We start from the raw sequence: 71,623 nt of genomic DNA, 5'->3' as shown, positions 1-71,623 counted from the left end.
TTTGGAGCACGTGATTCTATCTACGGGCAACCGATAGATTGAGGTAAACGTCGAAGATAGACTTTTCTTAACTTAAGTTATGAATCTTAGGAAATCCTCTTCATCCCTGTGATCCTACATGTGTGTGTGTCCTTGGAGCTCAACTCGCAGATAGTGTACTCACATTCCTCTTTGGATACGATACCCTGGAATACTTTTAGGTGAAAGCTACAGCGGTATCCGTGCGTTTGTGGATTTTATTAGTGATATTACAAAGTACCTATAAGCTTTCTGGCGCTGTTGCCGAGGAACGACAACTACATTATCTACAGACTTAGTTCGTCCTCGTATCTTTTTTCATTTTCTTTTATTCTACCTCAACTCCAGCTACCCATGGAGCAGCTATCCCTTCATCAGCTCTCTACACCCAAGCGTGAGTTATGGGTACCAACAGGGCCCTCAAGTCGGTTATTGATGGCTTGACCTGTCTTAAGATGGTTTACTCTCTCTGTTGGGCCCATGGATCCTTGTACTTGCGCCTGATTCGCTGAGAGGGTGTTCACTTGGATTGATGGTGTGTCTCCTTCACTCATTAAACTTACGCAACCTGCATGCAAATATTCACCAACACTTTATGGAATTTGTTAGTAATAACTTATACCACTAAATGTTGACGCTTGTCTTTTATGCTCTCGTGCAGGAGTTGATGGCCAGTTCTGATCCATGGGAGGCTAACCTGTGTGCTCTGATGGTTGCGTTTTGTAACTCGGAGCTTGAAGCGTGTGTTACCTGCATTTCAGCCCAAATTCCGATATGGCAATATTTCAAAGGAGAAACACGGAATTGGCCCTTTTTGAATTAATTGTGCAGGCAAGAGATTTAAATTCTCATAATTTTTAGCTCAAAATTACACTGAAAGTGGGTCGTTATCGAGCTTCGATGAATTCCACCACACTTAGTCCTTTGCTCGTCCTTGAGTAAAGGCTAGGACTAAGGCGGACTCGGCATTCTTTCAATATGGCACCTGCATACAGATTATTCTAAGCTTCATCTTTACCTGTGAATTTTGATGTGTCCACCATAATTTTTCGGAAGTTGAAGGGTGGAACAGTATAGATTTCAGTCTCCTCCACTTTTCTGCTATATGACTGGTGGTTTGAAAAGACCTACATCTGTTGAAGGAGGATCTATATTGGCTTGCATTTGGGATGAGGAGCCGCCGAGGCTGAGGCAATCATGGCCGGTGTGGTATGATGAGTTCTATATTTACCTAGGGGTACCCTACCCCTATTTATATACTCTAGAGGTAAGGGTTTATATGGTAAATACTCTGATGTGTTTGGGCTGAATATACTTTCCTTGTGTAGTTAGCCCGGCCCATCTGGTTGCCGGTTGAGCCCTTGTCAAGTATAGTATCAGAGGGTCTACCTCCATCACCAACTAACCAAACATACTCATATCAGACGGTCTACCTCCGTCACCAACTAACCAAACACACTACTACATAAATCTTTACTGAAGCGGTTTTTGCAACCGCCTCGGAGCCAACATCACGGTTAATCGTGAGATTAATTGAGGCGGTTTCCATGCCCACCTCGGTAAATAGAATAAAAAAATTTAAAAAAAAGAAAGAAAAGCCCGGCGAGCCCATCGGTGATTAAAAAAAATTAATCATGAGCCATCCGCCGCAACCGTCAGCCTCGCCTCGCCCGCCGCACTCGCCCCGCCGCCGGCGCTAGCTAAGACCGCTCCGCACCCCCACCCGGGCCGCCGCAACCTCAGGGCCGCGCTCGGGGCCGCCGCCGCTGCCTCATGCCTTCTGCTTGGGGCTGCCGCACTGAAGCCGCCGCTGCCGCAGGCCGCCAGCGCCACCGCGGATCCACCCTGCCGCGGCTAGATCCGCCTCGGCCGAGCTCGGCGTACTGCCTTTGGCTCGACCGTGCCGGCATCGTGCGCCGCCGGGGACCCACCGCCGTGTGTGAGGCCAACGTGGGAGGGGAAGGAGAGAGGGGGAGAGAGAGAGAAAGAGAGAGAGGCTGGTAAGGTTGAGAAGGTGAGTGGGCTAGGGTTTGGCTCGGTTATATATAATCTTCTCAGCAACTGGGCACAAATGGGCTTTCAGTGGGCACGATGTATTAACCGAGGCGGTCTTTTATAAGTGAACCGTCTCCGAAAATAGGGGTATTAATCGAGGCGGACACTTTAAGGCATCCGTCTCGGTTAATGGATTTTGAGAGGTGGTTTTTCGTAACCGCTTCGGTTAATAATAAATGACCGCCTCGGTTAATTGCAGATATTAACCGAGGCGGTTTTTTAACGTGCCCGCCTCCGAGGCAATTTAAAGTGCCTCGGTTAATGGAATTTTGCAGTAGTGACAGCATGCCAACATTTTCTCTTTGGTTTGGTCTTAGCGTTTGTGGCATATATACTTGGGTAGATAAGATTCTCTAAACTCCTCAGGCCAAAACTATCTGCTTGTACTCCAAGGTAATGAAATTTGTGATCGCCCGTCGTAAAAAAAAACACGATAAAATTATCCAACGATCCAGGCAGCATCTGAAACGTGACATGATTTCAAGCATGGTTATCCATTAACCAGAACCGTTAGATGGTAAGCATCATATCCCAGAGCGCCAGGCAACCTTTATTGGGGCTCCTATATACTTTCCACAAGATTGTTAAGCTATCTATCTTTAAAGTCCACGAAAGCCCCACATGACTTCTTCCCCAGCACTGGCGACGACCTTCTTCCCCAGCACCGGCGGCAGAGGTGGTGTAGGAGCGGCGGCAATGGCGGCGGCGCAAGGGTGGGCGGGCGGCGGCGTAGGAGCGGGCGGCGGTGGCGGTGGCAGCCGGCAACGGAGGCACAGGGGCGGGTCGTGGCGGCGCATGGGATAAGGAGATGGTGGCGGTACAGTTGAGGAAAGGGATGAAGATCCAGTAGATGAGATTGGTTGCACGAATCTTAAATACTAGAAGACGGAAAAAAAATCTTTCGAAAAATATATAGGAATCCCCACCTTTATTCCCTCTCAAGCCCACAGGCCACTCCATTCCCTCATTGAGCGATGGCCCGGCCCCAACACAGCATTCTTGGGCCCCTTGCCCAGCCATGCACCCATCTTGACAAGCTAGCCATCCTCCTGGGATCCGAAAAAGAGCTGGACGCATGCAAGAGAGAGATAAGCATGGAGTGCATGCATTATTCTGTCTCCCCACTGGCCCAAATCTGAGACCTCTTTAGATAACCACCAGAACTCCCATCCTTGCCGTTGCCAATGTCTCCCCTCCTGCAATTCCAGCACGGAAAGGCACCGCCTCCCTTGCCTTATCTTCTTGTCTCGAGTTGACAAGGGTTGTGGTGGTAACCGCCGCTGCTGGTGCTGGTGTGATGTGCTGCGGAATGGGATGTGGACTTGTGGAGAATGTTTAGCAGCAGCGCTGTGCTGCTTTCAACCTGCAGAGACATTGGTTGAGATGATCAGCCTGATACCTAAGTTGACTGGAGTGACTTTTAACTGATATTTAGCTGAACACGACGGGCATGCGATTCGGATGGGATTGTGTTGCTTTTCGCCCCTCTTTTTCATCTTTTTCAATTGTGCGTTCCTTGTCGGCATAACTTTGTGTTTTTGCGCAAATTTTAAGGCCACAAATGCACTCATCGAGATCTCCAGCAGTAGTGTGAGCCTCCCCAGCTCTCACACTTGCTTCGGGGTCGGTACTGACCTTGGAGGCTTGGAGCAACACGTGAAGTGGCTAGCTAGGCTCCCAAGGATCGAGCAACACTATGCACCTAACACCTCGGTGTCGCCGCGCCTGGCCGGCAGGACCTCAATTTCTATGCTGTCTTTCCAGCGCTCTGCTTGTTACACGAACGATGACTACTTTGGATGCTGGACGGTGTGGTCTGGCGCCTCCCTCGATCGGCACCTGAGCGGTGATGGACGGTGCCAGAGGTGCACGCTCACAATAGCAAAATGGTCACCAACTTGTTACAAACTTCAAAAAAAAAAATTAGGTTCGTTAGGTTACCAAAATGGTCTCGATCTAACAAGTCACTTCAATTGCAATCATTTATAAAACATATTATTTTAAAAATAAAAGGTTATGTGTTAGGAAAAAGAGTTTTTTTCAAACTCCTCAGTACAGACGCACGCTGATGCTCACAAACACGCACTTGCACTCGTCCTCCTATAAATACACGCACGCAACCCAATCCCTATAAGTAGTTTAGAGCATGGGCAATAACCCAGCCGGCGAGCGGGCTGCACGCGCGGCCATGCGCCCGCTGCCGCGCCTGGTGCCGGCTGCATGCTGGCGCAATAACTTATTCGGTCCCACAAGCAGAGAGCACGAAGCTTTCAACGCCCGGCGGCAAGCGAACCGCCCGCTTCCTTCTCTTTCTTCTCTTCTCTTTCCTCCACCTAGGATTTAGCTTTCTTACCGCCCCTTATAATACTTGCTCTTAGAAACAACTGATCCAATAGACTCTCGAGATTTATGATGTCGCAACATGCAAGTCATGTCGCTTTTGACGGAATGTCTTCTACCGCTAAAAATAGCAACGGTTAAATCTTAAAATAAATTCAAAAAAATGTGAGCTCCGTGGGGAGTCAGGAACTCGAACCCGGGTGGTCAAGTCCCAACATATAGTTACTCCCTCTTTCTCTTTCCACGTCTATAAGGCTTCGTGGAATATGGCACGGTCTTCCAAACAATATTTTTACCATTTATTTATCATATATTATATCATCTTATGGTTATAAACTTATAATCATGGTAAACTATATTTGATTACAAATCCAATCATATAAATTTATATAATAAAAACAAAAACTTAATAGTCAAATTATTGGTCAAAGATAGAAATGTTTGAATCTTGATATGCATGTGTTCCTTATAAACGTGGAAGGAGAGAGTACCTTACTAGCTGAGCTAGTTTGTATGAAAATTTTATTCTTTGTGAGATTATTAACATTCAAACCTTTTATTATCACTCGATATGAGTTTTTTTTTCTATATTGATCATCTGGGCTAAACACAATTTACCTGAACAAATTTAGACAAACTTCTATTTCTATTGAAGAAAGTAGTAGTGAGTACAACTCTTTGAATTTGAATTTAGAAATCATTCAAGATGACTACGCTACGCACTCTCGTAAAATGATACACGCTAGCTAAAGATCCACCGGGTGCTACATCTGAGGCGAACTTTAAAATAATAAAGTATTTACAAATTATAGAAATAACCTTTTAACACTATTTTCCAACTGCTAGAAAGTTAATATCACCTTCAAAGTAATAGAAATAAAAAAATGATGGATTATTAGTCAAAACCTACGAAAGTTTGACTTTTTAAAATAGATTGGTTGCAGGGAGTATCAGCATAAATCAATATATTTACCTGCAGAAAAGAATATATTTAGCAGCATAAGAATATATTGATACATTGCATTTAGCATGCAAAGTTATAAGGTGAAGTTGGCCGACTGGTACAGGATACAACACTCATAAAACTTGCAAGTATTTGATCCTAAGGAGTTGAGATGCATGAGAGCATATGAACCCTTACACATGGGTTTATGAAACTGTCCGAAGATCAAAAGTGAAGGACTCCATTGGTTTCAAAATGTAAGTGATTTTAGTTTCATCCGGTGTCAAACTTGGCTAAGGCCTCGTTTAATTTTTAAGTTGATGTCACATTGAATATTCGGATGTCAATTCGAATGTTCAGATGCCAATTTAATATAAAACTAATTGTATAAGTTGCAATTAGGGCTATAGACGAATCTATTAAGTATAATTAATGCATAATTAGCAGATGGCTACTGTAGCAATTAGTGATCTAATTATGGACTAATTAAGTTTAATAGATTCGTCCCGTGATTAAGTTAGAACTTATAAAATTATTTTTGAAAAAAGTCTATATTTGGTACTTCTAATTAGTATGTAAACATGCGATGTTACGGGAATTATAACTTAAATTCAAAATACCAAACGAGTCCTAACTTTCGTCCAAAGCCCTGCCATCAACTAGCCTGGGTTATCCAGTTTATGACAGATTTGCTGGTTTACAAAACGGTGCATTGAGCAGAGTACCAACCAACCAAATGCAAGATGCCAGTTGTAACGAACATGGTAGGCAGCTCTCTGCCTAGCTGTGCAGCTGTGCTCCGGTCTCCTCCTCTTTTAGTGTACGACTGCAATGCAACCGACCGGTACAGGCTGTCACTCGTCCGCTCTAGGATGGCAACGGTCGGATAAGGTACGTTTAGAGCAAATATCCGTCCGCGCAAGTCTAGCTAGTAAAATTTTATACCTGTACTCATACCCACCGGGTACGGGTCGGGTTTCGGATACCCATCGAGTATTTTAATAATAGCATAAATAACATATCATTTGGTCGTATTGACTAGCATATTTTGAATTTATCATCCATATAAGCGAACGCAAAGCATTAGTAGAATTAAACAGATCATCTTACACCATTTTTTTCTTATTTTCAACATCTATTTTGTAGTTGTATGTGAGTACATGTGTTCAATTCTAGTTATGTATTTTATCTAAAAAATATAACAATGATCATATGATTCACTGCAAATAATAAGCAAAATGTTAATATCATTTTCACATCTATTAGTTCACACAATCTCACTATCTATTTAGTTCATACAATCATAACAAAATGAGACATAAAATTTGTGAATGATAAGAGTTTACTAGATTATTTTTCGTATTTCGGTTACCCGTCGGGTACCCGCGGGTAAAATTTCATACCCATACCCTCACCCGTCGGGTCGAGTACCCGCGGGTAAAATTGCCATCCCTAGTCCGCTCCCAGCTAGCTGCCCCCACACTGACCACAATTACTGCCCCCCTAGTCGCACTCCCCTTCATTGGCGTTTCCAAGTGCACGCAAGTTGAAAAAAAAAATCGCATGCATGAAGTGCTAAATGAAATTTATTTGTAAAATTTTTTTAGAAATAGGTATAATTTTTCGAGACGAATCTAATAACAGTAATTAATTGATAATTTGGTTTCCAAGTAAGGAATCCATCGATCCAAACCGCGTATCCGTCCAGCCAAAACTTTGAAAAAAGAAAAAAAAACAACACATCGATCTATATTGCCGGTGATGCAACGAATTCAAATCAGAGTCAATCGACAGGGTATTCCTTTACAATTCGTCCGTACCTGGCCGAGGCTGACGCCATGTGCAGGTGCCGGAATAACAAATTCGCAATCTTTTTACTGTTCAGTTCACTGGCTACTGGTGGTAGTAGTAGTATTTACTCGGAGAATTTACCTTTATTATCTGTGTAACTGTACTGTAATCCCTCTGTGTCTCAGTAACAACAGTATAACGGAAAGAATAAAAAAGAAAACGAGAGCACAAAATCAAGAACACTATGGGTGGCAAAATGTACATGGGGAGGCAAGAAATCGCAGGTATAGAGATGCAAGCAACAATCGTCCATCGACCCGAGGAAGGTCGGCGACGAACAAATGCAATGAACAAACACCCAGGATTGGAAATTTGGAATCAGCATCAACGATCCCAGATCAATCATTCAATCAATCAAATCAACCAAGAAGAAGCAGCAGCAAGCAATCAATCAGTTGCGGGAGCACTCGGCGGGGAACCCCTGCGGGAACCTCCACCCATCCTCGCAGTAGTTGTAGTGCATGTAGTTCTTCCTGGCCCAGGCGACGGTGCCCCACTCGGCGGCGTCGAGCTGCCGGCTCATCCAGCGGTCGGTGCCGGTGGGGCAGCGGAGCGGCCTCCCCTCGCCGTCGGGCGTGCAGGCGTCGGCGGAGTACCCCCTGTAGGAGACGACGAAGGGCGCGGCGGCCCAGTCGACCTTGACCTCCCCCTGCCGCGTGGCCCAGAAGCTGCCGTCCCAGAGCGTGGCGTGCACCGACATGGGCTTCCCGCCGGGGTAGGGCAGGTCGGCGTGACGGCGGAAGCTGCGGATGAAGAGGTCGTCCACCTTGAAGATGACGTTCTTGTCGTTCCAGATGATGGTGTAGGTGTGGAAGTCGGCGGCCGGGTCAAACCACAGGTAGAACTGCTGCTCCTTCTTGCCGTCGCCGGCGGCCCAGACGTTGGTGTTGAGCACCACCGGCTCGCCGGTGGAGTTGCCCATGAACTCCATGTCGATCTCGTCGTGCCCGGGGCCGTCGCCGGAGGTCAGCTGCGGGCGGGCAAATTGATTTAATTAGTAGGTGATTAATTAACTATTTGTGCTACCTGTCGGATCGGATCCAATCATGGATTGATCTTACGTAGAAGGAGGTGACGGTGCCGGCGGAGTTGCCGTGGATGAGCTTCATCTGGATGCTGAAGACGCCGTAGAGGTACTTCTGGCGGGAGTAGAAGGCGCCGCCGGACTGGCGGTCGAGGATGAGCGACGTCACCTGCTGCCCCTGCGCGTTGTAGTCGGCGCGCACGTGGCCGTCCGTGGTGAACTTCTCGTACAGCCACGAGTCCGCCGACGCCGACGGCGCCGCCAGCAGCGCCACCGCCACCGCCGCGGACAGGGCCCGCCGCAGCGCCGCCGCCATGGACGCTGCTCTGCTTCTTGGCTGGCTGATGCCTGGCTTGGGCGGAGCTGGATGAGGAGGGGGCGCTAGCTGGGTGGGACTAGTGGAGTGTACACAAACAAGCGCGGTTGGTTGGGTAACTTGGGTTGGGTGGGTGCGGGCAGGCACAGGAGGATGTGGCGCCCGGCTTTATACTGCTGGGTGCTCTGCTTTGGGGGCAGGGGCAGAGGAGCAAAGGGTACACGTTTTGGTGATGCGTGGGGTGGGGCACGTCTCTCTTTTTCGCTTGCGGTGTCCGGCAGGCGCGAAGCTTCGGACCGTGACGGTTTTGCGACGAGGAGAGGGGGAGTGGATTGCTGGCTTTGCTGCTGATTGTCTGAGGGCTGGGCTGGCCAGCACAATTGCACAAAGCACAATCTTGGGGAGTCTGAAAGCTGGCAGATTGGTGGTGATGGGCAGCAGAGAAGATGATTGTCCCCGGCAGGAATGCATGGTGAGCCAATATCATGGCTCGCGTACTAACTCTTCTGTCTCGTGCCCAATCATACAAAACGTGCAGCATTCCGAGCATGTGAAAACCATACAGTCACTGGAGGACGTGCTAGGCCTATTGTTTTCTTTTTTATCAGTTCTAACAGATTATCACCGCGGCAGAATCTGTCAATTCTGATGGTTGGATTCAAATCCTTCCCCCATGGCAGTTAGTGAAACAATGAAATTATGTGTGTTTTCGTAACATTCAACTTATTTGTCGAAACAACATTTTTATCTTAGAAAGAATCATTGCAAGTACTATAATACTCCGTATTTTCTAACAAAGAATCGGCCACCAAGTATACCATTTTCCCCCCTCCGAACACAGTGATGGTTGTCGCTAGGATTGCTACACAGGTGGAAGTTGGACGGTGAGCGCTAAATCCATGGGAGAAAGAAAAAACAAAGATAATACCGACTTCACTCATGAACTGGGGCGGATTCAGTGGTGGGTCTAGAGGGACTCAAGCCCCTCCTACTACTAGAAATCTCATGGAACCCCCCCTAAGCCCCTCAAACAAATTTGAGGAAGAAGAATGAGGGAATGGGAAGGAGGAGGAGAGCCCCTCCTGGGCTCAATCCTGCCTCCGCCATTGCTCATGAACAAAGCGATGTTTCGAGTCACCTGCAATAATTAATCCTTAATTAACAATTGCCCTAAAAAAGTCCTTGATTAACAATTCCACAAAATATGTGCAAAGTACACTACTCAGTTAATATTACAAAACACTTTGATATGCCGCCACCTTTACTATCATGCAACAATGGTATCGCCTCTAGATCTTCCTCAATAAAGTTGCAACATTGCTACGTTTGATCCGCTGATTCTCATGTGTTTGTTAGTTTCAAAAGGCTTATTCATGATTTTTTTTTCTCTAACTGAAATCGGAATTAAGCCTTGCAAGACTGATCGATCGATAACATGTCACTGTTTCACTAGCGAAAACTCCTTTTTCTTTGTTCCCCCCGCGAGCGTGGCAGCGAGAAGTTGCACAACAAGCCACGGGCGTGGCCTTTCGCGGTGTCGGTCGAGGTTTCGTTTCTCCGGGGATGAACAAGTGTCGACCGGAATCCACGCCGCCGGTGACTCACGACGAGGCCCATAACTGCGACGCCGCCAATGATTCCACCGCGGTGGTGCGTCCCCAGTCGATAGAGGCGCCGGAGACGAAGGAGGAACCGCACAGGCGTCCCCGGCGACGACGATGACAAGGACGATAGCGCGGACGTGGTTATCCGGCGGTTACTCGTTGGGGATTGGCACGGTGTCCGCCCGCCACGCAAGCGCGCCGCCGGATCTCCCGTGTGGGTACGGTGTGTGGCCGTGTCGCCGGATCGATCAATCAATCAGGTGAGCAGACTGGCCGGGGGGCCCCGCCGCCGTTGCAATCGTAGTAGACGGCACGCCTAACGAACTCGGTCACGGGCGCGGCGCGCGGCGGCGGTGGTGGTTCACGCGTCGTCGCGTCGGGGCGCGGCTCTGGGCTCGCTTTCGGGCGCCGCGCGGCCGTACGCGGATACGGCTGGGAGCCGGTGCGGCGTACGTGTCAGGTGGATGGAAGCCGAAAGGGCGCGTACTGCCAGCGCCGGTGTGGCTGGCAGCGGCCGTCGCCTGGCGTCCACCGGAGTAGCAGGCAGCAGCAGGGGGAAGAAGGGGCATGACCCGAACCGTGTCCAAACTGGGAAGACCTCCTTTCGGTCCGTAAACACTGAACAAATGCCACCGCAGGGGGAGTACGCACGTGTACGTCCGTCCAGGACGCGCTCGCCGATCACGGTCACGGGACGTTGGTTCAAAGCTTGTAGCCTGGCTTGGCACCCGCGTGATTGTGGAACCGCTAATTCGATCATGCAGAGTACTCCTCTGCTTCATTCAAAATGTGCACGAGTCCCGTCCCCAATCTCTAACCCGTCCTGCGCAGCCGTCCTTGAAGCAGAGGGGTTTGGCCCTGGTGTCGTTTTGGTCCGGACGCGCGTTTGGCGCCGCGCGCGCTCGCATTCCGGCCGCGAGTGCATGTGGATGGCCTACTCGGTAGATGCGCCGGAGACGGAGGAGAAGCCGCACAGGCGTCCCCTGGCCGTCATGACGATGACGACGGCGGCGGCGGACGTGGTTATCCGGCGGTCGCTCGTTGCGGATTGGCACGGTGTCTGCCCGCCACGCAGGCGCGCCGCCGCGATCTCCCGTGTTGGTGTGTGGCCGTGTCGCCGGATCGATGAATCATCAATCAGGTGAACAGACAGGCCGGGGGGGGCCGCCGCTGTTGCATGCTTAACGAACTCGGCTAGTTCTAAATAATTATTCCCTTTCTTCCTGTCACGGGCGCGAGCGGGCGCCGCGCGCGGCGGCGGCGGTTCACGCGTCGTCGCGCGGCTCTGGGCGGCCGCCGGCTGCCGCTGCGCTGTCGCCGCCGTCGCTTGGCGCGGGGCCGGGCTCGCTTTCGGGCGCCGCGCGGCCGTACGCGGATACGGCTGGGAGCCGGTGCGGTGTACGTGTCAGTTGGATGATGGAAGCCGGAAGGGTGAGTACCGGCGCCGGTGTGGCTGGCAGCGGCCCTTGCCCGGCGTCCACCGGTAGGGGTGTCAGCTGCGTCGGCCGGCGGGGAAAGTCAGTCCTAGTATCAGAAAAGTGGAAGTACCTTGCCGCGTCGGTGTGGTGTGGTGTGGCTGCTGAGGTACCGGAGTAGCAGCAGCAGGCATGACCCGAACCGTGTCCAAACTGGGAAGACCTCCTTTCGGTCCGCAAACACTGAACAAATGCCACCGCAGTGGGAGTACGCACGTGTACGTCCGTCCAGGACGCGCTCGCCGATCACGGGACGTTGGTACAAAGCTCGTAGCTTTGCTTGGCACCCGCGTGACGGTGGAACCGCTAATTCGACCATGCAGAGTAGTCCTCTGCTTCATTCAAAGTGTGCACGAGTCCCGTCCCCAATCTGGAACCCGGCGAGCGCAGCCGTCCTTTGAAGCAGAGGGGTTAGTTTGGCCCTGGTGTCGCTTTGGTCCGGACGCGCGTTTGGCGCCGCGCGCGCGCGCATTCTGGCCGCGAGTGCATATAGGTGGCCAACCGGGCCGCACGGCACGGGCACGGCCCGAGCACGGCCGGCACGGCACGCCGGGGCACGGCGGCTCCGCCGTGCCGTGCTGTGCAGTGCCGCCGTGCCGCCATCCCGGCCCAGGCACGGCCCGGCGAGGGCGCCGGCGTGCCGTGCCATGCCGTTGGGCACGCCAGCACGCCAGGCCGGCGGCGGCGGCCTGCGTGGGAGCGGCGGCGGTGGCCGCTGGCCGGGGAGGCGAGGACAGGGGGCGATGGAGGCGGCCCGGTGCGGCGCGAGAGGGAGGCACGGCAGCGGGCCGGCGGCGTGGTGCGAGAGGGAGGCGCGGCGGCTGGCCGGCGGTGCGGTGCGAGAGGGCGAGAGAGAGGGGCGCGGAGAGGAGGATAGAGGCGTCGGGAGGTTGAGGGAGGGAGGCGGCGGCTGAAGGAGGACGATGGGGCTGTGGCATGTGGGAAGGGAAAATGATTTGATTTTATACCTAGATTTGCAAATTGGACCATCTCTGTTAGTGTTATCGGGCCGGCATCGTGCCGGCCCATTAGTCGTGCCGTGCCCGTGCTAGTGCCGCGGGCTGGACTTGCGGCCCAGGCACTATATAGACCGTGCCTCGTGCCGGCACTGGCACTATGGTGTCGTGCCCGTGCCATGCTAGTGTCGTGCTTTTTCGGATTGTGCCCGTGCTGGCCCATCGGGTCTGGCCCATTTGGCCAACTATACGAGTGCATGTGGATGGCGTACTCGCCTGGCTGGCTCGAATTCAGGAGCCGGCCGGGATGGGATGATCCCGGCACGTCCCCCTGGTCATTGTCATCCCATCTGCTGGTGACCCACCACCAACCGCGCGCTCTGTTGGTGTTGGCACAGCAGGGCACGAGATGGCCAGGCATGCAGTTGCAACCCTGTTGGGGGCTACACAGGCATACGTGTATCTCAGGATCAGTGATCGAGCACCTCCGCCTGATGCCGTCCTGGTCTCTCGCATGTTATCATCCGGGCGGCCTGATCCGATTGGCATTCAGAGCCGTCCGTTTGGCATAGGTTCAGCTTCTTTTAAAATAGTTAGTTAATCAGCTTCTCTGATGAAACTAAAACTGTTTTGAAAAACGGTTGGCGAAATGGTTTCTTCCTGATGAATCTAGGTGAAACCATGTTTTTTTAGCTTCACGGCTCCACCACGCTAGTGAAAGCACATGGACGGGTTGCTTCAAGGGTGAAGATGCTGCAATTTTACTTTTTTGGCATAGCTTCACAAGATATTGTTTTTGAAGCTCTCTTCTCGAAGCTATTCCAAAGGAAGACGTTCGATCGGAAGCTGGCCGGGAAGCTGTCGAGACGCGCCTCACATTTGCTTGGTCCTGGCCGTGTGCGTCAAGGAAGCCACGCGGTTACGTTTGAGGTGCGCGCCGGTGGGTGGAGCTGAGACGGCGCGGGCAGAGCTGGCATGGCGGCAGACCGGCGTGCGGCGCCAAGCGGCACAGCCTGTGCTTCATGCTTGTTACGTACTAGTACATACAACTAGCTACAGTAGGAGGGAGTCCCCTGGAGGTAGGGGTGGTAAAGGGCCCAACATTTTGAACTAGAAAATTTAAGGATCGGGCCCTAAAAAGGCCGGGCTCTAAACATATGTATTTTTGAACTAAAAATTTTAAGGGCTTTATTGGGCTGTGAAGAGACCACTAGGGCCATGACCCATTACCACCCCTACCTGGAGGCGGAACGTGCTGGGTTGGTGATGAACGCGTTCAAAACCGGGGGGGCTCTGCCCACAGCCCCACACATGCATATACTAGTAGTACTTTTTTTTTTGAGACAACATATACTAGTAGTACTACCATGCAGGTATCTGGAAGCGCGCGCGCACACACCTTAGGAGCATAGATAGCCGCAGGTGCTTCATGGGCACCGCCAACGGTCGGTCTCCCGTTCCCACGCATGCTGCTCTCAGCTAGCTGTCTCTGAAGAACACCAACCGCTCCGTGATCCTTTCCGTCCGTGTTGACGAATCGTGCTAGCATACTAAAATATGCTTCCATCATACGGTGACGAAAGCCAGCATGCTCACGGCGGATCTCCCATTCTCCTGGGGCGGCGGTCGACCATTCTTTATCTCCGACGAGTTGCCAACGAGTGGAGGTACAAAACTATGCGTGGTTCCCGGACTCCCAGCGCTCGCTCACCCTGGCTCCTGCGGGCGTAAAACCCGCACCGCACGGCTCCTGCGTTACGGAACGTGCTGCCTCCTAATAACTACTTGGCGTCACCTTGCACGTACATTACATACCGGACGGCTTTTCCCCTACCGTTGAGTGATGAAAGTGCAGGGAGGCAGAGGCAAGCACAGCGCTCATGTGAGGAGGAGACGTTTTGGTTTTGGCCAGCGTGGATGTGGATGGCAGAACGAAACATGCAGTGCAGTAACCGTTGGTGGGCTTGCTTGTGAGTGAGCTTGTCAAACAAAGGAAAAGGAAAAAGAAAAAAAAAAGATGGCCGTGCAAGGGGCCCATCACTCAACGGGTGAGTTAAGTGGCCATCTTGAAATGGGATAAAGCTTGTTCTGCCTGCCACTTGCAATGGGGCCCATCACTCAACGGGTGAGTTAAGTGGCCATCTTGAAATGGGGCTGCATGTGCACGCAGACGTAGGTCGTATCGATCGCTGGCGTGGCGGCGGCGGCGGCGTGCGGCACCGCGCGTTGAGAAAAGCCAGTGAAGAACTTGCTGTGCTAAAGATGGAACATTCCGTGCGTGCCTAATGATTTGTTGGCCTCAACTGACTTTTGCGGGAATTTACCAGAGACATAAAGACGCGCCGTGCCGTGACAACTATTTACTACTCCCAAGTTCCAAATTATTAGTCGTTTTAGCTTTTTTAGATAGTACATAAATTTTACTATACTTCTAGATATGGTAGTGTATGTGTGCATATATATATATATTTTTTCTGTTGCGGATGCACAAACCCTGTCGTAGCCCCAATCTGCGCCCACGAGCTAAAGAACAATGAAGCCAACCAACCATCTGAATCCACGTCACCCACAAAGCACCCACCAGAAGTTTGAAGTTTGCATGCTGGGAAATTTTTCCTTGATTTGAATCTAAAAAATACGATATCTCTTGAATCGTATATTTGATTTCAGATCCGTTTGAAGCATGTTGTTGGAAAAAAGTATACCGAACAAAATGAGATCCATGAACGATATATTTCAATAATATTTTTAAAATAATACATAATTACAACTATATACACTCTGAATTGCAATCACGGAAATAACAGAATTGCACCATAGTCTTAGCTTGCTAGGTGCAAATTGTTACTGCACAATTACAACCCCTGTTAGTACTGGTTACAACCCGTTACCACATAATTACTACTGGTACAATCGGTTACTACCCAATTGCAACTCAATTACTACTGGTTGCAACTAGTTAAGACTCAGTTGCAACCCAATTGCTATACTAGTTGCAACCTAATTGCTACATTAGTTGCAACCAGATATGTTCCAACTGTACTTGATTATTGTGACATGATACAAATAGGATACATCGTTATACCTAGTTGCAATTTGATACTAGACAGAGTTGCAATTGGTAATACATGAAGATGCATTTTTTAAAACAAATATAAAATATATCCATATTGGATCTAGTTTTGTTAAGCACATTTTTTTGAATAAGATGCAACAAACGGTTTGTTAATTAGACTTACGGTTTAGAAGATAATTTATTTGAATGAATCGAACCAAGAAAAGATTCCATCAATGCATGCATGTAGGCTAGTGTGATTTTTTTGCTACAGCAATTGGTAATACATGAAGATGCAATTTTTAAAACAAATATAAAATATATCCATATTGGATCTTGTTTTGTTAAGCATATTTTTTTGAGCAGGATACAACAAACGGTTTGTTAATTAGACTTACGATTTAGAAGAAAATTTATTTGAATGAATCGAACCAAGAAAAGATTCCATCCATGCATGCATGTAGGCTAGTGTGATTTTTGTGCTACATGGCTTTGTCTGGTTAGTGGGTGATAAAAATTAATTAGAAAACACGCATGCATGTTCGGTCGGATGCACTAGGTGGTTCAGCCTGTCGCGCCAGACGGCCTGGGTGCATTCTATGTACAGAATGCACCCAGATGCATTATACCATAACACTATACGCCAAGGTTAAAATGCAACAAGGTGCATTTTCTGTTGCGGATGCACAGACCCTGTCGCAGCCCCAATCTGCGCCCACGAGCAAAAGAACAATGAAGCCAACCAACCATCTGAAGCCACGTCACCCACAAAGTACCCACCAGAAGTTTGCATGCAGGGGAAACTTTTCTTGATTTGAATCTAAAAAATGTGATATCTTTTGAATCGTATATGTGATTTCAGATCCGTTTGAAGCATGTTGTTGGAAAAAATGTACCGAACAAAATGAGATCCATGAATGATATATTTCAATAATATTTTTGAAATAATACATAATTGCAACTATATGCACTCTGAATTGCAATCACGGAAATAACAGAATTGCACCATAGTCTTAGCTTGCTAGTTGCAACTTGTTACTACACAATTACAACCCCTGTTAGTACTGGTTGCAACCCGTTACCACATAATTACTACTGGTACAATCGGTTACTACCCAATTGCAACTCAATTACTACTGGTTGCAACTAGTTAAGACTCAGTTGTAACCCAATTGTTATACTAGTTGCAACCTAATTGCTACATTAGTTGCAACCAGATATGTTCCAACTGTACTTGATTATTGTGACATGATGCAAATAGGATACATCGTTATACCTAGTTGCAATTTGATACTAGACAGAGTTGCAATTGGTAATACATGAATATGCAATTTTTAAAACAAATATAAAATATATCCATATTGGATCTAGTTTTGTTAAGCACATTTTTTTTAGTAAGGTGCAACAAACAGTTTATTAATTAGACTTATGGTTTAGAAGAAAATTTATTTGAATGAATCGAACCAAGCAAAGATTTCATCCATGCATGCATGTAGGCTAGTGTGATTTTTGTGCTACATGGCTTTTCTTGGTTAGCGGGTGATAAAAATTAATTAGAAAACACGCATGCATGTTCGGTCGGATGCACTAGGTGGTTCAGCCTGTCGCGCCCAACGGCCTGGGTGCATCATATATATATATATATATATATATATTCAACTCACAGAGTGTTGAATACTATTCAACGCACCGGCGGTGCAGCCCTAACTCCAGCGAGGAAAAACACATCGAATATTTACTACCACACCAACGCACACCGCATTAAAACGCCAGTTGAATGCAGACAATGTCACCGCCAACACATTTAAAGCAAAACCGTAAAACCTAGACCACAATTTACACCCCCAAAGCTAGCCTTTTTACGGTTGGCAAACCTTAATTGCTCCTAGAATCCCTCTGTTGCTTCAAATTTTTATTAATTGCAATGAACCTCCATGGAGGGAGCACATACTGCATGCAAAAAAAAAAGATCATGCATGCATCATTATAGTATAATTAGCCATCAATCCTTGGACAAATATGAGGATAGAGATTAGCCGTTAGACCTTGGACAAATATGAGGATAGAGATGGTGATCATACTTGTCCTATTCACATCAATGGGGAGGTGACAACGTCATTAAGGGCAATAACTTAAAATGACATTACACCAAAATTGTATCTAGGATGCTACATGTTTTCTACTACCCGCAATGAAAATGGAGTAAAAGTTACCCGGAGGGCTCATCGAAGTTCCGGGCAAAAGTGGTCGTGCACATTGAATACTATTGGTTGAGATTGTTTTTTACGGGTTGTGGGATGGATTAGTTGATGAATTACTATCAGAGGACATCATCGGATCTTCGGGAGCCAGTTGCTGTTAATTATGATCACAAAACAGAAGGTTTTAACGGTCATGGAGTAGGGATACACATATGCCGTGCATGGTAGACATTAAAATTTTTACTTTCCAAACAAATCAAACATGTTGCTCGCCATTTTTACTTCCCAAATATAAATATTAAGTATCTGACGCTCCTAAACTCAACTCACACCTTCTTCCGTAGCCAATAAAAACTTAAATCCTCCTTTCATAAAAATAAAAAATAAAAACTTCAACCGAACTCATGCTTACGGATATCTATTAGATGTGTGTAGTAAACTTTTTTACTCCCCAACCAAATCAAACAAAGCTGTCATGGAATGCTTTTTACTCCTGCCCACATAAAGACCGTAATTGTTAGCTTGTCGGAGGTCCGGCGACCGGGCACGACGACCTGCCAACTTAAAACGTGCCAAAACCACAGTGGAGGGCTGCCCGCTCAAGTGAGCATAACTCAGTACACATTGCTGACTACGATGAAACTCTAACTTTTTACTTCCCCACAATCTAATTTATATTCCATCTGCATATTTCCCACATCTCTAGAGTTGATGATGTGACAACACCTCAACGCCCTTGACATGGAGCCTTTATTTAGTTGTTCAGAAGTGATTTATTGGCATGTCAGTCAGTCAAACGTGCATTAATATCCATTAACACGACAAACCAGCATCTTTATGGCCAACTTTGCATTAAAATAACTCATTACTCCGCATTTTACTACCCCTCAACGTTTGCAGTGTAGTTTTTTTTACTTCTGCAGATTCCAGTTTATACTCGATCTAAACATTTACATCAAACATGAGAAGATATGACAAGCTCATGGCACCATATTCACTGGTCAACCAATGCTCAAAAAAATTGCAAATCATTGAAAATGTATTAAATACTCCATGGCCGCGTCAGCCCATGAGAATTTGACCAGATCCACCGCAAACTATGTTAAAGGCAAGGCAAACACTAAATTTTTGTGACATCCCGACCCAGGGCTTAATAGGATTAATAGGATATTCATACCACTTCTTTTCCGGAAGCTGGTCTCGAAAGAACTCCGAAGTTAAGCGTGCTTGACCCGGAGCAATTTCGGGTTGGGTGACCGACCGGGAAATATTTTCCGGATGCGCACGAGTGAGGACAAAGTGTGCAGAAAAGATATGTGTTGGTCTGTGAGGATAGTCTGTGTCCTAGTTAAGCTACCAGATGTAAGCGGGCCCGGCCTCGGGGAGGCGGGACGTTACAATTTTACTACCAACTTAAGCATTAACCATAATTTTCATGACGTCGGAAAACTACTTTTTACTCACACGCCGGGAAGCATGAACCGCTTTCGAAAAAACTACTTTTTATTCCCTGGCAATCCAATTTATACTTCAGCGATATGCGGGCAAGGCAGCGACACGCTCATGGCGCTACATTCACTGGTCAACCAATGCTAAAAAACATGCAAGTCATTGAAAATGTATTAAATACTCCATGGCCGCGTCAACCCATGAGAATTTGACCAGATCCACCACAAACTACGTTAAAATCAAACTAAACACTAAAATTTACTACCGACTCAAGCAATAACTGTAATTTCCATGCCATCGGAGTAGGGGCGGCGCTCCGCCGTTGGTGTTGAATATTATTTATATAGAAAGAAATTTTCCTATATATATATAAGTTATGCACTTAAAAAATTAAAATGACAAATAATTTAGAACGGAGGAAGTACATGATATGAGGTGCTAAGGAGGCTCTTATAGCTGCTAGTCTGTTGCCCCTTTTGCACCGATATGGCATATTAAATTAATAATATTGCAGTAATGTAAGGCTCATGTCTCTTGTAGCACTTTTACTCTTTCATCAAGTCCCACCCAAGGACAAATGATACCTCGTGGGCTCGAAAACGGATTAAAGTTCGCCTGCCCTGCGCTTTTTTACAATGCGGCCAGTCTCAATAGAAGTGTTATAGAAGTGTCATTTGCTGATATGACAGCATCATATAATAATTCCAATTTCATTTATAGTCAAAGTAGACTTCAGAGACTGCACACCATTTAACACGGACCGAGTAATTCCGTGTGTTGGTTTTGGATATTCAAAAATGGTAGCGCTAACCTTTGCCAATAAAACTGCAGTATGGCTTCGTTTGACAGTGCTTCATAGATATTACAAAAAAAAAAGTTGTCAAACTTGTGCTTGAACGACCATATCGGAACTGGGTTTCAAGCTTGAATGGTTCTCGTGATCCAGTGATTCTCATGGACTTGCTGTAGAGATTCATTCGTATTTTTCTGTAAGCAACCCCCCCCCCCCCCCCCAAAAAAAAAAACAACGTGTCACTATTTCAGTCGCGAAAACTCTTCTCTTATTTCTGGAAGGTGGCAGCGAGAAGTTGTACAAGTCACAGAGTGTGCCTTTTCTCGCGGTGTCGGTCGAGGTTTCTCCTGACGAACAAGTGGCGACCGGAATCCACGCCGCCGGCCGGTGATGAGTCACGAGGCCCATAACCGCGACGCGCAGTGATTCCAACGCGCGCGGTGGCTCGCCGGAGACGGAGGCGGAACCACACCGGCGTCCCGGCCCCCGACTACGATGACGGACGTGGTTATCCGGCGATTGGTCATTCCGGATTAGCACGGAGTCTGTCCGCCAAGCAAGCGGCGCCGCGCCGTGTCCTATCGTGTCGCCGGATCAATGAATGAGGCGAGCTAACTGGGTGGCCCCGCCGCCGCCGTCGCCATCACAGCGAGCCCAACGAACTCGGCGCCCGGCATGGGCGCCGCGCTCGCGCGCAGCAGGTCCGCGTCGTGCTTCCTGTCACGGGCGCCGCGCGCGGCGGGGAGCGGAGGAGGCGGTGGCTGAGGCGTCGTCCGGGGCGGCCGGCTGTCGCCGCCGTCGCTTCGCGCGGGGCCGAGATCGAGCTCGCTTTCGGGAGCCTGTGCCTGGTACGTGTCAGGTGGATGGAAGCCCGGAAGGGAGCTGCGTACCGCCAGCCGGAGGACGATAAGGCCGGTGGCGCCGGTGTGGCTGGCAGTGGCCGTCGGCCGGCGACCACCGGTAGGGGTGCTGTGCTCCCCTGCGCGCCCACGTGTCGGCCGCCGGTGGGGCAAGTCGCAGCGGCCAGCGGAAATTGTGCGGGCTGGGTACACTACTAGCAGCAGGGCACGAGTACCTTTCGTTCCCTTTCCGTGCCCAACCCAAGGCAAGGCGGCCTCCTCAGTAAACAATGCCACCGCGTGCAAGGGACGTCCTGGACACACGCTCGCTCGCCGAAAGATCACGGGACGGCACGTGTGCAAAGGCTTGGCCTGGCACCCGCGTGCCCGTGCAACTGCTCACTCAATTCGTGCGGTCCTCTGCTTTTTTTTGGTACGCATTCAAAGTGTGCATCCCGATTCTTGAATCCGGCAAGCACCAGTGTAGAACGGGAATGGGAGTGGGCCCATGCAGGAGTCAGTCATCGCGGGATATCCGCCCGACCACCTGATCTGATTTCAATTCTGCATCGTCGATCGGGGACGCAGCACAACGCGGACGCCGGGGATCTCTGCCTGGTGACGCTTGTAGTTGTACGCACCAGGGATGAAATGCCCGGAATTTGAGAGGACGACGCGGAGGGCCCCGGCGTCGCTAGTAGTACGTGCTAGTTTCAGCGATCTGTGGCTAGGGACGCGAGTCATCTCATCTTCTCACCACTCGTCGCCACTCGCCCCGGCAAAGGCCATACTCGCCGTTGGGTCCAGTCCTCCGCTCCACGTGCGCGCGTTTCACATTTTGTCTTGCTTGTATGCTTCTAGTGGAGTTGTAGCTAGGTGCTCGGAGCGCGCCGCGCCGCCGGTGGGTGGAGACGGGCGCGGGCAGAGCTGCCATTGCGGCGGACGCGGCGAGAGCGAGCGAATGTGGGGCGCCGAGCGGCACAACCTGGTGCTTTCATGCTTGTTACGACTTTTAACTATACTTCTCCCGTTCCAAATTATTAATTATTTTAGCTTTTCTATAAATATTAATTTTATTATGCATCTAAACGTACATAATATACATCTGGATGCTTAGCAAAAATTAAGCATCTAGAAAATCAAAACGACTAGTAATTTAGGAAGGAGAGAGTACTATCTAGTACTAGTACTAGGTGAACTTTTTTCCACTTTGTATACATATACATAAGAAAAACAGCCAAGCAAGCAACAAAGCCTGTTCATTCCAAACGCTGAATGCCACAAGGAGTTTTTGCTACCGCTTCAATTCACGCAGGGGATCGAATAGTACCTGTAGCTTTGCTTCAAATGATTACATTTGAGGGCTGCATGCATGCGCACACGGATGATTCAGGTATCGTGGCGCGGCGGCGGCGGCGGCGGCGGCCGGAGAACTGCTAGCTGTGCTGAAGGCGATGGATCGTCGATCACATTCCGTGCGTGCCCTAATGATTGGTGGTTGGCCTGAGCTGACGTTGCAGAAATGTACCACCAAAGACAGACGTGCGCGCGGTATGTAGTGCGGCAAAGATACATGTAGTAGGAGCGATCGAGCATCTTTTTTGTGAACACGTGGTAGAACCACAAGAATTGGAATCTGGAAGAACATACAGGACACAGCTAGAGCGGGTGCTTTATGGCCTTATGGCCATTGCCAGCGTTTGGTCGACCATCCAAGTCCAACCCTAGACCAGCACTCCCTCCGTCCCCGTAAGAATGCAGCTCTTATTTTTTTAGAAGTCAAATAATTTTAAATTTGACTAAATTTATACAAAATAGTATTAGCATATACGTTATAAAATAAGTATCATTAGATTAATTATATTATAAATTTTTATACTAAATCTATCTGGAGATATAAATGTTAGTAATTTTTTTGTATATCTATTTGCAGATATAAATATTAGTATTACTTTGTATAAATTTGGTTAAATTTGAAACTTTTTGCCTCAGGGAGCGAAAGTTGGGTTCTTTCGAGGACGGAGGAAATAACCGGACATATATATATGCATGACAGACCTGTTCCACACTCTGAATTTTCCTCGAGACGTTGAACAGTCTTAGGGAGGCAGTAGTTCCCCTTGTTGGCTGTTTGGATTCTCAATTTTGTCATCGCTGCTAGTGTGCATGCTCATGGTCTTAGAGTTTGTTTGGTTCCGAGGGCTAAACTTTAGACCATATTACATCAAAAAGAATATTAGCATTTAAAAGTATTAAATGAAGTCTAATTACAAAATTAATTGCAGAATTCTGGGGCTAAACTGCGAGACAAATCTAATAGGGCTATACTGTAGTAAAATATGGATTAATTAGGCTCATTAGATCCGTCTTGCGAATTAGCACACATCTGTCAAAAAAAATTATAAACAGATTTTATTTAATACTCTTAATTGGTAAAATTTCTTTTGATGTGATGGGAATAAAAAGAGCTGCTGCGAACAAACAATACTTTAGGGTCTTGGCGACCGATCTAGGGACAATTGGTTACTCGTGCTGGCCGTATGTCATGTCACCTACTTATTCAGGACTGAATAGGTACGGGAAAAGCAGCAGATGCTTTTTAGTTTTCCTGATGACGATTAACACGGCGGTGATAAAGACCGACCAGGGAGCTAGGGACTACTACGATCCATCTATCTGATCTGCTCAACTCAATGTAGCACTTTTACCTTTTCAGGTCCCGTCCTACAATGGCGTTTTTTTCAAAGAAAGAAGAAAGAAAGGAAAGAAGATGGTTGTCAATGGGTCCAAGAAAGCTGTGATGGCGGCCCACCACTTAACGAGTGAATGATACCTTGTGGGCTCGAAATGGAATAAAGCTTGCCCGCCCTTCTTTTTGCACAATGCGATGCTTAAAACCTAACATTACCCTGGATATGCAGAGACAGATACAGATAACCGTAATGATTAGGACCTGACCCATGTAGACATGTAGTGGACGGGTGGTTATTATCAAAGTGGCTAAGATTCAGGCGATCGAGCGAAAAGCAACGCACGCATGACAGTGCGGTTTATCCGTGTTGTGCTTCCCGGGTCCCCGAAAATGCCTTGTCAACTGAAAGTGCCTCTGCAAGGGGACCAAGAAAGCTCTTCGCCGAATGAACGACTGAGACTGAATGGAATGCCTTGTGGGCTACTAATAAGGCCATCTTTTAAAGAAAAGATGCTATAAGGCTTGCCTGTGAGGAACGAGAGTACTCTATTCTACTTGTGATGAGTGAATTGTCAACCGTGCGGTGTGATCGTGTGCTTGGTCTTTGGATTGCAGGTACACGGGCGTCGAGTGTCGACGGGGAGCTGCCGTGGAGGTGCTGTGGCCGATGGACCGTGCGGTGGACGGCGGTGAACGGCAGCCGGGACCGGAGCTCGGACCGGGCGGCAGCTGTGGCGTCCACTCCTGGATCAAGGGCGCAAGCGGCGACGGAAGGCGGGTTTCTTGGTTTGCGCCACAAAACCAAGGAGGCGGACGGCGGTTGAAGACGCCAAGTCGTGGAGGCACGGGCGTCGGTCTCGGGACTGACGGAGGCGACGGGCGTCGACGGCGTCTAGGGCCTCGCTGCGGGCGAGGAGGTGACGGGTGTCGGACGGCGTCTAGGGCCGTCAGAAGGCCGAGGCGGGAACGGCGTCTAGGGCCACGGCGCGGAGGCGGGAATCTTCCCGCGCGTGAGGTTTTGGCGGTTTTCTCAAAACCGGCCACCTACCCGGGTTTCGCGGACCCTCCAAAACCGCGGACCGGATCTTCATCAAGACGGCGGCATCGCGGAGAAGACTTCGTTTCGAAGAAAGAACCTCGGCCGTCGGATGAGATCGTTATACAGGGGGTGCTGCAGGCCAACCAGTCTGACCGGTCCCTGGCACCGGTCTTACCGGTCCAGCGTACCGGTCTGACCAGTCCCGCGGGTATAAATACCCCTTCACTTGTGTTAGATTATTGGCGGCTTTTGTAATCTGTTCATGGACTCTCTGTTTCTCCAGGCCGCCGCCCCTGCGTCTTCCTCCCCCTGTTCCTCTCGTTTGAGTTGTTTTGTCCATGGATTGTTGAAACCTTGTAAGGGATTTGATTGGGAAAGGAGGCCCTATCCTCCTCGTGCCCTCTGGGCTTTTGATTTGATTCAATCCCCTGGTTTTGTGCCCGGTGCAATGGATTTTCGATTTCGTTTTTGGCACACTTGATTGAGAGGAGGCTACGAGTTCTTTGCTGTGTTTCCAATGCTCCCAACTCTGATCTAAACCCTCTGGAATCACTGGCGTGTTCGAATTCGAGTTCTTAAGTGTTTGAGAAAACCCCAATCCCTTTTGATCTCCCCCATAATTCTCATGTTTAGTTGATTTTTAGGCCGAGATCTTTTGGGGATATGTTCACGGGGTAGGGGCGAAGCAATCCCCCAAGTTTCACCGATTTTCGTAGTCGTTTACTTGAGATTCAACGTTTGAATCCAATTTCTCGGGGGTTTTCTGGGTGCTACCGGTCAGACCGGTAGGCACGACCGGTTAGACCGGTCCAGCGCACCGGTCAGACCGGTCGAGCGCACCGGTCAGACCAGTCCAGGCAGATCAGTTCTGTAGTTTCCCGATTCGCTTCCGATTTGCTTTGTGGTTTCGCTCGCTCGTTCAAGGTTTTTGTGTTGGTTTAGCTTTTCCATAGCTATTCCAAACTTTGGCCAGAACGCTTGAGGGCTCGGGTGATTTTCGGGATATAGGCCGACGGTTTGAATTTCGGAAGAAATTTTGATCGGCTCCCATTCACCCCCCCCTCTGGTCGCCGGCTTCGGTCCCACAATTGGTATCAGAGCTCGGTTGAGGTTTTCAATATCTTAACCGGTTCGAAAACCACTCGGCGACCATGGCGAGTCTTGGTAAGATCCCGGTGTTTTCCGGTGAGGATTATGCCTACTGGAAGGTTCGCATGAGAGCCTTCCTGCAGAGCATGGGAGCCGAGGTCTGGGAGATTACCAAGAACCAGCTTTACGAGTTGCTGGCTGTTCGGACCACGCCTCTTCAGGTGACCCAGCACGAGGCTAACGCCAAGGCCGTCAATGCCTTATTCGCTGGCGTTTCTCGTGCGGAGTTCTCACGCGTCCAGGGTTTTCAGGAAGCCCACAAGATTTGGACGTGCCTTGAGAACTACCACGAGGGTACACCTCAGGTGAAGGCCAGACTGTTCGAGACACACCGGCGTGAGTACGAGAACTTCACACAGGAGCCGGGTGAGAGCATTGACCTAATGTTCAGTCATTTTCAGTCGATTGTGAACAAGGTCAATGCGAACAGATTTGCTGGTGCCCTTGAGTACACAGAGCACGAGAAGGCCCTCAAGTTGCTTTACGCACTTGATCGCTCTGTGTGGGATCTCAAGGTGAACACCATCATCGAGTCTGCTAGCTATGAGACTCTGACGGTGAATGAGCTTTTCAGCAAGCTCAAGGCCACGGAGGTGGATAACCAGACACGAGCCAAGCTTAATGGTGCCCCTCCTTCCAAGAGCATTGCTCTTGTGACAGGCCCAGGTGGATCGAGCTCTAACGTTAACTCTGCTCTTGGCTTTTCTCTTGCCTCTTTGCCTTCTGTTTCAGATGAGCAGCTGGAGACGCTGGGCAACGATGACTTGTGCCTCCTCATCAGCAAGTTCCAGCGTGTCTACCACAACAGGCAGAGGAAGAAGAACCCCGGGTGCTACAACTGCTGCGATCTGGACCACTTCATCGCCGATTGCCCCAAGAAGTCCGGCGGTGGCCAGAACAACTCCTTCGACTACTACCGCCACCGTGACCGCGACGAGGGAGGCTCCAACAAGGAGCGTCGGCGCCACAAGCACCGCAGTCGTGACCGGGGAGGACGCTTCGACAAGGAGTCGCTCAAGAAGCGCTTCTAGTACAAGGCCAAGAAGCGGGAGAAGGCCTTCCTGGCGCAGCTCAGCGACCTCGACAAGAGCTCCAACACCGACCACTCTTCTTCACCGATCTCCGACGACGACGACAAGAAGAAGAAGAAGCGGGACAAGGAAGCCACCGGCTTCATCGGCCTTTGCTTGGCGGCCGGTCGGCGCAAGAGCTTCTGCACCATGGCGGGCGAAGCCGATGGTGCACGTGCGTCTTCAGGTGGACATGCTACACCGATGGACTCCGGCTCTTCTCCTGGATCCGAGAGCGATTCAGAGGTAAACTCCACGATCGACCTGCTTGATACAGAGGTTAGGGAGTTGTACGCCGCTCTCGACAACCAGAAGAGGCTGCTTAAGGAAGTAGCTAGAGAGCGTAGAAAGCTTAGGGCTGAGCTGGCTTATGCTAGGGAGAAGTCTAGTGAGGATGAGTGCGCTGGCTGCATATCTCACATGAACGATCTTGTTGCTCTCCGTGCCAAGCATGATGAGAACATCGCGGACTTAGATGTTACTAAGATTTCGCTTGCTGACGTTTCTCATGAGCTCGCTAAGGCCAAGCATGAACTAGAACTGGTTAAGGATGCTCCTATTGTTAACGATGTGCTTGAATGCGAGGAGTGTCTTGTCTTTAAGTCCGATCTAACTTCGTTGCAGTCCAAGTTTGCTACTGTTGTGTGCGAGCTAGAGGAGATGAAGTCTAGGCCAGTTTTGCTTGGTGCTTGTAAGCTTTGTCCCACGCTTAGGTCGGATCTAGAGGAAAAGAACGCTTTGATCAAGTCTTTTGGAAAGACTAAGGTCATAGAGTCTAGCCCACCTATTGACTGCTCTGTTTGCCCTGGTTTGATCTCTGATTTGGATAATTTTGCGGTAGAGAAAGCCAACCTGGAGAATGAGAATACCTATCTTAGGGCGATTCTTAGTAGGGTTTCTGCTAGTGAGCCGCAGTTGGGCATGATGATCAAGCAGTTCAAGCGTAGTGATGGGTTTGGGGTCGGTTACACATACACGAAGTCAGACTTTAACAGGTTGTATGGTAAGATCGGCAAGGCTGCTGGAAATACTGCTAGCACGAGCACACAGCCTTCGCTTGTTGACCCCGCGGATGGTGTGTTTAAAGAACCACCGAAAGCACCTCCGCAGAAGCAGGTTTGGGTTCCAAAGCTCAATGAGCTGAGGAACTCCCTCGACACACTCCCTGCTGCCACAGTCCAGGTTGCCCAGAAGAAGAGGGCTGCTCCTCCCCGTCCGCAGGCTAGGCCTCCACCTTCCAAGCGTGAGGTGAGGTACCACTGCGAGTTTTGTGACAGGGAAGGTCACCTGGAGGAGTTTTGCTTCAGGAGGAAGCGGGCTGTGAGGAAAGAGCAGGAGAGACTGAACGCGGACATGTACTCTGCTCGGGTGCATGATCCTTCTCGGCGTGGTGATAGGCGAGATGCTAGGGCGCGCCGTGTAGGTGGAGGTCAGGGAGACGTTGGTGGTTACCGTGCTCCAGCAGGTGGTCGCTTTGCCGGCCGTGCTCATGGTCGTTTTTAGTACGGCTATGGATCACGAGACCGAGGCTTTGGAGGAGGTTTTGAGGCTCCACGCTTTCCTCGCGATGGTGTTCGTCAGTCACGCGGTAGACGGGACGGGGGATACGCTTTGTCTGGTTTTGCTAACCCTTCTGTAGAGCAAATGGCTCGACACTGGTTTGCTTCTCACTTTGCTAACCCCAGTGTTGAGACATTTGCTCACCCTTTGTCTCACTACTGATGTGCAGGTCGGAGGCTTGGAGAACAGGTGGATCATGGACTCCGGTTGTTCGCGCCACATGACCGGAAATGACAATGGTTCTCCAGCCTCACCCCGATGCGCTCAAAGGAGTACATTGTGTTCGGGGATAATGGAAGAGGAAAGGTACGTGGACTTGGCGTTGTTCGAGTTTCTGATCGCTTTACCCTGAGAGAAGTTGCCTTGGTTTCGAATCTTGGTTTTAATTTGCTCTCTGTTTCGCAACTTCTTGATGAGGGGTTTGAGGTTCGCTTCAAGGAGGGTTGTTCGCGTGTTTTGGATTCTAGGGGAGATTTGGTTTGCCGGATTACACCTCGCGATCGAGTTTTTTTAGTTGACTTCTCTGGAACTCCTTTTGGCCCTTCTCATTGCTTGATGGCTGGTCCTTCTTCTGATTTGTGGAAGTGGCATAGAAGACTAGGACATTTGATCTTCGATTTGTTGTCGAGATTGAGCTCACTTGGCCTAATCCGAGGATTGCCCAAACTGAAGTTTGAGAAGAACCTTGTTTGCCATCCGTGTCACCACGGGAAAATGATTGCCGCTTCTCATCCGCCTGTTAATCAGGTGATGACTTCTCACCCTGGAGAGTTGCTACACATGGACACTGTTGGTCCTTCCAGGGTGATGTCTGTTGGTGGGAAGTGGTACGTGCTTGTGATTGTGGACGACTTTTCTCGCTATTTTTTGGTCTTTTTCATGAGAACCAAGGATGAGGCTTTCGAGTTTGTTCGAGACTTGATCTTGAGATTGAAAAACGAGCTACCCCAGGCTATGCAAGCGATCCGCTCTGACAATGGCACAGAATTCAAAAACGCTCGTTTTGATGTCTTTTGCAGTGATCAAGGTCTTGAACACCAGTATTCTTCTCCCTACACTCCACAGCAGAATGGAGTTGTAGAGCGGAAGAATCGGACGCTGGTTGAGATAGCGAGGACGATGCTCGATGAGCATAGGACTCCTCGCAAATACTGGGCTGAGGCGGTTAACACCGCTTGTTACGTGTCCAACCGCATTTTCTTGCGTGCTTTCATGCACAGGACGTCTTATGAGTTGCGGTTTGGATGCCAGCCCCGTGTTGACCATCTCAGAGTTGTCGGTTGCCGGTGCTTTGTGCTGAAAGATGGAAATCTTGATAAGTTTGAGTCTCGCTTGTCTGACGGTGTTTTTCTCGGTTATGCTTCTCACTCTAGGGCGTACCGTGTGCTGATTATTGATACTAACATCGTCAGAGAGACTTGTGAAGTCACTTTCGACGAGACTGCACCGTGCAATTCTTCTGTCTTTGAAGTTGCAGGAGATGATGAGCTCGGCACCTCCATCTTTGAAGATGAGGAGGAAGAAGCTGCAGATGGCGAGGCTGAGGCTACCACGCGTGCTGTGGACCCAGCTATCTCTGCTACGAGCTCGGACGATGACGACGGCCCCGACCTGACTACGTCTACTTCCCGGGGGCTGTTCGAGGAGGTGACTCAGGCTACACCAGCTGCACCTGAGGAGGCACCAGCTTTGGTTGAGGAGGCGACTTCGACACGGGAAGCACCGCGACATATTCAGCGTCGCCATCCACCTCAACAGATGCTAGGTGATCTCAACGACCGAGTCACCAGGTCCAAGGTAACAAGTATCGCTGGCTTTGCTCATTCTGCGTTTGTTGCCTCTTTTGAGCCCAAAGATATTGGACACGCTCTTTCTGATTCTAATTGGGTCAATGCCATGCATGAGGAACTTAAAAATTTTGAAAGAAACCAAGTTTGGGTTTTGGTCGAGCCTCCACTTGCTTGTAATCCCATTGGAACGAAGTGGGTTTTCAAAAACAAGCAGGGTGAGGATGGTTTGGTTGTTCGAAACAAGGCTCGTCTTGTTGCCCAGGGGTTTTGCCAAAAAGAGGGTATTGATTTTGAGGAAACCTTTGCTCCTGTTGCTCGTTTGGAGGCTATTCGAATCTTTCTTGCATTTGCTGCTTCCAAGGGTTTTAAGGTTTTCCAAATGGATGTTAAATCTGTCTTCTTGAATGGTTTTATCGAAGAAGAGGTTTATGTAAAGCAACCCCCTGGTTTCGAAAATCCCAAATTTGCAAACCGTGTTTATAAACTTCAGAAAGCTCTTTACGGTTTGAAACAGGCACCTAGAGCTTGGTATGATAGATTGAAAACCTTTTTGCTGGCTCAGGGCTTTAAAATGGGATGTGTTGATAAAACTTTGTTCCTCATGCGATCTGGCACTGATTTCCTTTTGGTTCAGATATACGTGGATGATATTATCTTTGGTGGCTCTTCTCACGCTCTTGTCTCCAAGTTTTCTGAGCAGATGTCCAGGGAGTTCGAGATGAGCATGATGGGTGAGTTGCAGTTCTTCCTCGGGCTGCAGATCAAGCAAAATCCTTAGGGCACTTTTGTCCATCAAGCCAAGTACACTAGAGACTTGCTGCGGAAGTTCGACATGAGTGACTTGTCTCCTCAGCCGACTCCGATCAGCACATCTACGGCGGTTGATGAGGACTTGGACGGCGAGGCGGTGGACCAGAAGGAGTACAGGAGCATGATCGGCTCTCTCCTGTACCTGACGGCGACGCGACCGGACATCCAGTTCGGCGTCTGCCTCTGCGCGCGGTATCAGGCTTCGCCGCGCACCTCTCACAGGCAGGTGGTGAAACGCATCTTCAGGTATTTGAAATTCACCCCTGAATTTGGTCTTTGGTATTCTGCGGATTCTTCTCTGGTTTTGGTAGGCTTCTCTGATGCCGATTTCGGTGGGTGTCGGTTGGATCGCAAGTCGACATCCGGCACTTGTCAATTTCTCGGTACATCTTTGGTGTCTTGGTCCTCTCGCAAGCAGGCTAGCGTAGCGCTTTCTTCCACAGAAGCCGAGTATGTTGCCACTGCTAGCTACTGCTCCCAGATACTTTGGATGAAACAAACCTTGCAGGATTATGGTTTCAGTTTTGGTAGGGTTCCCATCTTTGTAGACAACATGTCAGCCATTAGCATTGCAAAGAACCCTGTCCTACACTTCAGAACCAAGCACATAGATATATGATTCCATTTCCTGCGAGACAACCATGAGTGAGGACACATAGACCTGATCCATGTCCCTTCAGAAAGGCAAACCGCAGATATCCTCACTAAACCGCTAGAGCAGGACACCTTTGCTCGCTTGCGAGGGGAGCTTGGGGTGTGTTACCCCTTTTGATCGCTGACTTTTGTTTTGGTTAGCTTGGTAGGTCTTTGTTTTGCTTCTCTTTGTTTTTCTAGGCTTGGTAGTTGCATTGTGCATATGCATTGTACATGGTTGCATTTTGCATTGTCTCACTTGCACTAGCATTCTTGTATACACTGCTATGATCATCTAGTGCCTGCTAGTGTGAGTTGATAAACTTGATCATGTATAGCTTGCTCCATTGTGTATATGACATCATCTGAGTTAAGCTATTTTGATTTGAAAATCTGAAAACATGATCACCCTGTCTTGGCTACTAGCATGTTAGGGCGTGTTGATGTGCTTTGCTATCTTATTCATGCTAGTGTGCCTTTTTGTTCAACAATTCATACTTGAAATGATCTAAATCTGATAAAATTGCTTGAACTGTTCATGAAATGGATTGAAAAGATCCAGGTGGGATTGCTTGTCGCACTGATCGAGCTTTCGGGACGGCTCACTTTGCACTTGTGAGAACCCGGGCAAGGCTGTGCATGACTGAAATGAGTGCTTTAAGCTTCTGATTGTCTTTTGGCATAGGCTTGGCCTCGTTGCTAAGTAAAGCATGACAAGCTTTCAACCCCTGGCATTAAGAATTGCTTGATACAAATTTGATTTTAAAAAAATGAATGTTAACAACTTGTTCTTGGCTGAGTTTGGATCACCTGTATGAGTATGATTAGCATTGCTTTCCATTACCTACTTGTTAGTGCTAGATCATGGGTGATGCTTTTATTTCTCCTAAACTGCACTTGCCTAGCTCTAGACTGATTTTATATACCCTGTTGAGCTAGATGCAGGTCTTGTTTATGGATGCACACATGCTTGAGACTAGATGTTGCTCATATCTTTGTATCCCTGAATGCTTTCACTTACACCTCCTGCATTGCATTCATTGCATAGCATCTGTTCAGGGGGAGTCTCAGCTTCAGGGGGAGCTCTAGGTCTTTGTAGCCTTGATGTGTGCATGTGCCAACAAGGGGGAGAATTTTGAGAGAAGTGATCGAACAAGGGGGAGACTTGTTTGATTTTTGAAAAACTTGTTGTGCACAGGGCTTTGAGAGTGCATCATTTTGGGAGAGTTGCACTTGTGAGAGGGAAAAGCTTTGCTTGGGGAGTTTCTGCTTTGGTTTTGGCTCCTGATTTTCTTGATTTCCCTCTGCTGCTTGCATGACTGCGTCGAGCGTTACCTCTGTCTTTGAGGAGTCATGTTTTGGCTTTTGATCGATTGCGTCGAGCCGTTGCCCTTGTCTTAGGGGACCGATCTTTGCTTAAGTAAGTGACTGTTCTTGCCTTTCTGAGCTTTTTTGTCACTTGCTTGAGTTCTTCTCTTTCGTGATTCTTTGTTCTTCTTTGGTTTCACTTCTCTTGGTTCGTTTGTGGTGTGTTGACAATGCACTCATCAAGGGGGAGATTGAGGAACAAGAGTAGTCTATCCTACTTGTGATGAGTGAATTGTCAACCGTGCGGTGTGATCGTGCACTTGGTCTTTGGATTGCAGGTACACGGGCGTCGAGTGTCGACGGGGAGCTGCCGTGGAGGTGCTGTGGCCGATGGACCGTGCGGTGGACGGCGGTGAAGGGCAGCCGGGACCGGAGCTCGGACCGGGCGGCAGCTGTGGCGTCCACTCCTGGATCGAGGGCGTAAGCGGCGACGGAAGGCGGGTTTCTTGGTTTGCACCACAAAACCAAGGAGGCGGACGGTGGTTGAAGACGCCAAGTCGTGGAGGCACGAGCGTCGGTCTCGGGACTGACGGAGGCGATGGGCGTCGACGGCGTCTAGGGCCTCGCTGCGGGCGAGGAGGTGACGGGCGTCGGACGGCGTCTAGGGCCGTCAGAAGGCCGAGGCGGGAACGGCGTCTAGGGCCACGGCGCGGAGGCGGAAATCTTCCCGCGCATGAGGTTTTGGCGGTTTTCTCAAAACCGGCCACCTACCCGGGTTTCGCGGACCCTCCAAAACCGCGGACCGGATCTTCATCAAGACGGCGGCATCGCGGAGAAGACTTCGTTTCGAAGAAAGAACCTCGGCCGTCGGATGAGATCGTTGTACAGGGGGTGCTGCAGGCCAACCGGTCTGACCGGTCCCTGGCACCGGTCTGACCGGTCTAACCAACCGGTCTGACCGGTCCAGCGTACCGGTCTGACCGGTCCCGCGGGTATAAATACCCCTTCACTTGTGTTAGGTTATTGGCGGCTTTTGTAATCTGTTCGTGGACTATCTGTTTCTCCAGGCCGCCGCCCCTGCGTCTTCCTCCCCTTGTTCCTCTCGTTTGAGTTGTTTTGTCCATGGATTGTTGAAACCTTGTAAGGGATTTGATTGAGAAATGAGGCCCTATCCTCCTCGTGCCCTCTGGGCTTTTGATTTGATTCAATCCCCTGGTTTTGTGCCCGGTGCAATGGATTTTCGATTTCGTTTTTGGCACACTTGATTGAGAGGAGGCTACGAGTTCTTTACTGTGTTTCCAATGCTCTCAACTCTGATCTAAACCCTCTGGAATCACTGGCGTGTTCGAATTCGAGTTCTTAAGTGTTTGAGAAAACCCCAATCCCTTTTTATCTCCCCCATAATTCTCACGTTTAGTTGATTTTTAGGCCGAGATCTTTTGGGGATATGTTCACGGGGTAGGGGCGAAGCAATCCCCCAAGTTTCACCGATTTTCGTAGTCGTTTGCTCGAGATTCAACGTTTGAATCCAATTTCTCGGGGGTTTTCTGTGTGCTACCGGTCAGACCGGTAGGCACGACCGGTTAGACCGGTCCAGCGCACCGGTCAGACCGGTCGAGCGCACCGGTCAGACCGGTCCAGGCAGATCAGTTCTACAGTTTCCCGATTCGCTTCCGATTTGCTTTGTGGTTTCGCTCGCTCGTTCAAGGTTTTTGTGTTGGTTTAGCTTTTCCATAGCTATTCCAAACTTTGGCCAGAACACTTGAGGGCTCGGGTGATTTTCGGGATATAGGCCGACGGTTTGAATTTCGGAAGAAATTTTGATCGGCTCCCATTTACCCCCCCTCTGGTCGCCGGCTTCGGTCCCACAGCCTGCCACTCGGAGTGTACGCACGGCAATGCGGTAGATGCTTAGGCCTAACTGTTCCGATCGATCGATTAGGCGCGAATATCATCAATTAACCATACTCCCATCACTTCCTCGTTGGCGAAAATATTTCGCTCACATCCATTTCATCGATCCGTGATGCTTGTGCATGGATGAACAAGTGTTGAGAATCTTGGTTTCCATTTTATAACTGACCAATATAAACATAAACAACTTTAAGTTGACTTGTTCCCCTCGACAAATATGGACTTGGGCTAAAAATATCCTTATAAATGTTTCCCCTCGATAAATATGGGCTTGGGTTAAAGATATCCTACTTAATGGGAAAGTCGTTGGCCAAGTTACAGGGCCCTCCACTTTTCGATATGACACCGATAAAATAAAAAAAATGGATTGTTTTGCAAAAGAATCTTTGGATCCATAAAAAACAGAATTCGTGCTTATGGAAGTTCTCAAGCCTAGCAGAAAATGAAGACGAAAGTTTTCACCAAAAATGCAGGGTAGAAGTAGAATCCGTTGATGCTTGGAGCCTTTTTATGTTTCAGTACTGGTAAAAATGCCAGAGAGCATGCCTTTTTAAGCCTAGATGCCAAAAGGGTTGCTCCCGCTTCAAGCAAGGGAATAAATATGAGCCAAAAATGATGTCGGATGTCATTCACCTCACATTTCAGTTCTGCCCAAATTCTTATTACGTTTGTCTTTTTTTAATTATATAGTACAACTCAAACACCCCTAATGCACGCATATTCACCCCTATAAATTCATGGGCGCGAACCCTACCATATGAGTATTTTCGAAGACTGATCCGGCGAATCCTCAATAATAACGAAGTTACCACATGCGCTTTACTGTCGACGGGAATGTCGCTTAATACTGAATGCACAAATACCATTAAATAATAAAATATTCACTTCCCTAAAAAAGTCGAACCCAGCATCTGAAGTGCTACCGAAGCTATTGTAATCACTAGACTGCAGACCTTTTCGCTTCTTCTTCCGTTTGTCTACTCTCAAAATAGTAAAAGCAGAAGTTCTTTCAGTAGTACACTACTGTTCAGATCAGGAACTTAAGCAAGAACAACTGGCGCTGGAGAATGCTAATTTCGATCGGCATGGTATGAATTTTATGGAATAACTTCCTCCATTCTTAAATACATAACATTTAAACCAAGCTAATTACTAGTTTAAAAAAATAAATTAGTTAAATTGTCCTATTCAACATATCACTAATATAATGAATATTTTTCAAGGCTGTAAAAAACTATTAACCGAGGCGGGCAACCCAACCGCCTCGGATCTAAGGTCACTGTAAATTACCACTTTTTCGAGGCGGTTTTGTTGCCCGCCACATTTCATCGAATAAAATATTAAAAAAAGGAAAAGTCTGTCCAGCCCATCACGGATCCAGTCTCCCCACCGCCAGCCTCTGTCTCGCCACACGTCGCCACGCGCAGCCGGCCGCGCCACCGGATCTAGCCTTGCCAACCCCAGATCCGCTGCCCTCCACCGGATCACGGCAAGGGGAGGTCGTGTAAGAAGGGTTGCGGCCTCATCACACTCGGTCCGCCGCCGGAGGGGCCGTCCCCATGCCGGTCTGCCCTCTGCCGGAAGGGCCGCGCGCGCCCCTGCCTCGTCGATCCGCCGCCGGAGTGGCCGCGCACCCCTGGTACGCCGAGCCGCCATCGCAGAGGCCGCGTCCCCTGCCGTGCTGAGCTGCCCGCCACCGGAGGGCGAGCCACTAGGGGTGAGCCCCATGCCGCGCCTCCCGCCTCTTTGGGACGTAGAGAGGAGTGAGGGAGGGAGGCATGGGTGAGAGAGTGAGAAAGGGAGCGGACTGAAAGAGAGGAGGCAGCAGCAGTTGAGAATAGAGTGAGGGAGGAAGAGGAGAAAATAGAGGAGCAACCCTTAAGTATATATATGGAACTCTGATAATGGGTCTTCTGGGCCCTTTGGGCCTTAATATTTTCCGAGGCGTAGGGTATCTACCTCGGTTAATCGATTAACTGAGGTGTTTGGTTAAGCACAACCGCCTCGGTTAATTTATATTAACCGAGACGGTCATTTTAAGGCTGTCCGCCTCGGTTAATCAATTTTACGAGGTGGTTTTTTACAATCACCTTGGTTAATAAAAATGACCGCCTCGGTTAATACTGATCGTTAATCGAGACGTTTATTTTTTCTGCCCGCCTCCGAGGACTTTTTAAAGGTCACAATTAATATCCATTTGATGCCAGGGGTGAATTTGATCCTAAGGCATAGTCAACTTTTCCATGAATCTTCACCGGAAAAAAAACTTTGGTTAAAAATCGATCTTATCCTCAAAATAATAGTCTCTTTACCCACTAGAGCCGGTAAGGTTTGCTTTCGCTTCCACTGCTACTATCCTGTTGCTCCCTAAGCTCCACACGTGATCTTAAATATCTATATTGAAGGATTCAAACATATTGGCTGCTCTATTCTTCGAAATGCAAGCCAACAAGTTTGATGCTGAAGCATTGTTGCGTAACTTTGGAATGGAAAAAATGAAAATAAATAGAGATAAAATGAAAATAAATAGAGATAAAATACATTTTTCCCCAAAGGACTGGCACAAATCCGATGCAAGCAGCCCAAAGGTCACAAGCAGAGTTCAGTCAAGTGGCACGGTCCATACCTGACAACCTGCCTGGCCCAGCCCATTCTTGTCAGGCAGTGTCATTAGGGAATAATCAAATGGCCCGGCCCAATCTTCCTGGCCCAACCCATTCTTGTCAGGCGTTACTACTTACTAGGGGATAGCCAATTGGCCCGGCCCTTACCTGACGACCTACCTGGCTCAGCCCATTCTTGTCGTTCAGTGTCATTAGGAGATGGTCAAATGGCTCGGCCCAATCTTAACAGAAGGAGAGGCTCTTTCCTGGGCCTGGCGTCTGCTGGATTTCAATTAGGTTCTTGTTCATCTGAAAAGGATCGAGACTTACAAATTTCCGTCATAAACATGATTTACACTATGGTCTATGGGTAATTACAACTTGTTTCAGGCTTTCAAGGATGAACACCATTTGTAGTGTCATGCAGGCGCTCAGAGCCTTAACTCCTTGAGTGCTGGTCAAACCATTGGACTAAGATAAGTTTTTATTTTTATCCTGAGTGAGTCTCGTGGTCAAGTGTTCTTTTACTTGCAAGAAACCTAACTTTTTGTATTTCAGCCACTCACAGCTTGACTCAAAGTGAGGTGTGCTGCTTGTAAAGGGCCAACTTATTCTCTCTCTATTAATACAAAGATACATAGTTCTTCTGCGTATTCGAGAAAAAAAATAATTGACTTATTTTATAGACACATGAGGACACGTGTCAACGAATTGATTGTCATTTTACATTATATATACATCTGATTAGTCAGCGTTGCATTCCTTGGGGAGCTCCTTGTCCTTGAACCGCTTCTCATCCACGCAGTAGTCGTAGATCATGTGCTTCGCCTGCGCCTCCTTGAGCGCCGCCGTGTCCAGCCGCCGCTCGAACCACGCCGACTCCGGCGGCTCGTCGCCGCACCACGCGACGCCGGGCGACGGCGCGCACGGCGTCACCCGGAGGTTGCGGTAGTAGGCGTAGAAGGGCGCCTGCGTCCAGTCCGTCTTGATGCGGCCGCCCTGCGTCGCCCACTCGTCGGCGTTCCACAGCGTGCCCTGCAGCCGCATGCGCTGCCACGTCGGGAACGGCACGCCGCGGGCCGCGTGGTTCCTGAACGCGCGGACCGGCGTGCCGTCCACAAGGATTCTGCAAGAAAAGTAGTGTGAGATCGAGCTTTCAGGAGCTTCGTTGTTGCTGATGGTCATCGAGAGAAAGAAACAGAGAATTCAATTCAGATGCTTACATGATGTGCTTGGGGTTCCACTCGATGGAGTAGGTGTGGAAGTCGGTGGTGGGGTCGAACCAGAGCCGGAACTGCTGCTCGCGGCCGCCCTCGCCGTTGACGAAGATGTTGGTGTGGAGCGTGTACGGCTCGCCGGTGGCGTTGCCGAGGAACTCCAGGTCGATCTCGTCGTGGTACGCCCAGGGCACCTCGCCGTCCGGCATCAGCTGCATATCGATCAGAGTCAGAGATACCAAATCGTGTCATGATGATGACCGGCCGCCGGCGGCGAGCGTGGGGGCGACAGACGAGCTTACGTAGAAGGTGGCGACCGTGCCGGCAGAGTTGTTGGCGACGAGCATGATGTCGATGTCGAAGCGGCCGTAGAGGTAGGTGTCCTTGGAGGCGAACCCGGAGCCGCCGTTGGTCTCCTCGAGGCAGAGCGCGAGGACGTCGACGCCCTCGCGCTCCATGTAGAAGAAGCTGTGGTCGCCGCCCCAGGTGATCTTGACCTGGTCGTACAGCAATGACGCCACTCCCGGCCGAGCCGCCATTGCCATTAGCAGCAGCAGCAGCAACGCCGCCGCCAGCGGCAGGGGATGGTGCCTAGAAGAAGACGCCATGGCCGCTGGCTACCTATAATTCGATCGCTATGCAATTATTACCAATCCCTTGGAACTGCTCAACCTTTGATCTTGCTATTGATATTCTGTAACATCGAATCGGGTCCGCCATTTATAATGCCCAGCTGCCCGTGGATGCTGAATGGATTGTAGAAGAAGGCCGATCACATGGTGAAGCTCTGTCAGGGAGCAGGGCATGTTCCTGGGAATGTTTGAGAGCTAGGCAATGGCATGTTAGGATCCATTATGGAAGCTAAGGTCAGGCTGCATAGGCTGGCCGTGGTTTGCTCATCAGCTTCATGGAAGCTCAGCTTGGCAGCGTTGCGTTGACCTCAGCTCAGTGCTACCTACCTGGCTACCGACCGCCATGGACGATGCTGCTCGATCGGATGGATGTCAACGTGGCTTAATCGTCTCAGCTGATACACCTTGTGCGTGTCAATAAGTGGAAATTATATATACGAAATAATGTGCACATGGAGCAAGCTATAGATAGCGCGTGAGCGGTTGGGAACTGGGATTGCTCAGCAGTGTCCATGCGCCCTCACTGGTCAGCAGTATTCTTGTTTGCCTTTGGTGTCGCGGTTTTTTCTTTTTTATATTTAAAAAAAATAAAATTTCAAAAATATATGTCCGTTCTGAAATATTTCAAAAATATACCCCGGTCGCCCTCTCATAGGGCGACAGACCCAAAGTGTAATTTTTTTTCTTCAAATTTGCAACGAAATCCCTTGAGAAAAAAAAGATCCTGTCGCCCGTTGGGGGGCGACAGGGCCTGTCGCCCAGCCCACGGGCGACCGGGCCTAGCGGGCGCGGCAGGGGGCCTGTCGCCCCCACCCCCCCCCCCCCCCCCCCCGCGGGCGACCGGGGGTAGCCCCCTTATAAAAGCTCAAGCCCTCTCCTTCCCTCCTCATTTGAGCCCGAAAATTCTACCAAAAATCCAGAAAAAAAGAGAGGAGTGAGGAGAAGGAAAGTGGCGAAGCCCTGCCGGATTCAGCACTTGTGATCTGCAGGTTAGTACATTTAGTTTAAATATTATTATATTTAAGTACTACGTAATTTAATATGAGTAATTTAATTTAATTAGTGCTATAGTAGAACCATTTAAGTAGGAGTTCAATGATACTTTAGTTTGTAGTTACGTAGTAGTAAATTAGTTTAGAAAATTAGTACTACGCATTTATTATTACAATTGCAGTACTATTAGAGACGTGTTTATAAATTAATTATGATTTAGAATAGAATTTGGCATATGCAGTATAGAATTTGAGTGTCATCACGTAGTTATGAATACTTATACGTTGTAGTTGAATTTCATACTTAGTTTTTACGGATTATTGAATAAGGTAGTGAAGTAAAGAGTATAACTCGATAAGTATTATGTGATATACAGATATGTCGAGCAAGATGCAGTTTTAAGTATTTTATGGTGAATACAATGTTATGTATGGGCCAAATGGAGTAGATCTTTCTGCCTTTAAGCGCACATCTAGCGGCATAGATAAACCTCTGGAAAGGAGTTTTGGTTCCATATGTAAGTGGCTGCAGCGTGGGTTCCATGTTGATCCGTTGACACATGTGATCACTGTCCAGTCTCTTGTTAATTGGGAGGTAGAAAGTGAATTATGGGAATTAATGATGATACACAGCACTGATGACTGGCAGAAGTACATGCAAGCAGCTCTAGAGCGTGGGTGGCCTCTGGCCATTCTTGTTCAAATTCAGGAGAAGACACAAAATGAAATCCAACATTGTGCAGATCAAGGAACTCCGAATATTCGAAGAGAGACCAATTATGTTGAGCAAGATGAGTCAGAAGAGACAGAGAACCAAAACATGGGACCACAGGGCCTTGCTGATGAGGGAGAGAGGATACATAGCATTGTGGACGAGATGGAGGCAGAAGACCAAACCGCAATAGAGATGGAAGAATATGAGGACTCATCTGATGACGAGCAGTACTCATTGCCAAAAGAGTGGAAAGAGAATGGTTTTGGCAGTCATGTCGCAGAAGCTGTCCGAAATCAGGAGTGGGAGTACAGAGGGAATGAGGTAGTCCAAGGTGCAACATATCCAAACATTGAAGCCGTAAAAGATGCTGTGAGACTATGGGCAATCTCATTGAAACGAGAATTTAGAGTCGTAAAGTCTGGCAGTAAAGAATATGAGGTGAAGTGTGTGAATGCTGGATGTCCATGGCGAGTACATGCATTCAAGGGAAAATGGAAGTCAAACTGGAAATGTTCCATTGTCACAGAGCACACTTGTTTGCTGTCAGAAGTTCTTCCCTCGCATTGCAATATATCATGTGACTTTGTTGCAAAGCAAATGTATGGGTTTATTATGGAAAACCTAAATTATGAGCCAAAAATGATTATTCGACACATTGAGCAGACTTACCAGTACACCATCAGTTATTTGAAGGCATGGCGGGCTAAACAAAGGGTGTTCGAGATGCGGTTCGGCACATACGAGGCATCATATGATAACCTACCTCGTATGTTATCCCAGGTTGCTGCTAGAAATCCTGGAAGCTTTTATGACACATACCTTGTACCAGCCGTGACTAGGGGACAAAGAATTATGCAACGAGCCTTCTTTTGCATAGGTGCTTGTGTTAGAGCATTTCAGTTTTGTCTTCTGGTGATCTGCATTGATGGCACATTTTTGACTGGAAGGTATAAAGGTCAGATACTCACCGCAATCGGTGTAGATTGCAACAACCAAATTGTTCCGCTCGCATTTGCATTTGTTGAGAATGAGAACATAGACAGTTGGTATTGGTTCCTTGAACGAGTGAAGATTCATGCTGTTGCTGCACGTCCAGATGTGTGCCTTATTAGTGATAGGCATGCAGGTATCCTACAATCAATACTGAAATTGCAACGTGGAACTGCGACAACGCCTCCATTATGGCCTGATGTCCAAAACAGGTGGTGCATTAGGTATATGGGTGCAAATTTCAATGAACACTTCAAGAATAAGGATCTTAAGAACCTGTTTAAGAGGTTGTGCACCCAAAATCAACAGAGAAAATTCAATGCATTATGGCAGATGCTTCATCAGTTGACTGTAGAGCTAGTGAAGGTAAGGGCATCAGGAGCAGGCACGAGTCAGGCTGCAGAGGCTAGGGATTCAATTGAGAAGACATTTTCACACTGGATTCGAGGTGCACCTAAGGAGAAATGGTCATTCCTTTATGATACCAACGGAATACGGTATGGTATTCAGACAACGAACCATGCAGAGTGTTTCAATATGGTTATGCATTCTTGTCGTGCCTTTCCACTTGTGGGAATTGTTGAGTTCATCATGTATGGGTGCATGAAGTATTTCAGAGAGCATTACACGGCTGCAAGCATAAACATCAGCAACCCCCAAATTCAGTTTTGCAAAAGAGTTACACAATATATGCTAGAGAAGATTGAAAAGGCCAAACTGCACCGCGTCATATCCACAGGTACAATGGAGCATAGATTTGAGGTTCTATGCAAGGATAGAAGTGGTCGTGGTATCCGTAGAGATAGAGTGGTACATGAGAGTTTGATTACAGTTGATGGCAAAGCCTTCTGCTCCTGCATGAAGCCTAAGTTATTGCATATGCCATGCTCCCATCTCATTGCGGCATGTGCAGAGTCTGCGTTACAGCCAGGACTATTTGTTTCACCGTACTTCAGCAAGGAAGCAGCTGTATCCACATGGGGACATGAGGTATACGGGATTGGAATTGTGGGGCCTTTCACTTAGGATAATGAGAATAAGATGTTTATTCCTGATCCAGGCACTAAGAAAGGCAAAGGCCGCCGTCAGACACGTCGTATTCGGAATGGTATGGACGAGTCGGAAGCAAGCAAGGCACAAAAGCGTTGCAGCCAATGTGGATCATTGAGTCACAACTACAAGAAGTGTCCTCAGAATGCACTTCACGATGCTGCTGACGTCGGTCCTTCCGGAAATCCCAGAGATGGAGCACCTCCTACGTTCAGACGAGCATCGGCGAGAATTGCTCGTGGAAGGCATTCGGTGTCATGATCCACAATTGTATTTCATTATTTGTAAAATGTAGTAATCGTGCGTTCAGTTTGTATGGAACATATCTGTAATGTATAAATATCGTGCGTGGAGTTTGTATCGAACCTATCTATAATATATAGTAATCGTGCGTGGAGTTTGTATCGAACCTATCCGTAATGTATAAATATTACGCGTCCAGTTTGTATGAAATATATATTTACCTATGTGTTCTCATATGTTTTTGAATGCAGGTATGGAGATGGACTCCTTGCTAGACCCAGTGATCGACTCGAGCCACAGGTCTTACTTTGCAGCTGTTGAGCACCGAGCCCTAGAGGTGCTACGTCCTCGTCCACCCGGCGAGGCGATCTCTATACACCACGATTGGTGTGACCGGTATGTAATGAAATATTATTGTTTATCACTTATGTATTCGCCGGTATTCCTTTGTTTCGACATTTTTTGTTTTTTTGCAGGTTACGTGAGGCCGGCCTACTGACTCTGAGCCGTCTTGTCGAGGTTGGGCCTATTCAGCTCGACCGATCCCTCCTGACGGCGCTCGTTGACAGATGGAGGCCGGAGACACACACGTTCCACCTCCCGTGTGGGGAGATGACTCCTACGCTGCAGGACATGGCCTACCTCCTCGGCCTCCCTATCGTCGGGGAGGCTGTAGGTCCGCGTGTGGTGGCGGCCTCATGGAAGGATGAGCTGGAGGCCCGTTTTGCCCTGGTTGACCGCGTGGAAGAAGCAGGTCCGATCAACCCGCACCCGCGAGCAGCAGGTCCTTCGAAGACCTGGTTCCTACAGTTTACAGTACGTATTCATTCCATATATAAATTTAATTGTTACAATTCACATGTTCCATTGATAGTTGAAACCATTAATCTTAATTGTTTATGCAGCCTGCCCTGTTGGCTGACGAGGAGGACGAGAGGCCCACTATGGGAACTATCTGGATCTGGCGTCAGGTACGTTCGCAACAAATCTAATTTTGTTATTCATTGTTACATGATGTATTAGCGCAATTTTAATTTTACTTATTCGGAATGCAGAGGTCCTGGGGACATACGCGGGTTAGACGCGCATATCCTGAGTTTGTTTCGGAGCTCGACATGCTGACGCCCGAGGACGTTGTCTGGGAGCCTTACAGCCCAGAGGCTGTGGCTACCCGTGCACCAGCAGGCCTGTCTTCGCACTGCTCCGCGAATGCGAGCCTGTGGCTTACTTCCGCCGTCCTGGTTTATGACATCGCGGTTGAGGCATATTGCCCCTGGAGAGTCAGGAGACAGTTTGGGCAGCGCCAGGAGTTTCCGGTGCCCACCGCGTTGGAGCGTGTCAGTCGCCAGGACCACAGGTAATTATGAATGAACTTGGCTCATACATTCGTGTCGAATCTAACGATTCTTCGTGGTCCACTTTGTAGGTTGTCAAGGAGTGGCTTGCCGTGCTCTGATGATTGGCTCACCAAGATCCAGCCGTGGGTGGACCAATGGGAACAGGCAGACGAGCTCTTGGTCCATCCAACAGGACCACACTCAGACAGCTCATTTAGGGCTTACCTCACCTGGTACTTACCCCGGACTCGGGCTCGTCTTGTTTTTGTTGACACTCACCCGCAGCCACACCAGGCGAGGCCTCAGGATGGCTATGGCCGGCACCACGTGGAGGCACTAGCTGGCGCGGTGAGTCTCTTGATCATATTTGCATATATATATATATAATCATATTCATAAGATAATTCATGTGTTTGTAACTGTACCTTCGACCTCGTCGTCTCAGGCCTCGTCGTCGTTCCCGTGTCCGTCGACCATGCACGGGCCGACGTCGCAGTTCTTCCCAAGTGCAGGTAACGTACATATCTCTTTAAAATTACATCAAGTGTTCCTACATATTTACTAATATCACATACAGGATACGATCCAGCTAGTGCGTTCGGCTATACTGGAATGTTTAGAGGGACAGCACCAGTTGGCGGACCGTATCCAGGGATGGTACCGGGGCCACAGATACCGGCCTACACAGGTTAGTTTATGTTTCGTATTTCGGTTTCTACATGGCATGACAAAATATACGAGCGTACGCTAACATCCACATTTTTTGCGTAGGTTTGTACCCCGATGCGGGCGCCAGACCTTCTTCTTCCTCCTTTCGACCAGAAAACGAGACCTTCACCTTAGACGACTTTGACAGGTTGAGTCCAGAAGAGCCTGCCGCGCAAGGTGACCCCGATGTCTTGGGGTATTCACAGCTAGGAGGAGCACCACTTGGGATCTCTCAGCAGCAGACACCGCAGCCCCTTGCGCGTCCTGAGCGACAGGTGAGGTCTCCGGATGTTCTCACCTACTCCGAGGGCCATGTCCGTGCCCAGCAGAGGGCTAAGAGGGTCCGACGCCCTAGGGGTGGTTAGATGTATCTGATGTTTATTTGTAATGAGATAGCTGTGGACTGCTTATTTGTATATGATGTTTATGATTGTGGTAGGTTACTTGTCATTTGTTTCTATAGATACTATTGATGTGAACTTATTATGTTTGTGGATTCCATAATGCTCTTGAAATAAGGGAAGTTCTTGCGATTTTTTCCCGTGATTTAATGAAGGACAAGTTACGTGCGGTAGGAGTTAGCGGCCGAGATCTTGCCGACGGTGATGATGAATACACGCTCGAATAGCTCAAAATAGGTCCCTGGAAAAAAAAGTCCCTGAAAAAAAAACGGGGCCCGTCGCCCCCCCAACGGGCGACAGGCCCCTGTCGCCCGTGGGCTGGGCGACAGGTCCCTGTCGCCCGTTGGGGGGGCGACAGGTCCCTGTCGCCCGTTGGGGGGGGGGGGGCGATAGGGCCTTTTTTTTCTCCAGGGACTTCGTTGCAAATTTGATGAAAAAAAATTACACTTTGGGCCTGTCGCCCTATGGGAGGGCGACCGGGGTATATTTTTGAAATATTTCAAAACGGACATATATTTTTGAAATTTTATTTTTTTTAAATATAAAAAAGAAAAAACCGCTTTGGTGTCGGTGTGCCTTTTCGGCCCAGTTTAGACTTCCGTCTAAATTTCTATCTTGGGCCTAAACGAAAACATGCATTCGACCCATATGCATAAGTTAGCGGTTTTTTCTTTTTTATATTTTTAAAAAATAAAAATTTCAAAAATATATGTCCGTTTTGAAATATTTCAAAAATATCCCCCGGTCGCCCCCCATAGGGCGACAGGCCCTAAGTGTAATTTTTTTTCTTCAAATTTGCAACGAGGTCCCTGGCAAAAAGAAAAGGGCATGTCGCCCACACAACGGGCGACACCCAGGGGCGACAGGCCCCTGTCGCCCGTTGGGGGGGGGCGACAGGGTCCCCCCCTATATAAGCCCTAGCTGCCATATGCCGCCATCCCCTTTGTCATTTGAGCCTAAAAATTCAGGAAAAAAGAGAGGGGTGAGGAGAAGAAAAGCGGCGAAGCTCTGCCGAATTGCATACTTGTGATCTACCGGTAACTTCCGTATGAATCCATTGATATTGTATAAAAATTTAATTTAATTAGCGGATTAGCTGAATTAGATTTGGTGCTTTAGAACACTCGTTTAGTATTACAATTTCAGTACTATTACAGACTTGTTTTTAAATTAATTATGAATTAGAATAGAATTATGAAAGTACCTTATTGATATTGCAGCATAAGACAATGACTGCCTCCAATTGTCTGTGTGTCAACATAAACCAGACGAGCCCGAGTCCGGAGTAAGTACCAGGTGAGGTAAGCCCTAAAGGAGCTGTCTGTGTGTGGTCCTGTTGGATGGACCAAGTGCTCGTCTGCCTGTTCCCATTGGTCCACCCACGGCTGCATCTTGGTGAGCCAATCATCAGAGCACGGCAAGCCACTCCTTGACAACCTACAAAAGTGGACCACGGAGAATCGTTAGATTCGACACGAATGTATGAGCCAAGTTCATTCATAATTACTTGTGGTCCTAGCGACTGACAAGCTCCAACGCGGTGGGCACCGGAAACTCCTGGCGCTGCCCAAACTGTCTCCTGACTCTCCAGGGGCAATATGCCTCAACCGCGATGTCATAAACCAGGACGGCGGTAGTAAGCCACATGCTCGCATTCGCGGAGCAGTGCGAAGACAGGCTTGCTGGTGCACGGGTAGCCACAGCCTCTGGGCTGTAAGGCTCCCAGACAACGTCCTCGGGCGTCAGCATGTCGAGCTCCGAAACAAACTCAGAATATGCGTGTCTAACCTGCGCATGCGCCCAAGACCTCTGCATTCCGAATAAGTAAAATTAAAAGTGCGCTAATACATCATGTAACAATGAATAATAAAATTAGATTTGTTGCGAACGTACCTGACGCCAGATCCAGATAGTTCCAATAGTGGGCCTCTCGTCCTCCTCGTCGCCATACATGCCCCCGTGGTAAGGCTCGTGGCTGACTATGGGCCGACCAACGGCTAGCCTCTCGTACGACCAAAGCTGTAGCAGTAGTGGGCATCCTGCCAGGATAGCGTTCCCATGTGTCTTCATGCAGCCGTCGCAGAGTCCACGGTAAGTGGCTGCAAGTACCGCCTCACCCCAGCTGTAGGGCGGTACGTCCTCGTCCCCATCCGCAATCTCCCGTGCATACGGAAGGAGAATCCTATCGACCGAGTTGCCATGAGTGTTGTTGAACATGATGTAACCCAACAACCAAAGTAGGTACGCCTCCAGCGATCTGATCACACTGTACTCGTCGGCATCCGCAGTGAACAGGGCAGGCTGCATAAACAATTAAGATTAATGGTTTCAACTGTCAATGGAACATGTGAATTGTAACAATTAAATTTATATATGGAATGAATACGTACTGTAAACTGTAGGAACCAGGTCTTCGAAGGACCTGCTGCTCGCGGGTGCGGGTTGATCGGACCTGCTTCTTCCACGCGGTCAACCAGGGCAAAACGGGCCTCCAGCTCATCCTTCCACGAGGCCGCCACCACACGCGGACCTACAGCCTCCCCGACGATAGGGAGGCCGAGGAGGTAGGCCACGTCCTGCAGCGTAGGAGTCATCTCCCCACACGGGAGGTGGAACGTGTGTGTCTCCGGCCTCCATCTGTCAACGAGCGCCATCAGGAGAGATCGGTCGAGCTGAATAGGCCCAACCTCGACAAGACGGCTCAGAGTCAGTAGACCGGCCTCACGTAACCTGCAAAAAAACAAAATTGTCGAAATAAAGGAATACCAACGAATACATAAGTGATAAATAATAATATTTCATTACATACCGGTCACACCAATCGTGGTGTATAGAGATCGCCTCCCCGGGTGGACGAGGACGTAGCACCTCTAGGGCTCGGTGCTCAACAGCTGCAAAGTAAGATCTGTAGCTCGAGTCGATCACTGGGTCTAGCAAGGAGTCCATCTCCATACCTGCATTCAAAAATATATGAGAACACATAGGTAAATATATATTTCATATAAACTGGACACATAGGTACAATAATACTTCATTACATACCTGCAATATTTCATTACTACATATTACAAATAATGAAATACAATTGTGGATCATGACACCGAATGCCTTCCACGAGCAATTCTCGCCGATGCTCGTCTGAACGTAGGAGGTGCTCCATCTTTGGGATTTCCGGAAGGACCATTCGTGAAGTGCATTCTGAGGACACTTCTTGTAGATGTGACCCAATGCTCCACATTGGCTGCAACGCTTTTGTGCCTTGCTTGCTTCCGACTCGTCCATACCATTCCGAATACGACGTGTCTGACGGCGGCCTTTACCTTTCTTAGTGGCTGGATCAAGAATAAACATCTTATTCTCATTATCCTGAGTGAAAAGCCCCACAATTCCAATCACGTATACCTCATGTCCCCAGGTGGATACAGCTGCTTCCTTGCTGAAGTAAGGTGAAACAAATACTTCTGGCTGCAACGCAGACTCTGCACATGTCGCAATGAGATGGGAGCATGGCAAATGCAATAACTTAGACTTCATGCAGGAGCAGAAGGCTTTTCCATCTACTGTAATCAAACTCTCCTGTACCACCCTATCTCTACGGATACCACGACCACTTCTATCCTTGCATAGAACCTCAAATCTATGCTCCATTGTACCTGTCGATATGACGCGGTGTAGTTTGGCCTTTTCAATCTTCTCTTGCATATATTGTGTCACTCTTTTGCAAAACTGAATTTGGGGGTTGCTGATGTTTATGCTTGCAGCCATGTAACGCTATCTGAAATACTTCATGCACCCATACATGATGAACTAAACAATTCCCACAAGAGGAAAGGCACGACAAGAACGCATAACCATATTGAAACACTCTGCATGTTTCGTTGTCTAAATACCATACCGTATTCCGTTGGTATCATAAAGGAATGACCATTTCTCCTTAGGTGCACCTCGAATCCAGTGTGAAAATGGCTTCTCAATTGAATCCCTAGCCTCTGCAGTCTGACTCGTGCCTGCTCCTGATGCCCTTACGTTCACTAGCTCTGCAGTCAACTGATCAAGCATCTGCCATAATACATTGAATTTTCTCTATTGATTTTGGGTGCACAACCTCTTAAACAGGTTCTTAAGATCCTTGTTCTTGAAGTGGTCATAGAAGTTTGCACCCATATGCCTAATGCACCACCTGTTTTGGACATCGGGCCACAATGGAGGCGTTGTCGCAGTTCCACGTTGCAATTTCAGTATTGATTGCAGCAGACCTGCATGCCTATCACTAATAAGGCACACATCTGGGCATGCAACAACAACATGAATCTTCACTCGTTCAAGGAACCAATACCAACTGTCTATGTTCTCATTCTCAACAAATGCAAATGCAAGCAGAACTATTTGGTTGTTGCAATCTACACCGATTGCGGTGAGTATCTGACCTTTATACCTTCCAGTCAAAAATGTGCCATCAATGCAGATCACCGGAAGATAAAACTGAAATGCTCTAACACAAGCACCTATGCAAAAGAAGGCTTGTTGCATAATTCTTTGTCCCCTAGTCATGGCTGGTACGAGATATGTGTCATAAAAGCTTCCAGGATTTCTAGCAGCAACCTGGGATAACATACGAGGTAGGTTATCATATGATGCCTTGTATGTGCCGAACCGCATCTCGAACACCCTTTGTTTAGCGCGCCATGCCTTCAAATAACTGATGGTGTACTGGTAAGTCTGCTCAATGTGTCGAACAATCATTTTTGGCTCATAATTAAGGTTGTCCATAATAAACCCATACATTTGCTTTACAACAAAGTCGCATGATATATTGCGATGCGAGGGAAGAACTTCTGACAGCAAACAAGTGTGCTATGTCACAATGGAACATTTCCAGTTGGACTTCCATTTTCCCTTGAATGCATGTACTCGCCATGGACATCCATCATTCACACACTTCACCTCATATTCTTTACTGCCAGACTTTACGACTCTGAATTCTCGTTTCAATGATATTGCCCATAGTCTCACATCATCTTTTACGGCTTCAATGTTTGGATATGTTGCACCTTGCACTACCTCATTCCCTCTGTACTCCCACTCCTGATTTCGTACATCTTCTGCGACATGACTGCCAAAATCATGCTCCTTCCACTCTTTTGGCAATGAGTACTGCTCGTCATCAGATGAGCCCTCATATTCGTCCATCTCTATTGCGGTTTGGTCTTCTGCCTCCATCTCGTCCACAGTGCTATGTATCCTCTCTCCCTCATCAGCAAGGCCCTATGGTCCCATGTTTTGGTTCTCTGTCTCTTCTGACTCATCTTGCTCAACATAATTGGTCTCTCTTCCAATACTCGGAGTTCCTTGATCTGCATAATGTTGGATTTCATTTTGTGTATTCTCCCGGATTTGAACAAGAATGGCCAGAGGCCACCCACTCTCTAGAGCTGCTTGCATGTACTTCTGCCAGTCATCAGTGCTTTGTATCATCATCAATTCCCATAATTCACTTTCTACCTCCCAATTAACAAGAGACTGGACGGTGATCACATGTGTCAACGGATCAACACGGAACCCACGCTGCAGCCAGTTACATATGGAACCAAAACTCCTTTCCAGAGGTTTATCTATGGCGCTAGATGTGCACTTAAAGGCAGAAAGATCTACTCCATTTGGCCCATACATAACATTGTAGTCACCATAAAATACTTGAAACTGCATTTTGCTCGACATATCTGTATATCACATAATATTTATCGAGTTATATTCTTTACTTCACTACCTTATTCAATAATCCGTAAAAACTAAGTATGAAATTCAACTATAACGTATAAGTATTCATAAGTACGTGATGACACTCAAATTCTATACTGCATATGCCAAATTCTTTTCTAAATCATAATTAATTTATAAACATGTCTCTAATAGTACTGCAATTGTAATAATAAATGCGTAGTACTAATTTTCTAAACTAATTTACTACTACGTAACTACAAACTAAAGTATCATTAAACTCCTACTTAAATGGTTCTACTATAGCACTAATTAAATTAAATTACTCACCCCTACTTAAATTACTCCTACTTAAATGCGTAATACTTAAATAGAAAAATATATAAACTAAATGTACTAACCTGCAGATCACAAGTGCTGAATCCGGCAGGACTTCGCCGCTTCCCTTCTCCTCACCCCTCTCTTTTTTTCTGGATTTTTGGTGGAATTTTCGGACTCAAATGAGGAGGGAAAGGGGGGTTGGATCTTAGATAAGGGGGGATACCCCGGTCACCCGTGGGGGGGGGGCGACAGGCCCCCATGTCGCCCGTTGGGGGGGCGACCGGCCTCCTTTTTTTTCTAGGGACCTCGTTGCAAATTTGAAGAAAAAAATACACTTAGGGCCTGTCGCCCTATGGGGGGGCGACCGGGGGTATTTTTAAAATATTTCAAAATAGACATATATTTTTAAAAATTTTATTTTTTAAAAATATAAAAAAGAAAAAAGCGCCATAAGTTACACTGAGCTATTTTCGATTCTATGGGCCTAAATTTGATGGAAGGGCCAGGCCCAACCTTGCGAAAAAGGTTTGACTATAAAAAAAATTGACAAATAGAAAGTAAAACATAAATGTGGGACAAAGTAAAATAATATAGGAGTTTCTAAAAAAAAGGTAAAAAATATATAGGAACAACTGAAAGATACTATAAGAGCAATGATATTGACTATAGGACATTAAAAACATACCGTGGAACGTGTTTTTCCACGATGAGAACAATTCAATATGTACCTAGAACAATCAAATTGGTACATAATTGTCGAATTAGGTTAATAAAAATGGCTTTTTATCGTTCAAAAATCAAAATGTTTCATAGAGAAATTGAAGTAAGTTATTAGAACAATGAATTTTAAATTCAGTGATGGATCATTTCAATGAAATAGATTTTTCACTCTATTAGAACAATGCAGACTTTTTCATGAACAATAATTGTTTATTACCAAAATATACCACGTAACAATAATTTTTTACATCTAGAACAATATAAAATATACTATGGACTGAATAATAACTTTTTCATCATCGTAATAACAATTCAAACTATAATACATGACAATAGATTTTCAATACGGCATAAACCAATCAAGTTTAGATATGTTTATATTCATTTCAACAAATAAGTACGAATGTTATGAATATTACAAGCACAAGAAAAACATATAAAGTTTATATGGATTGGCAAAGAAAGAAGGAAAGGAAAAAAAATGAGGAGAATAATGCAGAAAAAAAAAAGAAAAAATACAGCACATGGGCTGTGCCATCCTTTGGGCTCTGGCTGGCCAAAAGCTTATTGGGCTAAGCCCATGCCACCGTTTGTGTGAGATTTACAGGGTCCTGATGGAGATGCGCGTGGGTGGGAGTGAAACAGTCGCACAAGGCGTTCCCCCGCCTCGTTTTTTTGGGCCGGCGTGTTTTTCAATTCTTCATGAGCTCTCGGCCCACCAACCGCCACGCTAATTGTTTTGAGCTAACAGCCCATATGATTGAAACAAATTGTTTCGCTGGAACAAAATAGACCAAAATTGTTCCACCGAAACAAATTGTTCCACTAAAATTAAAAATGTTTCGTCAAAATAAAAATAAAAATTTGTTCAGTTGGATCAAATTGTTCCACTGGAATAAATTGTTCCACTAGAATAAAAAAATGTTCCGTCAGAACAAAAACTAAAATTTGTTCAGTTGGATCAAATCTTATCATTGGAACAAAATTATTCCTTTAAAATAAATGAAAAAAGTGTTCCACTATAATTTTTGAGAGGGAAAAAAGAAAAAGAAAGAAAAAAATAGCAAAATTGGGCCCTAACCACCCCGTGGGTCGCAAAACCAACCCAGCAACAAGCGGGGCTAGACACACGGGGTGCTTCTGCGACGAGTGCGCACGCACCCGCGCGCGCGATCCCGAATATTTTCGGATTTACAGAGTGACACCTAATCGAATAGATGGCGATCGGTGGATCGAAATGGAAGATATAGATTGTTAGATCGAGAAAAGCTAAACTGAAATATTTGTTGGTCCAAATTAATATGCTCAAGTAGCCTTTAGATGCTCTCTACTATTCTATAGTAGTACCTTAGGTTAAAATTCATATCGTTATTAGAACATGGTATACTACTACAACATTTTTAACTGAGACGGGCAAAAGCCTTAACAGAGACAAACGCCTAATATATGTCCGTCTCCGTAAATGATTAACCGAGGCGGGTATGTTTAACCGTCTTGGTAAATAAAACAACCGTTTTGGTTGATCGATTTTGCGAGATGATTTTTTTGACCGTCTCGGTTAATAGAAAATGACTGCCTCGATTAATACCTGGCATTAATCGAGGTGGTCGAAATTGCTGCCCGTCTCGGAGGTGTTAAAAAAAGATCGCAGTAAATTATTTTTTGTAATAGTGGTATATAGTCTACTGTGTGCAAAGTGAAAATTTGAACAATAATTTATACGAAAGTATGACATTTCAAACAAAGTTAATCAAACATTTTCATGATGAATCCAGTTACATCTGTCTTACATTTCATTATTCTTAGTGTGTTTTTTAAACATCGGTGGTCAAAAATAAAAAGTTTGACCAGCATGCATGGATCCTAAACGACATGCATTTTGTATTCGAGAGAGTTGCCTTTACAAAAGAAGAAGAATTTGAATTACAAGAAATAATCCATCCCCTTTACACTCACACATCCGGAACAACTAACACATGAATGAAAGAATGTGATTTGACCCGTGTCTGACGTCAATTTTAATGAGCCCTTCATGCGCCCATGGTTTGGTTAGCCAAAACCCATGACCTTGGGCGCGAATCTCAAGAACCTGGTGAGCGAGTTTGGCAAAAACTTCCTGGCGAAGAGGAAGCACACGTCGGTGGTCCTGCCGTTGTACGTGCACGTGGTGCCGCTCCTGAGCCACCGGAGGAAGTCGACGGTGACCTGCATCCTGGTGAACCGCGCCGGGTGCGGGCCGCCGCGGGACCAGTCGACCCACGTGAGGCTCCGGTTGGCGGCCGCCGCCGGCCGCCGGATGTTGATCAGCGTGGGCAGGTAGTGCTCGTCGGCGTAGCAGCCCCGGCTGCAGAAGCGCCGGAAGACGGGGAAGTAGACGCGGTCGGCAACGACGTCGGCGGCGAGGCCCCGGTCCAGGTCGAACCACTGGGAGCCCTTGCGCCACTGCGCGGCGGCGACGACGGGGCTCATACGGCGGCTGTAGCGGCCGCGGCCCGTGGCGCCGGGCTGGTCGTAGGACTCGAGGAACACCTGGGTGGAGTTGACGAGGTACGAGTGGACGGTGGGGAAGTCGAAGAGCGGGACGTGCGACTCCGAGAGGAGGACGAAGCGGGCGTTGGAGGGGTCGTCCAGCAGCGCGTGCGCCAGCAGCCGGCGCTCCGCCTCCACCATGCTCACGTGGCCCCATTTCACCTCCTGCAAATTTATAATTTAAATACATGCCAATGTTAATACTAATTGTACTTCTTCATCGTCAATCTTTGCAAAGTGTATTTTCTTGATTAGGGCAAGTCTTTGACTGTCAATCTTTGCAAAGTGTATTTGCTTGATTGGGGCAAGTCTTTGACTTGCTATTTAATTGTTCCATTTCACGAAAAATGAGAAATTCCCCTGTTTTTAAATTAAGTGATGATAATATTCCTTAGGAAAAGTTCAAATTACTCATCTCAAGTATAGCCAAAGTTCAGATAACACTCTTAGCTATCTCTTAGTTAGTTTGGCCCATAAACTATGTCATTTTATTTATTTTACCTTCTAATATAATTTGTCTTTTTATTTCTCCATGTACAAATGAAATCTTAATTTAGGTTTCTCCATATTATAGTGGGGCATCACAATGTGTCTCAAAAAGTATATTATAAATTTTTTATCATTATTGTTTTTCTATAATTTTGTATCATATATAAGGGGTAATGTATTCTTAAATATCATACCTTATCAAAATAATAATGAAAAAAATATCTACTATCATCTTGCAAAATTTTAATTTTAGACTTCACTTGTGCATGGATAAATAAAAAAGATTAATTTATAAAAAAGGTAAATTGGACCAAATGACACACTTTAGAAGATAAATTGAACCAAGAAATAGTTTAGAGGTTATCCGGACTTCGACGATACTCGAGGGGAGTAATATAATATGGACTTTTCCATTCCTTATTTGAACTGTGGAAGATAAGAATAAAAATGAAAAGGAAATGTTTACACTTCCTAGAAGCAAGCAAGTGTGAAGTGTATGCTCGTTGTTTTGACGATAGGAGCGGGTTTTCATCGTATTAACTTTATCTTCCATCATCAATCATGCAAGAGTCCTTTTCAACCAACGTGGCATGGGATACATTGACGATAACGTTCCGTCCACTATATGATGTTCCGGAATAGTACAATGTACTATTATTGTAACTTGGCATACTGGCACTAAAGTACTGCGTAGTAGGCACTATATTAACCAATCAGGGAAACTTTGAGTGTGTCGAATGCAAACCCCGGCGATGAAGCAGCTGGCGGTTCTTTCCAAGTGCACAAGGCACGTCGTCGTGCCACAACTCACAACTCAAGCAAGGCGATTCTAGGGAACCTTTGCCTTCCTTGCTTCAGAGTTCAGGATCAATTTTAACGGTAATTTGCTATTTGGTGGTCGATCCATATTAGCAATGATTTATGAGTTCACTGAATACCTACTTCCTCTGTTTCAAAATGCAGATCGTTTTGACAAATCTAAATGCATAGTTTTTATTATGTACTTAGATATATGTTATATCTAGATTCATAGCAAAAATTATATAACTAAAATTTTCAAAACAACTTACAATTTGAAATGAAGGGAGTACTGACGAATATTTGGACACCTACTATACCGATGATCCTTGCCCATTCCAGAACAAAAGAAAACTTTGTCTTTTTTTGAATCAAAAGAAAACTTTGTCAAGACAAGGAAACATGAGCTCCGAATCCATCGCCCGCCCCGCCCGCCCCCGTGGAATTCCGGTTGTTTGCAAGTGGAAAAGGCGAAAATTCTTTCCTGGATGGCACGCCGGCCCAATGCCTTTGCCGGTGATGTGGACTCGCTTGTCATCTTGCAAACCATGCAGTGTGCCATCTACTCCAATGGGAATGCATGCTTTCCATATGGATTCGGATTACTCCCTCCCGTCAATGGCGGACTGACTAGCTCGATCCGGGTAAAGTAGGCATTCACGTACTTTAAAAAAAAAACTAGGCATTCACGCGTTTGCAAATCCACTAATTAATGTGCCGGCCATTAGGTTTAGGTGAATGATTTCCGTTAATGCTTTTCTCTCTCTTCTCTGTAATTAAGCACGCGATTGGATTCCCTACTAATGCGCGCCATGAATGGGTGTGGAGGCCGGACGGATTGATGGGACGCACCTTGCTGGGGATCCTCCGGCGGTGGAAGGCGGAGGTCTCCGGCGGCTCGGAGCCGTTGAAGGCCGGGTCGGTGTGCACGTAGACGTTGTAGCGCCCGCGGTGGCCGTGGAAGAAGCTGTTCCACAGCGGCGCCATGGGCAGGTCCCAGCGCGTCAGGAACAGGAACGCCACCTTGGGCGCCGCGCCGGGCGGTACCGCCCGCGGCGCCGACGCCGCCAGGGCCATCAGCTCCTCGTCGTCGTCGCCGATGCTGCCGCTGCTGAGGAAGGCACCGCCGGCCGGCGTCGGTGGCGGAGGGGCAGTAGTAGTAGTGATAGCGCTAATGCCCGCCGCCGGCGGCCGCTCCGTCCACGACCGAGGCCGCCGGATCGTTGCCGGGGCGGGCACGGCCGGCGCCGGCGGCCCTTGTCCTTCCGGCCGCGGCGGGCGCGGCGCCGCGGGCGGTTGCTGCTGCCGGTCGTCCCGGACGGCGTTCGCGGCGGCGGTGGCGGAGGCCGGCAGGAAGAGCCCGGCGAGCGCCCCCCCGTGGGCGTGGAGCGAGGCCGTGTAGGGGGAGGCGGAGCTCGTGAGGAGGGAGACGGTGGCCGCGACGCCGAGCGCGAAGCCGAGGGCGGCGCAGAGCAGGAGCTTGGTGCGGACGGGGCAAGCCGGGGTGGCGGCCATGCCGGCCACCACCATGGGCAACGCGTGCTGCTGCTTAAGGTTGTTCTTGGCGGTCATGGGCCGGTCGCGGCCTGCTGGGGTCCTGCGCCGTCAGGGAAGAAGACAGGGCATCGAAGGGGCAGGTCGGTCGGCGAGGCAAGGCAGCCGGTGAGGGCGGCAACTGGGGTAGGGGTGAGGTCGGCGGTCGCGATCGCGGGGAGTATTTATTTGGACGCGGCGCGCGTGACAGTGGATTCGCAGGAACACGTAATGATCAGGAACGTTATGGGGAGATCTCCACCGGGGGAAAAGGGAAGCCGGGGGAGGGGAAGGGGAGGGGAGGGACGACCTGGTCGTCGCGTGTCGGGCTTGGATTCGTCGTCGGGTCGCCGGTCTCCGAAAGCGGGCTCTCCGAGGACGGCGGCCGGCGGGGCCCACTCTGCAGTTGGTATTCGTCGGTGGCGGCGCTGGTCCAGGCATGCAGGCCTAGAAGGCTAGAACAGACAGTTGCAGCTGCTGAATATCGTCGAGGCAAGTATTATGGTACTTCTTTCATTTTAAATTATTAGACATTTCAACAATTTTGAAGAGTCAAAATTTTTTATGTTTGACAAAATTTATATAATAAAATAATGATATTTATTATATAAACTAAGTACCATCAAATTCTTTATTAGTTATATTTTTATAGTACATCAATTTGATATCATAAATCTTTATACTTTTCTCTATAATCTTGGTAAAATTTGAGATTGCTTTGACTCTCTAAGATTCTTGGGATGTTTTATAATTTGGAATGAAGGAAGTAGATTATAAGCCATATGAATGTTGAGGTGGAGGAGAGAGAAGATGAGAGAGAGAAGTGGACTGTAAGCTTATAAAGCCATAAGAGTAAAAAAAATTTGTGAGATAAACAACTATATAAAAGATAAATAACTATACAAATAAGCTAAGAGATGAGTTACAAAAATTCTTTCAACTAATAGTGGGCTAAATTATTAGTCTTGCACTGAGCTGGTGTTTTCCATGTGCTGGGAGGGCCGGGCGTTCCAGTAGGTAGGCACAAGGCAGTAGCTAATGTCTGGCTTGACGACGGTCAGCCACTAGTGCTCTGCCCATCAGCGCACGGCGCTCAAGCGCGGCTCCCAGCGCAGCGCGAGTGCGTTGGTAACTTGGTACGGCCCCGGCCGCGGCTGCCGGCAAGAGGAGGGCCGGAGGGGATGTTCAAAGTGGCGGTATTATTCTTCTTTCTTCTCCTTTCTGCCTTGTTGGGTCTCTTATCTTTTTTGATTGCGGTCGTCGGATCTAGAGTAGTTGGTAGGAGTCAATTTTGGTAGGACTGGACCACAGAACCGCTCAGGGACTTGTTGGTTCGCTCGGTTCAACTAGCTGGACGGCTTGTTCGACACGGGTCAAAATGTAGCGAATTTTCATCACAAGCACATTGTAGCCTTTGTGCGCGGTTATATATCGTCCGCAGCTACAGATTTTCGTCTTTCCTCTAAAGTATGTGCATGGACCACGGTGAGGTCCATCGGCCCAATAAAGTTTTAGGACAATTGGTTGTGTAGTATCGAAAGATGACAATTTCATAAAATACCACCAAAATCGTTTGGCTCCGTGAAATACCACCGACACGTGCATCGTTACCTTGAATTGCCATTCCGTGACGTTTTTCCAAAATACCACCAAAAGCACGAGCAGGCAGCGAGCTAGAGGCGGAGCCAGCCACACCAGAGGGCGGAGCTGACGGCGAGCATGACAGAAAACGTCACAGAATGGCAGTTCAAGGTAACACTACATGTTTCGGTGGTATTTTACGGGGCCGAATGATTTTGGTGGTATTTTACGTGCAACATAACCAATTTTCCCTAAAGTTTTTGTCTAGCGTAGCAGGCCTGTTCAAGTGCAATGATTCCAGGTTAAATCAACTGCGAAACTCAGATTTCTAGGCTCCCATCACGGGAGAAGCTCCTCAGTAGTCGACTTCCACAGTGACTTTGTCACCGACATGTGGACCTTGGTGTCATTAGACCCACATGTCAGTGGCAAAGTCATAGCCTCCGTGACGGCAAAGAATCTCAAACCCACTACTACAAAAACGTTGATTTGTCCCGGTTGGGAAACCCCTGTTGTCCTGGTTTCCCAACCGGGAACGCCAGTCCGGGACAAAAGAGAGGGACAAAAGGGGGTGCTCTTTTGTCCCAGGTCTGGCAACCGGGACAAAAGGTCTTTTTTTTTCTGTTTTCCTTTTCTCAATTCTTTTTCTATTTCAATTATACTTTTGCATTTCAATTAAACTTATGTATTGGAATTCAGTGTGTATGATCTCCACTAATATATACATATATATAGTTACTTTTATAATATTTGTCCTAAATATTTTTCATATATAAATTAATTCACTTATATATATATATATGTATACACATATCTATACATGTGAATTCCTTTACATATGAAAATGTCTAGGACCAATATTATATATATATACACATATATATTATTGGAGTGATTATATATATATAATACATACATACTCATAAATAGAAATTTAATACATACACACACATATATTTACATAGGTATATTCGTTCTTAATTACATATATACACGTATATTATCATATTTGCTGCGATTGTCAATATTAGATAGTCCATCATAGTAGAATTCGCCTTTTGGATCGAGGACTTGCTCAACAATAAATCAGGACAATTGTTCTTGAATCGCCATAATCTTTTCCTCCGGTATGAGTTTATCGCGCATCTCCTCGACCTATGGAAAAAGGGGATAATTATTTTTGACTAATTAAAATACGAGTTCAAATATTAACAAGTTTTTTACTTACTTCCTCCTCCCAATCTGTCCAGCCCTTTGGAGGCCCTACCAAACCATGGATGTTCTCGCATACATAGTATGCGCATAAATTAGCGCCTTGTTTCTGCCTCATACGCTTTAAGAGAGAAGAAATTATCAGGTATTTACATGAATATATAATAAAACTAATGAATCGTGCAACGAATCATCCAAGTGCATACCGCAAAATCTGTGTTGATCTTCAATTCCTTGTCAAATTTGCCTGGATAATTTTTAGCGAATTGTTTCCAAATCCTGTGCATGATTAGAACAATTATAGTCAAGTAACAAAGTGATTCAAATTATCGGTCATCGACGGAGTAGTGGTAGAATTACTTTTTCATCGTGTTAAGAAGATTTTCGTATTGTTCTGGAGGTCTCCTCAATGCATAACCACGAGTAGGCTCTTCTCGGGAATTATGACAATTAGGACCCAGTGTTCACTGCAAGATTATACAGAGGCAGTTCTTGGTAGTTAAGGTTTAAACAATTCGATTACAAAATAGAAAGAGTTAGACGGAAGGAATCACTCACGCAAAGTTGTAAGGAAACAATATCATTTGCTTGTTGTGATGAATGCTTATGTACTTGAACAAGTTTTGGTATAGCTCATCGGCAGTGTCGCGTAGAATCCTCCAATTACAAGTAATTGGGTCGATGAAGCCGAGGTGAGAGTATCCCTTTCTCCTGCAAGTTTGTATCTCCATTCTACATGATACCGAATAAATCAAGAGATCAGTATGTTGAGATCATGCAAAACAATATGCAAGGAGAGTAAAATACTTACAGAACCCACAAGCCGACCATAGAGATGTCGAGGGCCTCCTGATGGAATAGTTGGTAAATTTCTTCCCAGTTTATCCATATAATGGCCTCCCCCCGTAAGAAATCGTCATATTTAATCTTTGCGCCCTGCATGAAGATGCAATCGGCCATCGCACGCATGTAGTGCTGGTGCAGCTTATACATTTGTGTTGGAAGCATGGACACTATTTCGTGGGGTACAAGAGATTTGCCGATCTCATACGTCCATTTGACGACCACATCGGCCTTTGGAATATCTTCTCCCCCTGCAATCTGAGCCGCCGTCAGGTTTGATTCTTTCAAAAATGTAATAAAGTCTTGTTCTTGCGTCGTCTGTCCCACTACGAGAGGCTCTATTGATTGTTTCTTTTGGGCTCCGAGCTGTGGAACGTCGGATGACGACGACTTTGATTGTCACTTATTTTTCTCAGTAGTTTTGATAATTGTGTGTTCGTAGTCTGAAGGGGGGTCTCTCGGAATGAATTTTCTCTTATTTGCTTCGCACATTCCCTTAAAAAATTTCAAATCTCTCGGATTTATCACTTTCTCGGGCTCCGGCTTCGGCTTTGGCTTGAAGTGCTCTTTAACTCTTTCTTGAGTTATCCGATCGCATTCTTCAAGGCTCATGTTCCAGGGTTTAATAGGAGCCTCCTTAGTTTTCTTCTCCTTTTCCTTCTTCTTTGGAGGTTCCTTAGCCGGTGTAGCTACCTTCTTTGTCGGCGGCCATTTCTGCTTCTTTGCCGGCGGTGGAGGGGGTGACCATGGAGGCGACGGTGACGCTTGAGTGTTCATCGGCGCATGAGATGAAGGTGATGGAGAATGTGCCGGTGAACCTTGCCGAGACAGTGCTGCCCTTGGGGAGTTTTACGGAGATGCCGGCCATGGAGAGGCATGCTGAGATGCCGGTCTTGATGTTTGATCATCCGACTTTAGAACAATGTAGCGCTTATCCCATAGGATGTAGCCATGAATGGCTTCTGCTAGTGTCCTCTCCCCATCACCTCCAGGAATATCAAGCTCGAGCGTCTCCTAACCCTGGCACACCTGCTCCACGCCAACTCTTGTGTATCCTGGAGGAATTTGCTGCCCGTGGTACACGTCGCCTGGTTGGGTTGGCATGGCGGTACCGTACACAACAGTGAACATTAAGTTCTTAACGGCAGTCTGTAGGTCACAAGGTGTCCGCTGGGTGATCTCATCCACAGGAAATCGTTGCGGGGCCTTCGCTTCAACTGCGGCCTAGATCCCCGTTGGCTCGGTGACGGCGACGTCTGTGGAAGCGCAGCTGCTTTTCCACTGAGACAGATGATCGACTGCGACATTAGGCTCTGGAGGCACCGTTTGCGCTTGCTGTTGCTGGCTCATTACTATGGCCACTTGGCGTTGAACCTCTTCCTCCAGTCTTTGATCATGTGACATGAGCCGTTCCTCTAGCCTTTGCAAGTGCTCCCGCTCATCATTCTTTCTTCTTTGCCGGCTTCTATACGATTCAATGTAATCCCTGAACCCATACTTCCACGGAACCACGCCTTTGCCTCTTGTGCGGCCCGGATGCTCTGGATTCCCAAGGGCGTAAGTCAGCTCGTCCCTCTCTCTATCTGGCTGGAATGTTCCCTCGGCCGCTGCTTGTATGGCCTCCTGTAGTCTCTGGGTTGCTCGCTGGATGTTTGGCCCATAGATGCAGTCACCAGTCAATGGGTCCAAGCTTCCCCCGTCACCATAAAACTAGGTCCTTGACCTTTCAGGCCAGTTCATGGTCGCAGGTTGGATGCCTCTATCAAGCAGATCCTGCTCCATCTTCTCCCATTTGGGTATTGCAAGCTTGTAGCCTCCTTGGCCAAGAGTGTGATGGTACATGTTGGCGCTCCTTAAGTACCCATTTTATTATATGATTAGGAGTGGTTTTGGTAAATTCTTCGGGATGATTCATGTACTAACCCGCCACTTGGCACCCGAACTTGACCGTTTTCGATTTTGTCCTGGATTTTGGAGCATGTTGTGTTTTGGCAGGAAATTGGACATTTTCGGAGATGTTTTGACGCATGGTCACAACTGGGCTAAGATGAGGAATAAGGAGAAGAGGTCGCACTTGAAAGATGGGACCGAAAGGGGCCAGAAAGGGCCCAGGCCGGCCGGCCTAGGGCCCTCTGAGCCGGCCGGCCTAGCCCATTCCGGGGCTCAATCGGCCTCAATTTTCTTCAGCGCGAAGTATGAGTCAACCCTAATCTGTGTTTTACCAAAACCACCGACCAGAACCACCTATATATACCCCGAAGCCGCCATCAAAGAGGAGGATCGTAGAGATCGCAGAGAGAGAGAGATAGAGCATCCAGAGACGAGTTTCAGAGATCCATTCGAGTTAGACACAAGAGAAAGGCGACACCGGAGGCCTCATCGTCCCTCGGCGCCGCTGCAAGTTGGAGGACAGCAAGGGATCCATCCCTTGCCGGAGATTTCATCACCATGATCGACTACGCTTCGCTTAGCTTCATGGGGTAAAGTCCTCGTTTGTTCATGGGGTTGTAAGGAGATCTTGAGTTGTAATTGCCGAATCCTTTATGAGATTGATCTATCACGATTCTTGTTGATGATGCTTTGATGCCTAATAGTTTGCGACTTGGCTTTGGGTTTGTTTTGCTCTTGCATGGTTTACTTAGATTACACCAACTATCGGGTTCTTGTTGATTTGTTACCGATTATCCTCGTGTAGTGACAGTATGCGGGAGGGAAAGGTTTTGATCTTGGAACACACCTTTGGTAGATTAGATCCGTTCTTCGTTGCTTGGCGATTACATCTCTAGTGATTCTAGACCCTATGGACAAATGCTCTTCATATCTTGTGCACACACCTATCATTGCTCACTAGTCTAGATTAGATTAGATTGGTTAGATTAGATCTATTTCACATTCAATCACTCAATATAGATCTTTTACCAACGTCATTAGTGCTTAGTTAAGCATTAGTGGTTAGTTAAGCATAGTAATACACTTGTTCCGTGGATTGATAAATCTTGGGGGAATACTCTAAGGGAAAAGCTACATGATCCGTGCGCTTGCGGTACGTAAATCGGCGCTCTAAGGAGCGTCAACAGTACACTTTCTTCGAGGCGTTGTCTTTGGCCTTCTTCACCTTCTGAAGCCCAAGCTCTAAAGACTTGTATTCCACAAATACATCCCAGTGACCCCTGAGCTTTTCGAGCTCGCCAGTAAATATGGGTGTGGTCCCGGTCTTGATATATTTCTTCGTCAAAATTTTCTTGAATGATTGCAGCTGTTCGGCCATCTTACTCAGGGTCCAGTGCTTGCATATCTCTTCGGATTCAGCTGGAACCGTGAAGTTTTTCTTAAGCTTCCGCCAGCACCATTCTTTTTCTCTTTCGGGTACCGCATCCCGTTCCTCGCTTGGATTGGAACTGATCAGGATGTGGTCCCTGACAATACATCCGGATTGTCTTATGAATTTTTTGGCGGCGGCTTCTGGAGCGATCGGTTCGCCATCTGGGCCAACTTCCGTTATAATGAACCGCCCTTCCAGTTTTTTTGTTGGGCCTCGCTTCGTCTTTTTCTGCTGCGACGATGATCCAGACGGCTATAAAAAACATTCATAGTATTCATATAGATTCAGATGAAAATATAATTGTCACTACAAATAAGTATAGTTGTGATATGTACATTAGCACTTTGTTCATTAGCAGCGTCATCCTGAATAGATGGTGGCTCAATTCCATCACCGGACATATTCAAATATATGTCGGTATTGCTGCCATCATCAGCTTGTTCAGGGACATCTCCTTGACCTTCGCCAATCGTATTCAACAGGAACTGTTCATCTTCCGCGTCTGTGTGTCGCGGGTCCATCGTAACTAAAATATGAATACAAATAAAACCCTTAAAAAATTCTCTAAATAATCCACATATTTAGATCGGTAACGATCGGAAACTATCGGAAACGATTCGGTCGGTATCAGTAACGATCGGAAACTATCGGAAATGATTCGGTCGGTATCGGTAACGATCGGAAACTATCGGAAACGATTCGGTCGGGATCAATAACGATCGGAAACTATCGGAAACGATTCGGTCGGGATCGGTAACGATCGGAAACGATTCAGTCGAGAAGTAATATAAATGAATTAATTAAATAATAAAAACATGATAAATTAAAGACTTCGAATGACATAATTAAATAATAAATACAAGATAAATGAAAGTCTTTGAATGACATAATTAAATAATGAATATATGATAATTAAAGTCTTTGAATGACATAATTAAATAATAAATACATCATAAAAGAAATTCTCTCTAATTCTCTATTTCCTTCTCTATTTCTCTATAAATTCTCTCTAATTCTCACTATATCTCTATAAATAAAGAAAACACTATATCCATAATTGCATTCTAATAATGTCTTTATAAATCAATTCTACTTAATATATAATAAATAAAACACTATATCCATAATATTATTCTAAAAATATCTATATGCATAATTGAATTCTAGTTAATATAAAACAGAATTACATAAACATAAAATTTGAAAAGAAAAAAGAAAATGTCGGCGGCCACACTACTCACACAGGGTAGGGAAACCTTGGGGCGGCGGCCCTGGACAACGAGGCGGGGAGCTGGCAGCGCGGTGGCGCGCAACGGAGAGGGTGGCGGCGTGGCGGCATGCAGTGGAGGCCGCCGGGGGCGGCGAAGACGAGGGCGTGCACGCGGAGTGGAGGTCGGGGCGGCGAAGACGAGGTGGCACGGGGCCGGGGCGGCGGCGCACCGGTGAGCGGCCTGGCGGGGTCGTCGTCCAAGGCGGCCGGGGTGTGGAGGCGTCGGAGCTCGGGCGGTGCTCGGGGACGGCGGCGGAGCAGGAGGCGCGATGGGCGAGATGACAGCGGCGCGTTGCAGATCAGGAAAATGCCCAAGTGTTGGAGGAAGGCGGAGGTTGAGCGACATATATAGAGGGCCCCCCTTTTGTCGCGGGTGAAGCCACCACCCGGGACAAAAGATGTTTTTGGGCGGGCCGGGAAAATTCCCAGCCCGCGGGCCACCTTTAGTCCCAGGTGGATCTACCACCCGGGATAAAAGGGGTCCGTTTTCCCTCGTTCCCGCCAAATCTTATGTTTGTTTTTGTTTTTTTTACTTCTCTTTTAAAATTGGCTTTCATTTGTTAATTCAGTTAATAAAATTATGATTCCAAAAATTATGGAACAAAATTTCTTATCTCTTTAGAAACTTGATACACGCAACAAAAATAATTAATTTTCATTCAAGTGATTGGGTCAATGAAATATCTAACTTTTTTGAAATCATATTTGTTATTTTGAACATGCAAAAATATATTAGGTGAACAAATTTTTTCAAACTGTTGTTTTCGATAGAAAGTGGATTCTATCACGATATTAACGTTTAAAAAGTGAATTTTAGATAAAATTAAGCAATTTCATGATATTAATGAGTAGTGTGTGAGTTTGAGAGATAGTGTGTGTTAGTGAGAGAGTATAGTGTGTTAATGTGAATGTAATTTCATGAAATAAATAAAATTAGTTGAGTAATCCATTATTGAATGAAAATTATAATTGAGTCTGGTAATTAAGTGAAAAATATAAAAAATAATATATATAACACATAATGTATAATTGTATAGTACATATATAATAAAAGTATTCGAATTGCGATTACGTTTTTATACAATAATATAAAATAATTCAAGTACATGAAGGATTAGCGGTAACAGACTTTCTCTTCACAAATGTCCATTAATTATGATCACGGCGCAAGTATGGAGTATCATCATTGGCTAGCAGGATGCATGGATCAGCATTTACTTCGAAAGGTGGAATGACAACAAAATTATTATATTCTTCTGACAAGTCTATCTTGTCCTCCACTCCAACGATATTTTTCTTTCCTGATAGAACTATGTGTCGTTTAGGCTCATCCTTTTGCTTGTTTATCCCCTTATTTGGCTTGCTGGACATGTCCTTAATGTATAAAACCTGAGCGACATCCTGGGCTATGACAAATGGCTCATCTCTATACCCAAGATTGTTGAGATCAACTATTGTCATCCCATACTCATCTTTTGTTACCCCTCCTCCAGATAGCTTAACCCATTGGCAACGAAATAGAGGCACCTTGAAATTAGGACCGTAATCCAGCTCCCATATCTCTTCAATGTAGCCGTAATACGTGTCCTTTTTTCCACTATTGTCCGTGGCATCCATACGAACACCGCTATTTTGGTTGGTACTCTTTTTATCTTGGGCTATCGTATAAAATGTGTTTCCATTTATCTCATACCCTTGGTATGTTAAGATATCCAAGATGGTCCCCTAGCCAATAAGAACAGTTGTTCACTTATATCCATGTTATGCATTAGATGCTTCCGCAACCAGCTACAGAAAGTGTTCATGTGCTCACGTGTAATCCATGCCTCAGACTTTTCCGGGAAATTGGAGAGCAGAATTTTCTTGTGTTCCTCGATATATGGGTCAACGAAGAATGATTGTTGAAGAACCGTATAATGCGCTTTCTTGAATGAGAAATCATCTGTGCAGACATAAGATTTCTTTCCTAATGTACCCTTTCCAGTTAGTCTCCCCTCATATCGCGATTCAGGCACTCCAATCGGTTTAAGGTCATCAATAAAGTCAACACAAAAGTCAATGACCTCCTCAGTTCCGTAGGCACTAGCGATGCTTCCTTCTGGACGAGCTCGATAACAAACACATTTCTTGAGTACCCCCATGAACCTTTCGAATGGGAACATGTTGTGTAGAAATACTGGTTCGAGGATATCAATCTCTTTCACAAGATGCACTAGAAGATGTATCATGATGTTGAAGAAAGATGGTGGAAATATCATCTCAAAGCCAACAAGACATTGCACAACATTGTTTTGCAGCTTTATCAAATTCTCCGGGTCAATTATCTTCTAAGAAACTGTGTTGAGGAAGGCACATATCTTCACAATGGTTAACCGAACGTTATCAGGCAGAATCCCCCGCAGCACAACCGGAAGAATTTCGGTCATAAGCACATGGCAGTCATGGGACTTGAGATTTGTAAATTTCTTCTCTGCCAAATTTAAGATTCCTTTTATATTGGATGAGTATTCAGATGGAACCTTTATACTGCTCAAGCAGTCAAACATGGTTTCTTTCTCTTCCTTGCTAAGAGTATAGCTTGCAGGACTTAAGTATTATCGTCCATTATCTCGCTGTTGTGGATGTAAGACATCTTGTTCTTCCATACGTTGCAATTCTTGACGTGCTTCTACTATATCTTTTGTCTTTCCGTACACTCCAAAGAATGCTATTAGGTTGACGCAAAAATTCTTCGTGAGGTGCATCACATCAATTGCATGACGAACATCTAAGACTTCCCAATATGGTAGCTCCCAAAATATAGATTTCTTCTTCCACATGGGCGCCATTCCGTTTTCGTTCGGAACAGGTTGCCTACCAGATCCCTTTTCAAAAATAACTTCTAGATCTTTTACCATGTTGAAGATGTCTTTACCACTACGGTGCATTAGTTTTGTTCGGTGGTCCGCTTGGCCTTTGAAATGCTTGCCCTTCTTTCGTACCGCATGCCTGATGGGAAGAAATCGACGATGACCCATGTATACAACCTTCTTACAGTGAGTCAACCATATATTATCGGTATCATCTAAACAGTGTGTGCATGCTTTGTATCCCTTGTTCGAATGTCCTGACAAGTTACTAAGAGCAGACTAGTCATTGATCGTTACGAACAGCAATGCTCGTAGGTTGAAGTTTTCCTATTTGTGTTCATCCCACATCCGTACACCTTCATCGCCCCAAAGCAATAAGAGTTCTTCGACCAATGGTCTTAGGTACACATCAATGTCATTTCCGGGCTGCTTTGGACCCGGGATAAGCACTGGCATCATGATGAACTTTCGTTTCATGCAGAGCCATGGTGGAAGATTGTACATACAAAGAGTTACAGGCCAAGTGCTATGACCACTGCTCATCTCATCAAAAGGATTCATGCCATCCGTACTCAAACCGAACCTTATGTTTCTCGCATCCAAATCAAATTCAGGGTACGTTCTATCTATTTTTCTCCACTGCGACCCATCAACGGGGTGTCTCAACATCGAGTCTTTCTTGCATTCCTCTTTGTGCCATCGCATTAACTTAGCATTATCTTTATTTCTAAACAGACGCTTCAAACGTGGTATTATAGGCGAATACCACATGACCTTCGCAGTAACTCTCTTTCGGGGAGGCTCCTCCTCGACATCTCCAGGATCATCTTTTCTAATCTTGTAATGCAATGCACTACATACGGGACATGCATCCAAATTCTTGTACTCGCCTCGGTAGAGGATGCAGTCGTTGGGGCATGCATGTATCTTTTGCACTTCCAATCCTAAAGGGCAAACAAGTTGTTTGGCTTCATACGTTGTGGCAGGCAATTCGTTGTCCTTAGGAAGCATTTTTTTAATAAGTTTGAGTAATTCACCAAATCCCTTGTCGGATACACCATTTGTCGCCTTCCATTGCAGCAACTCCAAGGTGGTGCCAAGTTTCTTCAATCCATTTTGACAATCTGGGTACAACAACTTACGGTGGTCCTCTAACAACTTCTGGAACTTCAACCTCTCCGTTTCACTCTCACAGTCTGCCTGCACATTGTGCAATGCCTGCCCCAGATCATCGCTGGGTTCATTTTCTGCTACATCTACTTCGTGCTCTTCCATGGGAATATCGTCATCGAATGCACCGATTCCAGCATTCCCGAGAAAATGGTCGTCAAAATCTTCTTCTTCATTGTCTTCCATGGTAACCCCCTATTCTCCATGCTTCGTCCAACAAACATACTTCTCCATGAAACCATTTGCGAAAATGTGGCTGTGTAGGATTCTTGAAGATGAGTAATCCTTGTTATTGTTGCAATGAACACACGGGCAGCACATAAAACCATTCTGCTTGTTTGCCTCAGCCACAGACAAAAAATAATGCAGGCCATCAATGAATTCTTTCGAACGTCGGTCAGCATTGTACATCCATTGCCGGTCCATCTGCATTTTAAATAAATAGATTTGAATTCTTTACACATATCGAATAAATAAAATATATCAAACATAAATTAAACTAAATGTAACATAACATGAATAATTAAAAGATATGCAGTATCCATCATACATCTTGATTAATTAAAAGGAGTACTTAATCCATTACAGAACTTAACAAAGGAGTACTATACATGAAACTTAAAAATTCGGACAACAACACATAAGTTTTCAACCGTCCTTGCGTTAGAACGCAGAATGGTCTAACGGATTTCTTGCTGGCGCAGAAGAAGATGGCGGAGCTGAAACCTCCGAGTTTGGTGGTGACGAACCGTAACGCCGCAATAAATTCTCAATATCAAACGGAGGTTCCTCGCCCCTTGCCATGCATTCTCTATATTCTTTTTCCAAATAACGGAGCGCTGCCCTATGAAAAGCACTAGGTTTTTTGGACCGACGGCCTACTCGAGTTGTGCCCTTCTCTCCAGAAGGACAACGATCACCCCCACCGGCGCCACTCCCTCCAGCTGCTGAAGCCATATTTTATTGAAAAATACCTTTATTTTCCACAAAATTATAAATTCTTACCATTACAATGCAAAAATTATTTACTATTACAATTACAATGATCGAATTAATAACTCTTGCAAATAACAATGAAATCATATAAAAAACGAAATGTATCATTAATCCTCAAGAAATCTCTAATTGATTGAAAGAAATCTCTATAACTTCTAATTACTTTGACACCCTTCAGTTCCAGGAGTACACTCTTTTCAATATCCAGAAACCCTCTAGAAGAAAAATAAATCTTTATTTCTAAAAATATATATGTCAGCCTCAACCCTGCGGTGATGACACTGCTTTTCGGGGGGACACGGTGCGGTACAAGGCTGTTACCAATCGGCCAGTCGCAGCACCAACACTTGGCGCAGGCAGCGTGCTCGTTGATATGCTCTCAGTACAACAATGGCCATGCTGACTGCGTCAAATGCTGTCTTCTTATCAATCGGAAGTGCTGGTGATGCGACCAACCGATTCGCGACGCCCTTATAGCGCATCGTGTATCCCCGAAAGGT

At 47.0% G+C, this 71,623-nt stretch overlaps 3 protein-coding genes across 3 annotated transcripts; all 3 read right to left on the bottom strand.

The window, feature by feature from the left end:
* Positions 1-7,270: 7,270 nt before the first annotated feature.
* Positions 7,271-8,700, bottom strand: LOC120711859 (xyloglucan endotransglycosylase/hydrolase protein 8-like). The gene is made up of 2 exons (XM_039997522.1): positions 8,269-8,700; positions 7,271-8,177 (listed from the first exon to the last, which is right to left on the bottom strand). Exons 1-2 carry the CDS (start codon positions 8,545-8,547, stop codon positions 7,599-7,601), a joined length of 858 nt encoding a protein of 285 aa, XP_039853456.1. The 5' UTR covers positions 8,548-8,700; the 3' UTR covers positions 7,271-7,598.
* A 29,433-nt stretch (positions 8,701-38,133) lies between these two features.
* LOC120711858 (xyloglucan endotransglucosylase/hydrolase 2-like) lies at positions 38,134-39,712 on the bottom strand. Its single transcript, XM_039997521.1, has 3 exons — positions 39,007-39,712; positions 38,711-38,916; positions 38,134-38,613 (listed from the first exon to the last, which is right to left on the bottom strand). The coding sequence occupies exons 1-3, from the start codon at positions 39,310-39,312 to the stop codon at positions 38,232-38,234; spliced, it is 894 nt and encodes a 297-aa protein (XP_039853455.1). The 5' UTR covers positions 39,313-39,712; the 3' UTR covers positions 38,134-38,231.
* Positions 39,713-54,328: 14,616 nt separating this feature from the next.
* LOC120711857 (glycosyltransferase BC10-like) lies at positions 54,329-58,095 on the bottom strand. Its single transcript, XM_039997520.1, has 2 exons — positions 57,200-58,095; positions 54,329-55,225 (listed from the first exon to the last, which is right to left on the bottom strand). The coding sequence occupies exons 1-2, from the start codon at positions 57,917-57,919 to the stop codon at positions 54,581-54,583; spliced, it is 1,365 nt and encodes a 454-aa protein (XP_039853454.1). The 5' UTR covers positions 57,920-58,095; the 3' UTR covers positions 54,329-54,580.
* Positions 58,096-71,623: the final 13,528 nt, after the last annotated feature.

This window comes from Panicum virgatum, chromosome 6K (assembly GCF_016808335.1).
Source record: "Panicum virgatum strain AP13 chromosome 6K, P.virgatum_v5, whole genome shotgun sequence".
NCBI classification, from domain to species: Eukaryota; Viridiplantae; Streptophyta; class Magnoliopsida; order Poales; family Poaceae; genus Panicum; species Panicum virgatum.
This window is presented reverse-complemented; position numbering and strand designations above follow the sequence as displayed.

Bases quoted from the DNA above. Each gene is read 5' to 3' on its own strand.
- LOC120711859 (XM_039997522.1), bottom strand. From the start codon at position 8,547: ATGGCGGCGGCGCTGCGGCGGGCCCTGTCCGCGGCGGTGGCGGTGGCG. The intron at 8,178-8,268 runs GTAAGATCAATC...GCCCGCCCGCAG, and splicing joins GCACCGTCACCTCCTTCTAC to CTGACCTCCGGCGACGGCCC.
- LOC120711857 (XM_039997520.1), bottom strand. From the start codon at position 57,919: ATGACCGCCAAGAACAACCTTAAGCAGCAGCACGCGTTGCCCATGGTG. The intron at 55,226-57,199 runs GTGCGTCCCATC...ATAAATTTGCAG, and splicing joins GCCGGAGGATCCCCAGCAAG to GAGGTGAAATGGGGCCACGT.
- LOC120711858 (XM_039997521.1), bottom strand. From the start codon at position 39,312: ATGGCGTCTTCTTCTAGGCACCATCCCCTGCCGCTGGCGGCGGCGTTG. The intron at 38,917-39,006 runs GTAAGCTCGTCT...ATCGATATGCAG, and splicing joins GCACGGTCGCCACCTTCTAC to CTGATGCCGGACGGCGAGGT. The intron at 38,614-38,710 runs GTAAGCATCTGA...CTTTTCTTGCAG, and splicing joins TGGAACCCCAAGCACATCAT to AATCCTTGTGGACGGCACGC.